The sequence below is a fragment of the Schistosoma haematobium genome, chromosome 3 (genome assembly GCF_000699445.3).
Source record: "Schistosoma haematobium chromosome 3, whole genome shotgun sequence".
In the NCBI taxonomy this organism is placed as follows: Eukaryota; Metazoa; Platyhelminthes; class Trematoda; order Strigeidida; family Schistosomatidae; genus Schistosoma; species Schistosoma haematobium.
The window spans coordinates 18017577-18089665 of NC_067198.1; the positions used below are offsets into that span (position 1 = coordinate 18017577).

The window sequence follows — 72089 nt, forward strand, 5'->3', positions numbered from 1 at the left end:
GAAAAATGGGGAGTATTTTTATGAACATTTCACCCGAGATTTTATTATTTCCCAAAGAGAAATACTTAAATTTTCAGTAAAATATGTGACCATTCGTAACAAGAACCAAACTGTTTATTTAGAGTATCTGACATAAGGTTTCTATTTCAATCTTTATACTTTAACTAATTTTAGTTAAGTACATGTACACACCTATTGTTAGTAACATTTACACTTGAGAAAGTATTATCACCGTTTATCTGCTATTTGTCTATTTTTTTTATTAAACTGCTAGTATGTCTATCATGGAGGTACATTACTTTTTGTCTCTATTTATTTAGTAAATACATATTATGTACAGATATAAATATTAAATAGTAGACTTTGTCCATTTAAAGTTATTTGTAATACAGGGCATTGTTGTTTATTTTAATCCAATAACTGAATAGTGCTGATTAGGATTTTACTAAAATAGATTGTATTTTGTTAATATTTCGCACGTAAGGAATCACTTGCTGGGAAAGTTTAGTTAAAAATGTTGATGAATTCTGACACTTAAACAAAAGGTGAATATCTATTTAAATTTTAAATGATAAAATCATAATAAACAAAGAATCCGTATAGTTAAACAGTAAATTTATTTGTCAATATCTTTAGAAGCATTCTGATATTTCATAAATTTCAACAGAATCTTACCGAATCATTTTGTGAAGCAATTTACATAGTTTCTTATATTCTCTTATATTATTCAGTGAATTTATTTAATAAAAATATTATTTTTAATAGTTGAAATCATTAGTCAATAAAAGCTAGACCACCATGGAAAACCTTGAAGCACTGGACAGCCGTTTCGTCCTACTGTGTCACTGTTAAGCAGTGCGCATCCACGATCGTGAATAACCACGAAACCCCTTCTGATATCAATCAACATATGCTCACCAGTGACGGTCTCCAAGAGGTATTGTCTAGAGTTCTAATGAGAAAAAATGACCAGTGGAACTCAACCGGGTCTGTTGTGAGATAGTAACTCAATGAAGGCAATGGTGGATGTGTCACTCAATTTCGTGGATTATTTGAGGTTAGATATAAACAGTGTCGGGTGCCAATTTAGTGTTTTAATGGTTAAGCGCTCGCGCGCAAGACTGATATGTCCTGAGTTCGAATCTCGCGAGGCGGGACCGTGGATGCGCACTGCTGAAGAGTCTAAAACTAGTACAAAACGGCCATCCGGTGTTTCTAAATTCTCTATGGTGATCTAGCCTCAATTGACTCATGATTTCAACTATTAAATTACTATAATATTTACAAAACCCCATCTAATAAAAATATTATTGATGTTAAGAAAAAATTCTGACGATTAGATTCATGATTGTTAACTGGTATTGACTAACAAATAAGCCTTATGTTATGTATCACATGAATTTCAGCGTTAAGATGGATTGTATGATTATGAGAACAAAAATTAATCAAATAAACATCTATAAATAAATCTACAGTACTCATGTAAAAAAAGATGAATAATTACAGTATGTATGGATTAAATTATCTTTGAAATACACAAGACTGAAATTGGACGTAGATGCATGGCTAGATTTCTTTGATAAAAGATAGATAGTTGTGATTAATTAATTTATTTTACAATATATGAATGAAATATTTAATTTATTTAAGTTATAAACCATCCATTAATTAAAGGAACACCCACCTACTTAATCACATAGGGAGTAGTTTCATCCATTATAAGATATTTGTAAATATTTAGTTAAGTCGTTAGTTTTTTCTTTCAAAAAACAACACAAACTATTTACTTAATTAAACTTATTTAGTTATTTTCTTTTTTTTAATTAAAATTTTAACTAAAGAATTAACTAAATACATTTAGTTCTTTACTTATTTACAATAATAATTAATGAGATTAAATGACCAGTACAATAAATAATGAAGAAATATAACAAGCAATGAAACATTATCACCGTCTTATCAGTTTAGTACTGAAATTAAAAAGAAAAACAAAAAAAGGCAAACACTGTATATACGTTCTTTGTGGAAATGTTCAGTTATTGATTAAATTCATAAAATAACGTTAAATGTATATTTTGGGACCATTTTAAGAATTGTCAAATGTAAATATGAAGGAAATATTGCCATAGAAATACTCAATATATTGTTTAGATTTTTTAATATGGTTTATTTGAAATATTTAGGAAATATTTATATATATTATAATGTGAGTAGTTGATAATAAGCGATACAAATTTCGGCGAAAATAAACACATAGTCTTAAAAGCTCGGTGGTTAAGATCATGAGTTAATTGAAGCTAGAGCACCTGGAAGCACTGGGTGGCCGTTTCGTTCTGTTGTGAGACACCTCAGTAGTGCGCCGGCTCAGTGGTATAATGGTTAAGTGCTCGCTCACGAGACATGACCGTGGATGCCCACTGCTGAGGAGTCCCACAGTAGGACAAGACGATCATTCAGTGTTTCTAGGTTTTCCATGGTGATCTAGCTCCAACTGACTCATGATCTCAATCACTGAAATTACTACAATATCCACAAAACCCCTTATGATATAATTTTGTATGATATTTTATAAAGTATAGTGTCAAATTAACAGTTAACATTAGTATTTTATATGACAGATTAAAGTGAATTTATGAATCAAATATATAATAGTAAGAAACATATGTTTATGAGTACAATTAATTTCAGGCATAAACTTATCATTTTATTATCATAAATTATGCTCTGACAAATAAACGTCTGATATGATAGTTTTATGAAATTTTTAAACTAATATCTTATTGAGAAAATTTGATTTACTTATAGTATCTAAATTATTTAAAAAAGAGAAATGCGATAGCGGTGCATACTACTTCCACTAACCATCAAATCTATATTAACAATATCCATTTAACACTAAAAATCATTTCCGACGATATCAAAAAAATAATGAATAGCTGAAGTGTTTCATATGCTAATAAATTATTGTAGGCAATATCGAGGCAGTCCTCACAGAATGTACATATACCAACAAGAGACTAATCAGTTGCAGTGCTAAGTAACAATGTGAAGATACAAGTAAAACAACACTAAGTGAATCTATGAGAAAATGTTGAGAAGCGATTTTTTGAGATAATCTTGAAAATAGAGAAACAATATGAAGCACAATTTTAAGTCTCAGATTTACATACATGAGCAGGAATTCTCTTCACGTATAATCATCTTTGTCAAAAATGACATGGCATTAGCGTAGCTAAATTTGTTTGTATGTATTAATCATTTGATCTGATTTATTCCTTTTTATATTTACACATGTGTTCAACTACGAAAAGAAAGGATGTCCAGAAAACTTTAGAAATTAATTTTCTAACCTCAGTGATATTTGATACATTTATCATCTCCATAAAAATCAACTTAATTAATTGTCAATTCAAGTTAAATCTTGTTAGGAATCTCTATAAAGTTATCACATGTAAACGTCATTCCTAATTCGTGGTCCTGCCTTTTTTCACGTATAAACGTCAAATTATAAGAAGATTTAAGAAGTTAATGAAATGATAACTGGTGTCCTAGTCTTGTGAAGTGAAGAAAATAATATAGTTTAGTAATTACATAGAAAATTATTCGTAAATTTAAATTGTGGTTAACAGTGGAATCTTAGAAGCTTATTTAATCCTATTTGAAAGATGTTAGCTAGATGTACCTTCATCTCATTGCCGATGTTTAACATAGTCTCAGACGCGTTATCCACTGAGTCTAAATGCTACAGTATTAACGTAAATCGCTAGTAAATTTGTGATTGGCGAAAATAGTGTTTTTATTTTTTGATTAGTTTATTTATCGTAACTATGTATAATAATCTGCATTTATAGTGACGTTCTTAATCCGTCTGTAATACATTGGAACAGTGGCTATTTGAATTAAATTTCACTTGAATCTTCAAAGCATAAAAAAATTGAAAAATTGAAAATATTTATTTTATTAATTTTGTATCGTTGAACCTCTCAGTTAACATCTGTATCTATGACTAACATGCTAAGTAGTTCATAAATATCTTTGCAATTTATTCACTGATCTATTATCTAACTTATTTTGCATTTGTTTACTCAAGCTTTTCATGTAATCTTCGAAAGATTTATGTGATTAATTTTGTCAAGGAAACATGATCTGATCTGAAACAAAAACTTTAATTAATTTTCGTGCATTACAAGATCCCCACAAAGTTATAACTAAAATCTCGAGATCTTTGAAAGGATAATTTTGTGCTCTAAAGTTTTGAGAATGATTTATCAATCAATATCTTTAAGAACTCGTACTCCCTCGAATTAACCAATGAAGCTGACTTCTAGTGATGGTCAAGTATTTATTTATTCTGTTTAACAACACAGTGATACTTTTAAATTATTTGATTTTAAACAAATGATAAGTGACACAGACTTCTGTGTCTTTCAGTAATAGTTTATCATAAATTTTTTTATAATACATGAATTTTGTTGGAACGTCTACTTATAACTGATGGTATCTACAAATAACTCATTTTGTGTCTCATACTTCACCGTATCAGGTCTCCCTAAGAGTTCTTGGCGATTTTAACAAACTACTCATTTGTTCAAATTGTAACAATATGTACATATTCTTTCATTGAAGGCAGCCTAATGCATAACATTGGTTAGAAAGTATCCAATGATCAAAATTAGAAACAAATTTATCCACAAGTCATACAGTATTCATTCGGATTATGATCACATCTCACTTTTATTTCATTTGTAATGAAAATTTTACTGTTGATAACGAATTTTTGAGCTAACAATATTTCTATATTCATAAACACATTTGACGATAAGTAAAATAACGTAAACCTATGACAATTGACACAATATTGTATTAAGTTTTAAAACCTTTTTTAGTTAATTGTCCTGGCTAGTTCATTCTTAATGGTCATCTAAATGATTAACCTTTCTATTTGGGATTGATTTCAATTTACAATCAGTAACCTTATCATTCGATGACATTTAGCATATTTGAAAGAAGATATATGAACGAATTTTCTTATGACGTCCTATTATGGATCTGGGAATTATTGAAAGGAGAAACAGATTTGAATGTATTTCGATTGTTGTCACCAGAACTTTTTAGTTGAATAGCAAATTAATTAAAATATATTTACGAGAAATTTCACTGAATTACTATTTTATTCATTATCATTGTTTTTAGGAATTTCTTATTTCTTATCAATTTTGTCCACCGAGCAGTGTCTAAGTGATTTTGTTTACGAAACATGACAACTATTATAGACATATAAACACATTATATATATATATATATATATATATATATATATATATATACCCTACGACAGATACTACACAAGCATATATATATGCGTAAACATACACGCAAACTTAGCATAAAGAATATTGAATGTCTATTTAATCCCTATTGGTTATCATTTATTTACATGACTTTTTAATATGACCAATATGAGGATATCTAAGCTAATAAACATGATAAATGTGTAGCTATCATCGAAAAAGAGTTACAATTAATTAATCTCAAATAAAATGAAGATATTAAACTTGGATAAGCTTCCTAACTGAACACACAGTTGTTAATAAGACATACATATAAAGTATTTTAATGCTAAATTCTTATTTGAAGCATTATATAATCCTAATAAATTATAATTATAACTGCGTATCAACTGTTAAAATATGTTACCGAAATACCTTTTTGAAGTACACATATAGAAAATACATATGGAATTAAATTGTATGTAGCAATCGTTACTTGTATACCGATTAATATCTGTTTTTTAATAATGTAAGTTTACAATATTAAGTTTTTTTATTGTGTGTGATTACGACATTAAATATAAATTTATTTGTGTTATATTGGTTTAGTCAATTGAAGCTAGACATTAATTTTAACATTAATGCCGTTAGATGCGAGCTCACTGGTCTAGTAGTTAAGCACTCGGGCGCGAGACCGATAGGTCATGGGTTCGAATCTCGTGAGGCGAGATCGTGGATACGCACCTCTGAGGAGGCCCACAATAGGACGATACGACCGTCCAGTGCTTCCAGGTTTTCAATGGTGGTCTAACGTCAATCAGTTCATGATCTTAACTATCAAAATTTCTATAATATCCACAAAAACCCTTCTCCGATTATATATTTGTTTGACAAATTGAAAAAAGAATATTGTTCGAATATTGTTGTCAGTTTATAAAATGAAATATCAATATCAATCAATGAATATGAAGTAATAGGTATTATGTAATACGTTCAGAGCTGTAATACAACTGAATACTTCAAATATTAGTCACTTAAGAAATTTTGTGTAACCAGAATATAGTTGATTGAATAATAAAAGTTATTCATTCCGAGTCGTAATCAATAAAATAACAAAAACTGACGACAAAGTTACTTTTTTCTAGTTTCATAAGTTCTGATAGCTCTTCTCTTACTATTTGGTTCATCAATTTTAATCTATAATGAATCTATCACTGTTTAAAATTTAAAGTAAATTTAATAGTTGAGCCAGGCAGTGACTTCATCGGCTGATGTCAAATTTTGATTTGACATCTAGATTTCTTCCAACTTACTTTAACACCAGCCATTTTTACGTGTCAAGGTATTCGATGTTCTACCACACCTGAAACATCTTCTGATCGTATCAACCGATAATGACTCACTACCTCATCAGTCAGTATGTTATCTCAAGCTACGAATTCGCGCATAAGCTCGACAGTGTTCACTTGATGGTTCTAACGTACAAATAATGCTTCGAAGTTATCTATGATCAAATACTAGTAACCTACAGAATATATCTTTGACTGCAAGCATTTATTCAACCAAACCTTTGGTCTATAGGTTTGAATGCCGACGGTGGACTTGATAGTTTTAAACAAATTAAGCATTGCGTAAATGCGTTTATTATTAATTCTTTGGTCTATTTGATAAGATTTTACTGATATTATTAGAAAAAAGTGAATTAGACATGATATTTCTATATATCAAACTATTCTTGTAAGCCATTCTCACGATCAGTAATTATTAACCTGTATTGACTAAACAATTGATAGTAATGTTAAGCACTAGTGCTCAAATTAGTAAATGTACTGTAAATTAAGCATTCGTAGAACAGTAGAAAGAATGAATGTATGATTTCTAAATAAATTCGACTGATATGACTCAAGTAAGAACAAAGTGAATGGATAGAAATAATACATTGAAAGCTTTGAAAGGGTGTTGGGAAATACATACACTTCATTGTGATTAGTTTTGTGCATTATAATTTTATTAGAAAGCATAATATAAAACAACGGTACTTTAATTTTATTTTAAACCCTGAAATGAATCCATTTATTATATGTATTTAGTCAAAAAAGTATTGATTACGTGTTACCTTACGTCATAAATGTTTTTTAAGTCATGGGATAACTAAGAATAATTATCCATTATTGCAAGATTATTGTTCTATAAAACGAAGTATGACTTTCTTTGTAGCTGTGATACATTTATTTGAAAGCCAGATATACTTCATAAATGACTGATATTATAAGCATATATCATGTATTGTATTTTACAAATAAATATCAGATGACTTTGTGTCAACCAATGCTATATGGTTCTGTTTTTGAAAGCGACCATATTCTGTTAATAAAGTCAAAACTTGGCAACAAGCCTAATTAATTTGGCTTCGAATTGTAATTGATTCGGTATTAACTAAGTGAAGGTAATCAGAAAAAAAACCATCGAATATAAGGGTTTGCTTAACGACAAACATCAGCTATTATGAAGTCACTAATTTTTCTCATGTAATTACAACACATTAAACTCACCATTAATGTTAGATAATTTAAAATTATATTAGACGAGCTATGACTGATTTCTTCTAGAGCTAATTATCTAGTCGTGGCTAGTATCATATTGTCTAACAACTTTTCACTACTGACAGAATTCTAATTAATAATAAATTTTAATTAGATCAACGCCTAAACACTAGAGATTAATGAAATGATAATTTTTTTAATTTAAATAGTTGAGATCATGAGTCAATTAAAGCTAGACCATCATGGTTTTCCATTTCAACTATTGAAATTACTACAATCACCAAAAACGCCTTCTGATACTAAAAAAAGTTTGAAGCAATTCTCTATATCCATTTATTTTTCATTTTAAAGGTTTTAGATTCTACTTATTTGTTTACATAAAATTACTTTAGTTTGTGATGGAGTTTCGTTCTCTGAGATGGATGTTTTGGTCGTGGAGCTTTCATCGTCCTTCTGAACGATATCATCAACACAAACTTCATATAGAAGTGAAGCGTTCGAATTTCTCTTTATGTGATTCACAGCTTATCCTGTACACCTCGATGTTGACTGGTTCTTGTTGACCTGTCATTGTTCAGAAGAACGATGAAAGCTCCACGACTAAACCATCCAGCTCAGATAACAAAACTCTCGCAAAATCATCCACCTGAGCTAGAAATCTCTACTTTTGTTTGTTTACTGAACGAAAATTAGAACTGTTTTACAGTACATTATATATTACTTGAATAATTTCTATCTTTGACAGTTTAACGAGATTAGATATTTTAGTCAAAAGAAATAAACTTATGTCTTTTACCATTAGATAAAATTATTATAAATTAAAAATACTGAAGCCTTGACCAGATCATCACTTTTTCTTTCATTTAATGTCCTATCTTAATTGTGTAATTATGATACTTTGATGACTAATCCATACACTGACATATTCTGTATATAACATACATTTACAAATGTCATATAATTAAGTAACCATTCATACAATAAAAACAACAAACTTACTTTTTCGTTTTATTATTGACCTAAATGAAAAACAAAATACAAATATACATGTAGACCTTGACATAAAATAATGAAACCCTATAAAATATAGATAATATTCAATACTATGATAGTAGACTGAACCTAAATTATAGAAAAAAAATCAGTAGTCAACATAAGTAAATAAGTTGTCCGAAAAATGGACATTCTATTATTGTTTAATGGAATCGAATCATTTTAGACTACTTATGTGCTAAAAAACTACAGTTATAACAGCTGACTTATTTATGTCAGTTACATTTAAAATTTTGTTTTTTTCTCCTTTTCATCCTGGTTGTTTATTTCTGTTGTTTCTAGTAGATCTTTTGTTTTATATTTCATTAGTCTTTTTGAAACGTATGTAATAAAATTGAAAAGCAGGATAGGTATTAAGTAGTTTGTATAATTGTTGGACTACCTTAATTAAGAAATAGTTAAATCTCTGCTTCTAATGATAAGTGATTATCATCAGTATTACCTTTTTGAAGGCAGAAGACAAAAAATGTAGTGCAGGTATTTGTTGCATTGAGCTGTCTCTCGATATCCGATACTGATATACATATTTTCTATGTTTGAGCCTAACCTGCTATTTGAGTGAGAAGATAAGAAGTGAATTGAATTCTGACGGATAGTGTTCATCCGTCGACATCTATCACTCAAAGTTTTACCGTTATCTTGTATTTGAGCTTTGGTGTGTGGTGTTTATTCACCCGGCCTATAAATACATTTTGTCTCAATTACACAAGTTTTTAAAATACTTTTTATTATATTTGTAAATCAATAATTGGAAGGTCGGTACACATGAAGGTGGAACAGCATTTTTTTCGCTACATAACCAAAACAATTCTAGGTCATTAAGCATAAACTTTGAAAACATCAAGAAATATGAAATTATAATAAACGGCCTATATCTTTGAAAATTTTTTGATTAACCGAACATAGCCAAAATGAATTATGTAATTCAAAGAACATTGGAGTTCCGCTAACGTCAACCTATTTAAGAGGAAAAATTACGTAAATCTATTAAAGCCTTCTTTAACGTTTATTCAATAAAATTTATTAGAATTCACTTACATATGATATAGAGTTAATTTTCAAAATGACATTGGAATGTTTTTCTTAACTCTCAGGTGAAATAAAAATACCATTCATTTAGCCCACCGTAACCACTTTGAATAAACCAATTATAACAGAAGTTACAAGACGAGATTTTAATACATACTGTTTCACATAGATTTCATGCTACTAATGAGAATTAAAAAAATTCACTACAGAAAAATTTAATCATAAAAACAGAGTTGGAGAAGAACGGTACCAGATAAGTAATAAATAATTAGATCGGTGAAGAAGTTATTGAGTACTGTATGAAAATTTGCCAAATCAAGAAAATGTGAGTTAGATTAACGACCTAGCTAAAATAATGATAAGAGAAGCTAAAGGTCATTGGCATGTGTGAATCAAGGAAACTTGTCAATATTTTGCTTATTAGTGTACAGTTTTTATCGACACACTCGGAAACATCTGAGTACGTGAAGTTTTCTCTGGTTACGAGGTTACATGTTTTTTTGTAGTTAGAAAGCTTTGTCACCCCCGTGAATTCACTTATATGCATGAAAGCGAAACTGTGCCAGTTATGTGAAATATCAAGAGTCAAAACCTGGTTAAATTTCAAGCATGTGACTGAGTACTGAAAAACGTTCGTAAAATATAAGGTAATTCAAAAGGTCTCTATTAGTAATCATTAGCAGTAGCTTCGGTTTTGAAATGCTTGAGGAGATTGTGAAAAAGTTTTAAACAGTGTCCTTGTCAAGTATTATTCTCCAATATCCGATTGGATCACTTGACGAAGTATTTTTAAAAATTACAAACGGTTCCTAAATCCTCTTTACTTCAGAATTTTACTCAATTCTCTCCTCATAACAGAAAATTCAAATTTTACACAGTATACTATGATATTGCCTTGAGAAAATAAAATAAAATTTTGATTGAGACCATGAACTGATTGAAGCCAGACCTCCTTGGAAAACCTGGAAGCAATGGATGGCCATTTCGTCCTATTGTGTGACATCTCAACAGTCCACATACACAAGAGTTTACGTTTTGTTTTTCGATAGTATTTTGGTGACTAATATTGTTTTGCATATTGTCTTACACTGAGACAATGACAACCTATTGAACTTATGTTTTAATTATTACGTTTTATGATTCGGTCACAAAATGTTTCCTTGACTACTGTCATAGCAACAACCAAAAGTATGAAACTGAAAAATAACAATAACGCTTTGTACTAAAATGTAAAGTGAATTTTATTAGCATTTTGATTAATTCAGTCACTGAAAACTTGATAAAGGTTTTGTAACCTAGATATTATCAGCAATTGTTTTAAATGTTGAAAAAAAGAAAGAATATGTTAACAAAATTTTATGATTCTTCAATTAAAACAAAATATAACGAACTACTGGAGACAGGAAAATAATCCAAAGATGTTTTATAAATCATTCTTTTTTACATAATTTTATTTCTTGGTTCATAAAATAAATTTGATTATGACTTCAAACATTCTTTGATAATGAAGAAATAGTTCAGAAAATGTATCAACTATGTTGGTTGAAATTTATCGATCAAATAAATTATAAATGAAATGGTCTCTTAGAAAAAAAAGAATGAATGGACTGACTGAAGTTAAACTTTAATACCATTGAATGTAGACTCAGTGGTCTAGGAGTTAGACGTTTGTATGTGAAAATGAAGGTAGTTTGTGCAAGTCTTACTTGCGAGATCATAGGTGTGCATTGCTGAGGAGTCACATGCTAAGACGAAATGGCTATCCAATGCTTCCAGATTTTCAATAGTGTTCTAGATTAGATTGACCCGTGATTTCAACTGTGAGGAAGAAATGTATAACTTTGGTAGTTTATTTACATAAAAGCCTCTTACTAACTATAAATTATATTTTTTTATTGTTGAGTTTTCTGAACTAAATAATTTAACTGTGAATCACTTCTTGTTGTTCTGGAATATATATCCACAGCGTCAAAACCATCCACCTTGTAAGTAAGGATAGCCACTAGCTTGTGAAACGAGGTGTATTTTTAATTCATTTTGTATTGTTTGTTTAAATCTTCCCATTGATGTTTAGGACAGTAATTGATCGGTCTCTTATTGGCATATGTGCATTTTGCGCGGATTGCCAAGATACTGCCTTAAGTTACAAACATTATAAACAAAGATGGATGGTGGCCATCTTATTTACACATGAGGCTTATTTCATTATCTGGTATGGTGAACAATGTCAAATATTTTATCGTATATTAGGTTACCTATGTAATGACAGTCATTTCATATCAGTTTCGCTTTAAATATCTTGAATTAGTTTCTAACAAGTGGTGAAAATGAAAATGTTTTCCAAATGTTCAGAAATCGCTTAGTAGGCTGAATTTTTATCATCTAACGCAGTATACGATTGACAAAAATTTAGAAGCTTTATTTTCTAGGTTGTAAGTATTCACTACGAAAGCGTAACATAATCTAAGGAGAGTGACTTTTTCATAATACATAATAAAACTCTAGGCAGATAAATTCATTTAAATTGAAAAGTGAACACTGTTTCAAATAAAACTTCTGGACGATCAGCGAAATCCAAAACATGTGTTTTTTCTAATTTGAAAACTTCCAGTCCAATGAATTCGGATCTCAATACCGACTTTCATCATGGTCTTGACTCTGTTGGTTATCACTAGAAATGGACACGTTATCTAGCATGATTCTGAACTCAGAAAATCACTAACATATCCAAAGTGTATAATATATTGTTAATTTTCAGAGGTTTTTACTTTCATTGCGTTCATTTACAAGTCGTTGTTAGTGCACTTGGACTGTGAGTGGATTACTCTATATTGACTGTAGTTAAAATTTGTAGTAAATCTTTAGAATACTGAAATGTGGACACATTATATTCAACTAATTATTTTCAGATAGAATGAATCATATACCCTGGTTTCTAGTCTTGGCAGAATCCAAATATTAAAAAAAGTATTCCCACATGCAGTATCAAAATATTTGGTTTCTGTGCACTATGACAACAAAGGCATAAAATATTTATCAGAATGGGGTTGTGGAGATTATTAAGTTTTTGAGATCAATAACCGATTGATGTTAGACCGGCATTGGAAACCTGGAAGCAATAGATGGCCATTTCGTCCTATTATGGGACTCCTCATCAGTCCACATTCACTATCTTGCTCACGGAATTCGAACCCAGAACCTCCAGTCTCACGCGTGAACCCTCAACCTATAGACCAATGAGCTGGCCGGCATCCAACGGTGTCAATCTCTAGCCTTAAATAATCCACAAAATTGCGCGATCATCTTCCATTATACTGAGGTAGATATCTGTCTCTACTCTACACGTGGATTAGCTCCACTTGTCACTGTTTCTCACTAGAACTGCGAGAATTCCTTCACGAAGCTAGTCACTAGTGAGTTGAATAGGATGAAACAGTTGTCCAGTGCTTCCAGGTTATCAATGGTGGTCTAACATCAACCGGTTTATGATCTTAACCAAAAGCATTAAATATTTATACTCCAATATTACAGATACAAATACGTAATTTCTTCTAAACTCTGAAGTACACTCTATACTAAACTATAGATTTGTAAAGTATCAATCACCTTCTTAGTGAAATTTTAGAAAAAATCTAAAGAATAAACAAATAAAATGGTCATATTGCTTAGTTTTTAACAAATTTCACTTAACAAAACCATAGAACACGTGTTCAAATTTATTAATTTGGTTAAACGTTTTCATTTTATTATTGGATTACTGACTAAAGACAATATTTAATCTTTTATATTCACTATGGAATTAAATATGAAATGAATTCCATTTTATAATATCAATCAGTTAATATATTTTCATAGTTGCTAACAAATTTTACACTTATAAACAATTTCTGCCCATGGGGGAATCAACTAAAGTATGAAATAATGTATGAACTGCTTATGAAATCATTATAAAAAGCATAACATTACTGAGTACTATTAAAAACTTCATTTATTAAATGATATTATCGAAAAGAGTGTTGAAAGAAATAAGTCAGCTTTAAACTGTTGCTATCAGTTGAAGACGGGAATAGGTTTAAAAGTTTACAAAATGTTTATCAAAACTACTTAAATATATACTACTTTCATGTATATATAAATGTTTATATATATCATGTTCGTAAACAAGTTGACTGACTAAATTGATATTATTTATTGATAAAGATCTTTCCATATTCTAAGTTACTATAATATCATTCCGAAGAATTCTAATAATCAATTGTTTCTAAAATCTAGACAAGAATGAGAGACCTATCATGATGTGATTTTATAATCGTCATACGAATGAATGTTTCCATTTTATATACTGTTAAAAAACAAAAGATCACAAGTATTTCTTTATTCACGGGAAATACTGTCTTTTAATCTAAGTAAATTGACTTAAATAATGAGTGGTAATTTAATTTATTTGTCTTCATTCACAGAAGTAGATTCTATAAAAGTACACTACCTTCAAATCAACTTGATTTAATTCAGACATAAGTCCAGACTCCTAGAGTTCGATTCGTCAATCAATCATAATTCATAGTTCGAAACCCTAGATTACATAGTTCAGAACTGTTTGATTCTTGTTTCATATCACTAGATTTAAAAACTATATACCTTTAGAATACGCTTACAAAAAAGTTTGGAAGCATTTCGTGAAATAATTTAGTACGTAATTGTTTTTTTCTTATATATAAGGTGGTAGTATTTTTTATTAGTATTCATAAGGCATAAGTAGTTTTGATGGTTGTATTCAAATGAATTCTCATTTTCATATCAGATGACCGTTTAAATGTTTGCTTAACAAAACAATTATCATCACGTGTTATCACTAAGCAAAAAGTAAATAGGTTCTCATAATTTAAATTTTGTAAATCTTCGCTTTTGTTTGGTGTCACCGTCCAAGATTTAAAAAATACTCGACGTGTTTTAGCTTGATCAAAACAATATTGAATAAATTGTAAACGAATACTACAATACAACTACTTACTGCTTTAAAGAGGAAAGAAAAGTATGCTATTTACGGTGATTAAAATTTATTCAAAAAATCGTTAGTACGCTATTCAGTAAAATATCACACAGCCAAAATCATACGTCGATAATCATTGTATATCTTTGTCATTCCAGTTATTTACATTTATTTATGTCAATTGTTTGACACTATTTCTTATCTCAATGTAAACTTCTATTACATATTTGGTTGTAAGCAGCTGACGAAAAACCTCGAACTATTATGAATTCATATTATTGTGTATCAATATTTGTTCTTGCTTTATTTAAATAACATTAAAGGGAACTAATTGCATGAAACTAATATTTGTTTATTTCAATTAATTTACAGGAAACAAATTAAAAAAAAGAAAAATATTATTTTAAATCTATAAAATGTGGATAAAACAGAAACTCCATAGATACAATTTACAAATATTGATTTTTTTATTATATTTTATTCATTCATGTTATAATAAATCTATATATAATGAATTAATGAATATGAATGAAATTAATAATAGACAAACAAATTTAACACAACCATATCAAATTTTATTAACCATGAAAGAATCATCAATAATTAATACAGATTTAATTAATACAAGTAATATAATGCAAAATTATAATATACAATTAAAAACATCAATGAATGAATTCAATAAACATACTACTTCAAAAATTATGAATTTTGAAATATTAGATATAAGTAGTAATTTATTAACAGCATATCAACAAAGAAATCAAAATAATTTATTAAATATTATTGATTTAAATTCAATTAATGGTATTATTAAATTTAATGTACCATTAGATCGTGAACGTATATGTAATGATTTACAATATACAAATAAACAATGTACCATAACATTATTAATAGCTGCATATAAAATGAATAATCATGATATAAATCATCATGATCAAGATGAAGAAGAACTAATGAATAATGAAGAATATAATAAATATAACAATGAATTAATATGTATTGAATTAATTATAACCTTATTAGATATCAATGATAATTCACCATATTTTCCACAAATATCTGATAAAGATAATCATCCTAGAATAATAACAATTGAAGAAGAATGTCCTATTGGTACAATGATTCCATTACCAATAGCTAATGATATAGATTCTATTGAAAATGGTATTATTAAATATGAATTGTATCCAATTACTAAACAAATGGAAATAATACAATTATTTGAAATTGTACAATTTAGAGGATCAAGAATTCAATGTGAAGATATGAGTAATAAAGGAATACATGATATTAATTATACATATAATTTAAATCAAGAAATAAATCAAGATTTATTACCTATAATACCATGTTTAAAAATTATTGGTAGATTAGATCGTGAACAAGTATCACGTTATGCAGTACGTCTTGTTGCAATAGATACTGGTGGAAGAAAAGGTGAAATAATTTTACGTATAATAATACGTGATATTAATGATCACGCACCATTATGGGCTGATAAACTAGAAACAGAATTATCAACTGGTAGTTTATTGTTTATGGGATCAGAAAGAATTACATTTCAATCAAATGAAATAATAGAAAATAATGAACATGGTAGAACAATTGTAAAATATACATTTCAAATTCCTGAATGTACTAATCAAAGACAATTATTACGTTTAAATGCAAATGATATGGATGAAGCAGAAAGTGATTATGGTCGGATAAAATATCATTTAAATGATCAAACACAAGATTTTGAACAATTAAGGCAAAGAATTTTTATTTCTGGAGATTATATTTACTTAACTGATCTTGGTTTGAAAGATTTAAATCAAGCTAATTTAACTATAATTGTAACAGCAACTGATGGTGCTGGTAAAAGTAGCGATGCATGGATACATCTTTTAGTGCAAGATTGTAATGATCATAAACCAATGATTTTAGTAAGTTACAAGTGATAATGAACTTCACTTGATTACATATTTATTAAAAAATAATTACAGGTTTCAGGTTTAGATTAGATTGATTTGATTAAGATCATAAGAAGAATCTTCAAAAAAAGAACATTAATCTACTCTTCAAATCATGTGATTTTAATTTCATAGTTATTGTAATATATTAGACCCCATAATAAATCAACTGAAGAGTGATAATTAAATTCGTTGTCGTTAGAAATTAAATATAGTAGATTTTACATCAATTACTACTTATATACTTGCGTAACTTCTCAATGAAGGAGCATATAGTTGGGGGTAAGAAAACAATGAAGGTAAGAAGTACCTTATCATTGGCATTTTAAGTAATGCTGAATCTACTTAAAAATATCAAGTCAAATCATGATGATGATATTTACAGATTCAGTAAGTCTTTGAGTTAAAATCAGTAAACTGAACAAAAGATACATTTTGTACGTAAAGGTTTATAATAGATCGCTGGTGTTACCAATTTAATTAGGATAGAAAAAACACTGTTCAAAAAAAGAATAATGAATAAAATTTATTTATAATCATCTAGGAAAACAATTAAGATTTACAACAAAAGGTGTACACGATTAAAAAAAATTCCATCGGGTCATTTATAGAGAAATGAGTAGAGACATGGAAATACTTTGTTTTTTAGTTTCACACCGTGGTTCTACAATAATGTGTGTCCGCTCAATAAAAAATAATTAAATCATTACTATTCAAGTAATAGTATTGTTTACTCGTATTCAAAGGTATTTGGGAAACATATGAGTGCTAAGACAATAGTGAAAATGTAGAGGTGAATATGATAATCATATTGTTTAATATTATTTAATAAATAGACTGAAAACCATGGTGATGAGAAAACTCGGCTCACAAAAGCCCTGGTACGTCTGAGGGTGCTAAAAGTTAGTTTTCACTCTCGAAACGCTCTCACATGAACACGCATATACAGCCACTACTGATCTCTTGCGGCGTAGGGTGATTTTACGAAATCGAGAGGGCGAAAAGCGAATTTCTGGCGCTTTAACGGCGTTGGTAGATTTGCAAAATATTGATTCTAAACCCATTGTGCACATGAGCTTCAGGATTATGAAGGACAAATAGCGTTTGAACCTATTGTTGGTCACCGGCCACCATAAAACTGGGTCTTCTAAAGTTAGACCTCTAGTCCGAAGGCTCGGAGCATAGTCCTTTAACAAAACCACTTGCTTCGGTTTGAGGGCAGTACTCCAGCCCTCATACAAACCAAATAAAATATGGCCCATATTTTGCTGGTACCTTCTTACACGATTTTTCATGTGTTTCAACAAATAAATACATAAATGGTGATAATCCTTACAGTGAAAGTTTTTGAAATATAGATTGTCAATAAAAGTTATTCATTAAAATGAATAATGCTAACGGTTACAGAATAACAATAAAATGATAAAAATTACAGTTTAGGAAGTAAGTTAAAAAATGGAGCATATTAAGTTGGTTGTAAATAATAGGTTGTTGTGACGATCAGGGTAGTGAGAGTTGTATGAATTTTAGTTAAATATAGCAGTTCGCTTTCCTTAATACAAAAAATTGAATATTTTATTTACTGAACAATGTAGGCATTTCAATAATAGTTTACTATGACAACAATCAAATGATGCCAAAGCAATAACTTCATTCAGATACATATGCATAAAGACAAGACAAAAGACATGATTGTAACGCTATAAATAAAAATAAAACGTCCGTCAAATAAGCTTAACTTTACTGCTTTCATAAAGGAAAGAAGAGTTAGTATTTATAAAGGGGGCTGTACAAAATATAAACTTATTATAATTAGCTATAACTGAACACCGCAAATCATCATCTAGTATAGTCAACCATGAACATGGAGAAGAAAACAATTTATTCAAAATTTAGTTTTAATTTCGTAAATAATCAACTAATTATTTGAAGGACTGCCTCAAAAAGCCTCAAAAAGAACTTCAACTTCAAAGACTAAGTGTAACGTTTTCTTTTACGGAAAATGTAAACCAAATTTTGAATACCTAATCTTAGATATTTCTTTATGGCAAAACTGGTTATAAGTAGACAATAGACTTATCCTATTGCTAAAGCTATAGATACGTCTATCAAGTTGCAGACGTTTGGGTCAGTTTTATGTAGATTTTAACCTTTTACTGACGTTTGTTAGAGAATCATTTAAAATTAGGAAGAACTGTTAGAATTAACGCTGATAGATAATGTTCATATATTTGGTTGATGTTAGATATATGAACTAAAAGCTCAAAGAAATCATATTCAATGTTTGCCTCATGGTAGAGGTAAAATGAAACAAAATGAATATTTAAGGTTTCTTAATTTTCATGCTTCTCTACTTGACGTCAATCAGATTGATTTAAATTTCAATCAATCCTTAACTTCGTACCATCTTTAACATCATCAAGAAGTTGCATTACTAAAACTATCAATAGGTTGATTAGTAATTCACCTATGTTTATTATTCAACTACTGTTTTCTCTATTTACAATTAAATGATTGAACTAGAAAAATCTTTGTATCATACCTGGGACAAGATCCATAAAACTATCAAAATAGTCTAATCATAACTTCTTCATCAAAGTCTCACTCTAGTATCTATAACTTGACACCTAGTTTCTTCATTCCCACTATTCTTACTGTTTGTTTGTAATTGGTAAAACAATATTTTAGTCCAGTCTCTGATGAAGGAACTTCTTGAGACAATCAAATATGCTGTCAATTCTAAGAAACAAATATACTTTGTCAATTTACCCGATGGTTATTTCTTCATGAAAATCTGCTTACATATTTATGATCAGTTTATTCACTGTATCAAGTAAATGGTAACAAAATAAAACAGAATTGTTAGCGAACCAGATTTTATTATCTGCAATGAAATACTACTTATACATATATTAGTAAAATTAAACGTGAAAATTACAACTATGAAAATTGTACTAATAATATTCAATTAATATGTGGCTAGGTTATTGAGTATTTTTAAAAAGAGGTAAATCGCTGGAAAACTACGTAAGATATATATAAATTGATTATTGAGCTCTTAAGCAACGAGTAAACGTATCAACGTATACAAAGACACTGCAAAGACAGAAAACAGTTCAGTAATATGCTGTTAGTCATTGTATTTCGGCAGTGAATTTTAATGTAATCATATATTGTGCATATTAGTTATAAACCTTTTTAGTAGTGTAACAAAGAAATATATGAATGTCCATCTTCAAATGATTCTATTTTTCTTTTCCTAGATGAGAAATACTGAGTTTTCACTAGTAGAAAATACTATAGGTAAACAGCAATTAATAAGTTTAATAACAGTACGTGATTTGGATTTGACTACATCGCCAAATTCGGACGTTTATTGCAGTTTAAATGATACAACATATCTGACACTATACGAAGTCATGTCTGGACCAAAATTAAGTGATCAACGCTATCAAGAAAGTAATCTGAACACTAATAATAAACATGACGGATTCTTATCTCACAGACATGATAATGACGACGAAAAGAATACTGGTTCCTTTCGTCAAGGAAGATGGGTTGTTTATCGACTAGAATCTAAAAATTCAACATCGTTTGATCGTGAAGCAACACCATACTACAATGTACTGTTACAATGTTCTGATAAAGGTTCACCAATGCTTACATCAAATCGATTGATAGCAGTCAACATCCTTGATGTGAATGACAATGCGCCCATGTTTATTTTGCCTAATCAACCACAATCTGCTCATTTATTTCCAGTTAATTCAGAGAGTCATAGAAAAGTATTTTATCAATCAATTTCATCATCATCTAATTCTGTTCGCCAAAAAACGGATCAGTCATTCATTTATCATTTCAATCTACCAGAAAATTCTTTACGTGGTACAATAGTTGGCAGTGTTCATGTTATTGATCTAGATGCTGGTGATAATGGTCGAGTAACTTTTCAATTAAAAAGTCAAATTCCATTTTATTCAAATAAACCAATTTCATTAAATACAAAAAATCATAATACAACAGTTGCAACTAATCATATTAATAATGATAAACAAAATGATAGTAGAAATGAAAAAGAATCAATTTATATGGATCATGTATTTAATTTAGCACCAAATGGTGATATTCAATTAATTAATGAATTAGATAGAGAAATAATAGATTGTTATGAATTACATATTATTGTAAGTGATAATGCAAAAATCAATCGATTATCATCAACAGCTACAGTTATAATTAAAATAGATGATGTAAATGATTGTAGACCGGAATTCTTTGGGGATTACATATTTGAAGTAAGTTAAAATATAGTATTAAAAATGGTATTGTTTGTATTAATCATCATCATTATCATAGAATAAAACTTATCTGTTGTCAAATTTATAAGGATATATTATCAAAAGTTACTGATGTGTATATTAGAATATTTAACTGAAACTATTATGTGTCATATCCCAGTGAGTAGACAAATTGTATTTCTGAAGTTTCATGGGGTTAGACTTATTATGATTTCGATTGTACTAAGAGTATTTTTCACTATTTCCTTTGTATCATTTAAACTTATGTTAATTTAATTTCGATTATTTCTTTACTCGGATGAAGTACCATACATTAAGTCACGAAACATTAGAAATACAATTTGACTACTCATTGGGATATAATAAGAAAGGGTTTTGTAGGGATTTTAGTAATCCTATAGCTGAATTCGTGAGTCATCTGGAGCTAGAACACCATAGAAGACCTGAAAGCACTAGATAGCCATTTCATCCTAGACCGGGACTCCTCAGTAGTGCGAATCCACAATCCCGCTTCGCAAGATTCGAACGCAGGACCTATCAGTCTCGCGTGAATGTTTGACCTGTACACCACTGAGACGACATCCAACGGTTTCAATGTCTAACTTCAACCAATCCACAATTGTGGGATCGTGGATGCGAATTGCTGAGAAGTCCCATACTAGGACGAAACGACCAACCAGTACTTCCATGTTTTCCATGGTGGTCTAGTTTCAACTGACTCATGAATTCAATCATTGGGATATAATTAACAATAGATTTATTAATAACTCTACCCAATACTCAATCTATTTGAAACTATCAAGTCCAACCTTGGCATTGATACTTGTATTTTATGTAGAATTCTGACGATTTCTGTTCCAAGTCCGTACAAATCAAACATTTAAGTACACAACTTCAAGTTATTAATTGGGAACACTTTGAAGTTTATATCTTCAGTAGAATTACAAATGAAAAAGTAGAGTATTAAGCTTGTGATCTTAGACTAAACTGTTGTTCAAAATAAATGATCTAAGCTTTAAGCAATTTATAATGTAAACTATTCTCTTTTTAATTAAGCCCTTATGAACCATACTAAGTAATTACTTACTTACTTACGCCTGTTACTCCTAATGGAGCATAGGCAGCCGAACAGCATTCTCCAACCCACTCTGATACTAAGTGATTACTAACGCCAAAATCATTGGTAAATACGATAATAGGAAAGCGAAATTTAAGAACATATAAGACCTTATAAACCTATGCATTCATTCAATATTATTATATTTTAGTCTTTGTTTAATATTTTTTTAAAACATACGATTATTCAGTGTTTAATGTAATACATACATTCAAATGCTGTTAGCGTGAGATGTCATGCTTTTGATAAGAATAGCTAGACAGTTTTACTGTGAGAACGCCATTAAAACGCCGATGGAAATAGAATATCAATCATTTGGTTTACTTTTATTGATAGAGATCTATAATAACTAAATTTATTATATATTTATTTACGGTTGATAAGGCCTAAAAACAATTGATTATTGACTCAGAAATTTTTTTAAAAATTGACCTTTATATAAATTAGTTTAAGAATAGGGAACTAGACAGAAAGATATTTCTATTGTTGTGTCGCTGTCATGACTTCCGTAAATGATGTTGTTTAGTGAAAAATAATGAATTCCAATTTCATGCTTTAAAAAACAATACCTTTAAGATTAATGTATCAGATAAAGCTGTAATTTCATGCATAAAATGTCTAATTTCCTCTACTTATGAAGACAAGTAAACAAAACTCATTCAATTTATTATCTTACTTTATTGGAAAATATTTAACCATTAAGTGATCTGTAAGACGCGAAATGTATTATCATGATAAAGCTAACTTTCCAAAGTCAGCTAATCTAATGTAGATATCAACACAACCTAATCAACACTACACACTGATTAAACAACATGACGTTGGTTATTATTTAATAAACAACTAATGTAAATATCGCAGCATTACAGAAGATCAAAAATACTCCTAATATTTCAGTGTTAACAATTGTAATCATGACAAAAGGCGGGATATGCTCGAATCTAACGATGAAGATAAGTTTCCTCAGTATTAAAGATACTCCTTGTGGATGAATGCTAAATAACATCAGATTTTGGTGCACGGAATTTTGTCCATTATGTACAACTTCTAAATATAAAAAAATCTTACATAAATCAGTTGAAGAAAATCACCTTTAACTACTGATATTGTTCTAAACACAGGTGGTCCTACGTTCGGTATTCAAGTTCTAATGTTTTCTTTACAAGTCGTCATTATTAATCATCGGTTGCACGTAAATTAGCAGAATGAGTGAGTTCAACTGAAACTTAATCAGCTATATTACCTGTCTAATCAGTGACTAAATTTATTTGAAGATAAAAAAATCTTGTCAATTACCTGGTAGACGAAATAATTTAATCAAACTATTTTGTCTTCAAAAAGCTAAGTGATAAACAGTTGTAAATGACTATATGACTGATCAGACATGATTCATGCACTTTATTCTATTTAACGGTTCAATGCTATGCTCATTCAATAAAGGAGACTGTTGCTAACTGAGTACTAAACAAAGTTAAATATAGTTGCTATGAGAAATGATGGTGTAATGACATACCCTAGTTTTAATTCAACTCGTAAACAAAACTATCACTATGTTACTTAAAATATCATGAAAGAAAACCTCGAAACTATATAGTCTGAATTTAAAAAAAAACATTCAGTGAAATGAAAGTATGACAGCTAATATGGATAACTACACATTGTAAAATAGTCGGTATTTAATAAAAATACGCTGATAGAATGTTTAATTAATTAGATTGAGTTCCATCATGAATGTGTACATTGTGTAGTCTTAACAATCAGTCTGTTTATAATAAAAATAAGAACAATGAAAATTAATTATCTATAGAATAAAACAAATTTTTCTTTGTTTTAAAAAAATCATACTCTTAATGCAAGTTCATTCATGTTTAGCTAGTGTTAATACATGTTCTAAAGTTTAAATGTTCAGTACGAATTGAAGACGCAATGAAAATATACCCTTGTTAATAGAATTCATTTATTTATCTGATATGATGAAACTTACCGACTAGCTAAACTGAATATGACAGACTATAGTTTAAACCTTTAAATTGATGACTAACATTTAAATGTTTTACCTACAGAATATAAACTTATTTACTTACTTAAGCCTGTTACTCTTCATAGAGGATCATCGGCCGCCCACCAGCACTCTCCATCCAACGCTAACCAGAGTATAAACTAGTAACCTGTTAAGCTGACTTTCGCTAATAATTTTTATGAAAAGAAGAATAATATTGTCGTACATCTTATGACTGTTTATTAAAAAAACTAACAAATTTCGTGAATGATTGGAAAAAAAATCAATACAGAACATGAATAACTACAGTAGTTTCATAATGAGCAGAACATTATGAGATGATTTGACATGCAATGAAATTCAGGAGAAAGATTTCTAAGCTCATTAGAAAACCATTCAATAAGTTACGGAGTAAACAATGTCTGATTTAGGAACAGAGTAATAGGTAAGAATGAGAAATCGACCGATGGGATGGTAAATCATTGTCAACTTAGGTGATTGAGACGTGTTACATATCTCCAACCACCGCTTACCTTGACAGGTTCTGTTTTGTATAGGTGCAGACTACAAAAGCACTAGGAGAGCCAGACCTAAACGTAGAATCAGTCCTTGAAGTCATCAAAAATTGAACTAAGCCATGTCAACAGGTATATACTACCTGGTTGGTTAAAGACTTTAAATGACTCGGCTCAAAATTATTTACAATGATGCGGGTGTATCCATTCTTTTTCTTCTCCCAGATTTTGAGCTACAAAAATCCCCATAATTTTTTTCATTAATTTATATTTTCTTGAATTATATCTTCGATGTCTCATCTTTTCTGTTATCACTTACACTGTTACTACCCCTAGTACTCTGGGAATTTATCTCACTGTGCTAATTGGGTATGGCAACTTGAACTGATGTACATATGTACCATGTTCTACATATCGATTGAGTGACAGGTATAAGACCAATTATACCAAAAAACTTTTGATCACTCATTGATTTGATTTGAACAAAAATGTAGATATACTATAATACAATAATTCAATTAATCATTTATAAAATGTTGATTTAAACAGTATTAATCAAATAAATCATGAATTATATACGGCCTTTTTGAACACACTAAGAGTTTGGAAAGTCACAGTGTTTAATACCACATTTAGTACAACCATCATTAGTATGAAATAATAATATATGTATATACTATAGTGTGTATAGATGTGTGTATCAAGGAAGATTAATAAAAGTAGTATTAACAATTAACATCTAAAATACGTTGTAAGGTTAACAACTTATCCCTTATTTTTTAATTAGTGTAATAGCTTCTTCTTGGATCATGAAAAAAAAGTACAAGTATCATAACTGTATACAAGATCAATAAATTATGAAATCCATTATTGTGTCCATTTTACCCCTCAAATATATGATACAGAAATATGTGAGCGGTTGATGTACATAAGTATTATGGGTTATAAAGGGAATAAAAACAAAATGAATATATCGTAAACAATTATAATATGTTAATTTTATATTGCTATAATGAACTTCATCAATTTTACTGGGTAACATAAAGTCCTAATATTAGTGAATAAATGTTTGATTTCTTCAGACGATATTGTTGAAACATATCTAATATTCATTGAATACTGTGATGCTTAACTCCATTTTAAAATTGAGTCCTCATTGAATTTGAATATAAATTTGCTTAGTAGTTGTAACTGCTTTAAGCTACTATCTCAAAATGATATTTCTATTGAAATTAAAGTGTAAAGCTCACAAGCTGATGGTAAGCGTTTATTGATACCAAAGTTTTATTCAACAGGACTAGGTCCAGTTCTGAAACTGCATATATTGGTTCATCTACTGTTATTGGGATTAAGTTAGATATGTTAATAAATTAAAAGAGATCTATGAATTGTTTAAATAAAATTCATAATCACAGCGTATATAGTTAAAATTGCTCAATACAATCATTACAACGCTTTTTATTTAATTTGTATTCTTTCTTATCGTTTGAATTAGATTGTTGAAAGTTACGGTTCATCAACTATTCACCAAATCCTTGGGTCTATAGTAGCTACAGATATGGATTTGGGGCGTAATGGATCAATAACATATCAGCTTGGTGCTCAACAAGACAGTCGGAATGATAATATAAATAACAATAATCATAATTTGATAATCAATAAATCACCCAGTTCAACAAACACATTTGGTTCACGCCTAATACAGGTATTTTTAAGGATGAGATAGATCAGATGTCTTCATAAGATTTTACGTATATGAAGTGCATGCGATCATTCTAACTAGCTTGAAATTTTCATCTAATTTCTTCATTAGTCCACATAATTATTGTAACACCTAATCTGATAGAAGGATTGTGAAACTGAACATTTTTCGTTTATTACCATGCACTTTATTCCCGTGTTTTACTAGTTTTTTTTTACTGATATTCAATATCGTCTTGATAAATTCAAATTCAATTGGTTTGTTAAATATTATAGCACAATTCTTTTATGTGTAATGAACAACTGAACCAAAGTAAAATGCTTAGCAATTAGTCAATAAGTAATGTAAACTAAAATTACCGAAATTCAGAATCCCTGTAAGTGTTATGTGAAAATATCTAAAAACAAAATCATGAGATAAATGCTCCACTAGATCGATGGAGGTATATGCTTCAAGAGTGAGTTCACAGATATCTATATTTTACATAATTTCTAACACATTTCCCGACTTTCTCCTACTATTTAATTAAAGTGTTCTCAGAGATGACTAATAAAATGTTCTCATTAGTTATACATGTTGGTTCAATTTGAAACACTTTGATTTGGGAGGTAGCAAAAATGTTAATGAATCTATTTCCAAGTAACTTATTTGTAAGCAGTGGAATACTACCCAGTTTTGTGTTTTCAAATAATCAGTATGTCAACATTGATCGCATTTAAAATTAACATATGCCGTTCCTGAAATATCATAAGTAATGCTGAAAAACCTCCGGTAATGAGAGCAGTGATATTACTCATTTAGCTGATGTACTATGGTACTACGTATGGCTCACCTTGATATTTATTTGTATGATCACGAATAGAATGTATAGATGGCAGGAGCAATAATAAACTGTCCGTTTGAATTCATACCTGTCAGTCTTTTCATTACATGGGTAGATCGAATTCCAACGATAGACAGATGTGTAAATTTCTTCACATGATAAAAATATCTAGCAAAATTGTTAAGCGAGAAACTTCAAAGTGGAATTTTACAGAAATCAACAATGTGAACAGGAATGAATAGAGAAAACAAGTTTGTTCAGGTAAACGAAAATCAATATTGAAAACGCTCTTACTCTTCACGATAAAGCACACTTTCACGAAATAATTTAAATATAAGTCATTCCAAAGCGTAAACAAAGAACTGATTAATCTATCAAGGTCTTGAATAGAGAATGGATAGGATCAGATGCTAATGATGGAGTGGTCGAAGGCGCAAAGGATAAAATTATTTGACTGTTTGAAAGATACAACAAACTCATGACACTTACAAACTGGTTTCGTGAATTCATAGTAGTGTATTTTCCGGTCACACTGGTGTAGGTTTCATAAAATCCTTAAATTACGTATAAAGCGATTCAAATGCTTGTATTAAATAATTTACATTACATTACACTTACAAAAGGGTTTTGTAATAATGAAAACAAATCAATTATTGTTAGCATAGGTAGGGTTAATGATCATTTAGTGCATTTAGTAGATACAAGTCATTTTAAAAATATCAAATCAGACCTGTAGTTCATGTTTACATCTCAGCTCAAGTTATCTGAAACGTTTTCTATTTTCACTAGGTGTCTTTTACCCTGTTGTTCATAGTCCATTTTTCCGTTCACTGAATGAGCGCTGCATCTTATCAGGCAGTTTACATCAATAATTTCATTTCAAGCCTGTGAAGTAATCCTAAACCGTCTGTTATGTTCATGTTAAATGTAGCTCATTTCAGTATACTGAATGAACAACATATGCAGCAAAAGATTAATTTTGAATTGAACTCTTTGATGACGAGAAAAGTGATGGAAAGTGCGAAATTCGACATAGTGAACATAAAGAACTTTACAGATAGCCTCAAACTTTTAGTCAATTTCATTCAAAATCAAGAAGCAGTGAATAACAATTTTCTAAATAATTTCGTGTGAATACTGTACGCCTTTTGTTGTATCCTGATTTAGTGGGAATCTGACAAAAGTTATTGATATGATTCTTTATTTTAGATCAGTCACGATGGTAAACTAACTGTCTATGGGGTGATCGATCGAGAAAAGACTCCTATAATTGTACTGACAGTAATTGCAGAGGACAATGGAATTCCTGTTAAATTATCTAATTCTGTAACTGTTACAATTCATGTATTAGATTTGAATGATAATAAACCACGTTTCATTGAATCATCATCACGTTCACAGTCAGTAAACAAGGATGAAACATTAAAGGGAAATCTTGATAATACAGGAATGAGTATTGTTTCACCGGCATTGGGTTTTAAGCTAAATCTAAGCTTGGATACAAATGTTGGTACACTTTTGACTGTGGTAAGTTTTTTGAAAACACTATCATAATAATTTTATACTTTAACTGACTAAAATGTGCGTTTAAAGTATATCTAATGTTTTGTCAAGCACAATCAAGAATTATTTTTAACTTATCATAAAATAAACAGATATATTGAGAAATTAGAAAAGCACATATTTCAAACGGTAACATATAGTCAAATAGAACTAAACACAACAATTATAGTTAAGTCAAGTATTATGAAATCATATGTGGTTAACTATCCTTTTATCAGTATTCAATAAGACTATGATATCTAGCATTTTAGAACACGTTTCCCTTCATTTAGTGTCAGTATTCCATATAAAATAGTAATTATCACTAGAACCTTCACTTAAATAATCTAAAGATTTTTTTGTATATTTCTTTAGTGAATACGTTACTGTAGAATATCCTTACTTGTTAGATGAAAGAAAACAACACAAACGAAATGAAAGTTAGAGTTCAAAATGAAATTTTCAGTCTTAACACACTAAAAGGGCGAGAAAATGCCTAAAAATATTTAATAAGGAACAATGAAAACACAAATGTGCTTTAAATTCATGGACAGGTATATTATCTTATGAACTATCCTAATTTATAATTGATATTAATCTAAACATCTGATTGTTATAATCAGTAGTTGGACAATCTAGACCTAATCAAAATTTCAAAGCCAGTCATTTATAAGAAGTAAAATAAAAAGGTTTAATTAGTGGATATTCTGATAATTATAGAATAGTAAGTATTAAGATAAAAAAAGTTTCTAATTATTTAGTTGATATTATGATCAAAGTGGGGTTTTGTGGATATTATGGTAATTTAATAGTTGAATTTATTAGTCAATTGAAGCCAGACCACCATGGTAGAAGTGGACGGCCGTGTCGTCATACATCGGGACTTCTCACCAGTACGCATCTACGATCCCGCCTCGCGAGATTCGAACACAGGACTAGTGGAGTTCAACCGGTTCTGTTGTGAGGTAGTAGCTCACTGAAAACGATGGCGCAATTTCGTGGATTGGTTGAAGTTAGACATTAATACCATTGTGTGCTGGCTCGGCGGTCAAGAGTTTAATCGTTCGTGCATAGGACAGATTGGACCTGGGTTCGAGTCCTGTGGGTGGGAGTCCCGATCTAGGACGAAACGACCTTCCAGTGATTCCAGGTTTTTCATGGTGATCTGGCTACAATTAACCCATGAATTCAATTATCAAATTTAATTGATAATAGTTAAAAAATTTCTATTAATTTGCTAATGACTATGTATATTTCTGAAAAGAAAACACTGAACTAATTATGTTTGATATTCTTCATTAAATTATCTTATAAGCAAATCAAAAAATATATCAATGATTGATAGTTTTGAATGTTGTGATTTTTTACAGTTTATACAATTGGAAATATACTTATTTGCGTGACAATAATTCTTAATTTTAAAAGTGTCTCGTTACTACTTATAAAAATCTATGGATATGCATCAGATAATAAATTTATAAATATATTCTTTTTTAGGCAATATATTTATTCACTTCATACTATTTACTTAAATGTTCTCATTGATGTTTAGGACTTCAATTGATCAGTTTCTTATTGGCATATGTGCATACTATGAGTATTGCTTCGATATTGTCTATCTGAACTCAGTAGCTAAATAGATAACGAGATGGTATTCAAAGAGAAAGGTACTGGGTTTGAGTGTCAGAGTGAACACCAACTCTGAGATATAGGCACATCCAGATAACGAGCCCCAAGTAGGACTAAACACACGTCCTGGATTCCATTGCTTATAACTTATTAATTGCTTAAAATAAATTTAAACAGATGTAACAAAATGTCGAGTTTTGGTAGGTAAATAAGGTAGTTACTACTCTAGAAAAAGTATATATAAGCCATAAAGAGTAGAGGACACTCGTAGAAATTGCTCTTATCTCCTAGTACTGAGGTTAAACGCGGAGTATTAGGGAGTGATGGTAAACCAGTTGAAGTTGTAAATTGTCATCGGCGGACATGGTTTGGCTATGTATTATGCATGCTAAACCACTGGCTGCTGCGGCGCGCAATGCTATTTAGTGTTGGAGATGGTTGGAAAAAAAGTCGGGGGCACTCAAATCAAAACGTGGCCTCAGTCACTGAAGTCACTAACGTCTAGTCTGAGCCATTTTGGTAGATACAGACTACTTGGTTGGGGTCCTCGTGACTATCGTGACCAATGGTTGGAGACTCTGGAAGACATGGCTCAGAATCTATCACAATTGTGTAGGTGCATACACTCTTTGTCCTCTCTTAAACCGTGAGATCAAAGTTCCATAATACCTTTCTTTCTATCAACTAATTCTTTCTCCCTGCATCATATCCTCATATAAAAACTTTTTTTCTACCATTGAAGTAACTACTTCCATGAATTTGATGTTCATCTTGTTGTGCTAATGAGACATGGCAAGTTGAACAGATGCACATATGTACCTGGTCCTACTTCATAGATGGTTGACTGACTGACTCATTGAAAAGCAGACAACCTAACACAAATCAGGGAAAATAACCCGTCTACTCAATGTATTGTTTCAATAGTTTTATACATATATCTACAAATATAGTTAAGGAGTTCAATGAATAAATGAATTCCGTAAAATCTAATGTTATTACTATTTTCTCTCAAACAAAAGCTTCTTGTATAACTATTTCATTTTGAATATTTTTATCAGTAACCGAGTAATTTTTTTAAAGTGAATAAATATTTCAATGCATTAAATTACTAAGAAATATTGTTTTCATACGAAGAGAAGAAAATATGGTGAGACTATGATTTACGGACTATCTTTCAGCGACACTAAAGTGACCTTGAGACTGTCCACCTAATAGCTAGGACCAAATGAGGTTTATAAACCAGTGTGAAGAATTAGAATTATGACTCACAGTTGATGGTTAGGTTTGGGAATTAGATTTAAAGTTTTCATCACGAAGTAACATCAGCTATAATGCCAAAACTCTATTTCCAGCCAAAATCCGAGACCTGTTATCTTAAATCTGATTGGTTTGTCCATAAATTATAGTCTCCCTCAAAATATTATCTAAAACAATATCAAACTTCTAATGGTATTACATATTTCCATTAATCACAAAGAAGTTACTGTATTATCACTAGTACCGTAGTGAACAATAACATGAGTGCGGACAATCAAATGTATTCGACATGAAATTACAAAGCATCTCAATAAAATCTGAGAACCATATAGCAAATAGTTAATTTGAAAAATATCAATCCATTGTATCAAACTTGACTATTCCTGTTGCAAACATCAATCCATTGTCTCAGATTCTATTGTTCATACATTTTCATACCAATTGCGTTCCGTTCCCATTCTTTCCTTATCGATCATCTACTGAAATACATTTCATGCCTGACCACCGTTATATACTACTTGTGTAGATATAAGTAACTCACACCACAATACTTTCTATCGAAATTATGACTACAACTAATGACATTTAATTATATGAAATTGTAAAAAAAATAATAATAATCCATAGGGGAAAACAAAACTGAATTAATTTTTTTTGTTAAGAGTATCTAATTCACTGTAAATTGACCATAAGTATAAAAGTTCTCCTACTAAAGAAATGTAATACAAACTTCAGTTCACTGAAATATGTCACTATAATATTCATTAATATCTATATCATTGAAAACTATAGAATATTATAGGTAAATTAGAATATTTAAGGGATGATTAGGATGCTACATTGACCATATGAAAGAAAAAAAATATGAATTATTTATTTTCTAAGAATAAATTCAAAAATTAATGAATTTTTATCTACAGAAATTATTTTAAAAATGAGTATTTAAGTAAATAAATAACACCAATTCTTATGAGAAGGGTTTTTTTTAGATATTTTGGTAACTTAGTAGTTGATTTCATGAGTTAATTGAAGTTAGATCACCATGGAACACCTGGAAGTATTGGATGGTTCGAATTGCGTGAGGCGAGATCGTGGATGAGCATTGTTGAGGAGTCATACAGTAGAAAAAACGACAATCTAGTGTTTCTAGGTTTGTCATGGTGGTCTAGTTTTAATTGACTCATGAACTCAACTATTAGTTTATCATAATATATTCATTATAATTTATGTTATTTAATATTAATTTGTCATTTTACATGAAATCTCATCCTTAAAATCTCATCAAAATTCAATATCCTTTGAATGTTCATTCAGTGTTCAACAGTATATATTCTTTTTGCTTTAATATGTAAATTTACTGCAAAATATTTACCGTTAGATTCCGTCTGTCATTATTTGATTTCTGGTCATTCAATATGTATTATGATATCTAGGATAATTAATAAGCATTATAGAAAATTTGATAATATAAATACATTCATTGTTGGATTTATAAAACTATTAGTTAAAACATATAATGAATCCCACATATAGACTGTTAATGTTATATAAGAAACCAGTAGATACTCATTTGTAAATACATTACTAATTGACTGTTTAAATATTAATTGTTTAGATACCCTTGGTTCCCTTTACGAATTTGAGTAAACTATGGTGGCTTTGTTTCGTTAATCTATCACCCTTGTAACCAATAGTACATAAATTCCAACTGTGTTTGAAATCAGAAGGCAATGAGAAGCGGTAATTACAGTATATTAGCGGATAGCTCAGGTCATAAAGTTATAAACACATCAAGCAAATTTGAAGCGGAGAGGCGAAAGAGTATATGTGAACAATTACATAGGCAAATTTATAGTCAAATTGCATAAGGGCACAACAAGGCAAAGCAAAAGCTAATAATAGGATTTGAGTACATATTTACATGGGAAGGAGAATGAAGCATTGAGTGATTTTTAAGCGATTAACATTTTAGCTAGAGTCTATCATGTGATTTAGTGATCATAACAGTACAAATAAATATACGAATTGTTAGTGTTCTAATAACATTGTCTGTTAAGTTAATAAAAGGACTTAACCAAAGTTAACCATAATCGAAATTTGTTGTAGAATAGTTGCTATAATACCTAAAACAACAATTATAGTAGAATAGCATCAATTAGTTTTATCGCATGGTTTCTTACCAGTTGCATATAACCGTATTCATATCAAAGTGTAACATTGAGATATGATATAACATGGAATGTAAAGATTTAGAATGAAAATGATTATTAGTAATAATTATAAAGATATATGTAAATGTGAAGAAACAAACAAATGTAAAGTCATTTGAAGACGAAACTCAAAAACATCTCGAAGCATTAATGATATAGTGTCCAGAAACTAAAAAATAGATTACATAATAGTTGCACAAAATTTGAAAAGTCTACTTGAGTTTTAGATCACTTGAAAATACGTATAAAAGATATAAAACTAGGAGGTGATAATTATCTGAAATTCAAAATTAGTAAGATGGGTTATATACTAAGATATAGATCTGAAAAAAGAACTGTGTGAGTGAAAAACGGATGTAAGAAAGATGGTTTTAGCGTACACGAAATAACAATTAGTTTAGTGAAGATGGCATGAAAAAACAAACACAAGAATAAAACGATATCAATAATAATAGTTATGATAATATTTACAGATGGTTGTGACCAAAATTTTGAATTTACCGATGATAAGTTAACTATTGTCTTTTTTCCGAACATATTTAACTAATTCGAGATCTTAATCGCTACTACTTCGGAAAATCGAAGAGACACTGCTTTATTCCATCTGCTGATAATTTTAAAGGATTAGAAAGTATCAGTGACATGACCAGATAAATTAAATGCCAAGCTAATCCACGTTTTAGAGTTGATGTAATTCTTTGTCTGAAATTCTTTGGGGCGTGCTGTGAAATCTAAATATGCACTGTTCTTTCTATTCTTCCAGTGTATGTGCTTCGGCACGTATATGTAATTTGGTAGGTTCAACTGGAAGTGCAGAGGGAAGAGGACCTGTTGATTTTTGCATGTTTAAAAGAGCCCTTTGTCCCACCAAAGGTAGTCGACCTTGCTGCTAGTTAAACAACCTTCATTGGTGTAATTATTCTGTACTTATTCCGATAATTTCATCTGCTTTGAAGGGAAGATGTAGGAAGGGATTCTTCTTTCTGTTTGCATCTTACTGCATACCTTTGTAATTGTTAATATACTTCTTGATTAAGCTAGGTAGATATGCATGTTCACGAATTTATTTGTCATGTGTTTTAAGTAATTAGAAAGTTCTACTGAACGCATTATCTGTACGGGGGCTTTTCCATATCGCTTAAAACTTATCATGATGATAGATACATAGGAACTGTACAAACACAGGAGTGGTTGTTATACATTTTTTCTTGTTTATTCTGTGGCCTTTAAAAAACTTATTATGTCAAAATTTAAACATTTGAAATCCGGTCTAATACCTTATTAAAGATGTTTACTATTCTGTAGAAGAAAACTTAAAGCTAGGATATAAAAGATTGATCCATCTTTTGATCATCGTAAAACCTTTAAATGCTTAAACTTATAATAAACATGTAATCAGTATAGAAATTTATTTCAGTATTTTATATTTTGAACTAAGAATTACTTATTGTGGTCAAGTACATGGCATTGAATTAAATGGTATTATTACCTATCTGATGACTAATTTATAAACATACAGCAATGAATACAATTTTGGTAAAAAGTTACACCGCAAAAGTCTTAGTAAAATATCTGTTATCGGTTAGTTTTCTTTTTCATGGATTAGGTAAATAATTTTCATCAAAAGTCAATGCCGTTTAAATGATTAGCATATTTTAGATGGCGGTTTACTTTAAAGACATAGAAGTATTCATATCAAGATAAAAATAGAAATAGAAAATGTCATGATGGCTTATATAATTAAAAATTTAGTACAGTTTCATTATTCATTATGTTTAGTATTTAATTGTCTTTAAAAAGCCTTTTAAAAATTAAACTGATATTTGGTTGTATAAATCATGAGTATTTACATGGATGGACGTAATTTGCTTTATTTCTGCAGTACTTCAATGATAAGCTAGTGGAATTAGTCACTCATGTAAACTAGTTATTTACATTAGGAAACTACAAAGGGAATTTGTAATTAAATTTCATGTTGTTGCAAAATACCAATTAATAATTGAGAATGATGGAACTATACAAAAAGTAAATAAGAACTTTCGTCTAAATTTGAACGAATAGTTTCACAATATTTGGGCGCCGATTTAATGTGAAACATTAAAGACGAGGAATGTATTTGTAAAACAGTGTTCACGTTGATTGGATGACTTATTCAGTAAACAGTAAACCAGAGAACTATGTACTTTTTTATACTCGATAATTTTGTTGTTTGATTATATTTTCCTTGAAAAAGCATGGACTAGATTGCCAGGCGAAACTTTGGACTTACTTCAAATTCTTTCGCTGAGATTTTACAAATATATTCTTCCTCTTTAATATATTAAAAGTAATTAATCATGGATAAAAGATTTATTGATGCACTTTTCTTACATTCAAATGAAACCAATAGACAGTTTAAATTACTAAAAAAATGATTTTGTTTGTCACATGGATTTTTATGTAAACTCTTGATCGATCTGCGTCTGATGCTATCATTTTAACTGTTTTTATAGTTTGAAGCTTATGACCCAGACAACGGTCCCAATGGAACTGTAGTTTTCAATATGGCTTACTCAGGAGCACTTGGCATATCACATGATGTTAAAAAATTAAAGAGTGGAAAAACTGATGAAGATATTTCTGATATACCAACATTTACTTTGCAGCCAGATGGTCGGCTTCTCTTGTCTAAGAGATTAGCGTATTCCGATATGATATCTCCTACACCCAACAGTTTTCCAAAAAGATATCGTAGACCGGATAGATTGTTAATACGTGTTTCAGATAAAGGACCAACTCCAGAACAATCGGTTACAAGTTTACAAATATTCTACTACGATCCTATTGATACAATACATAGCACATATTCTGAGGATTATTTTCACATGGTAAATGCAAAAAGCGATGCCAACAGGAATAGTGAATATGCTTCAGTGCATCAAAATAAAGAAACCAGTAAAAGTAAGCATTACGCGTACAAAACGAATCGCCAAGCATTACTTGGTTCAAGTGGCGGAGGTAAACTTTCATCACAATCATACACAAGATCGGAACTAAATAACTCCAAACCATTTACATTACCTGCTATGTATTTGTTGGCTTTAGCAGTTTGTTTGGCTTTAATACTTGTGATAATTAGTTTCGGATGCTTTTATGTGAAACTAAGAAGAACAAGTTTGACAAATAAAGGTGAAGAGAAATATGGTAAGCCTATTATTGGGTTATTTAAAATATTTTCACTATACTAATTCATGAAGTAAAATGTTCAAATGCATTAATTATAAGGTAAGTTATTTCGATATAAAGAAAAATGTGACCTAGATCCGTAGCCGATTATATAACCAGTCAAATCATCACTAGAATAACGGAGATTATTCGTCTACCTTAGCATCGATTAGGACTCAATAACTGAATTAAATGCCTTTATTCAACTAATTTACATTAGAACTGATAAAATTCGTATATGAGGTCGTCAATTGCTTCACGTACTTCGAAGCAACTTCTTTAATGAGTATGCTAAATACTTTGATAAATTTAAGTAGATTATTCTGGTTCTTGTCGTTTGGAAAAGATATATGAAAATGTGATTACCTAATAAACGTACAATTTGAAATACTATATAAAAGCAGTTATAGACAGATACTAAACTTCTAAAGAAAAACAACTATAACAGGATGAAAGCTCAAGTTTTTACTACTCGAAATCAATTCATGTTAGGCTTTTATAACAGCACTTAATAATCCATGTATACTTTCCTTTCTCATTTTATAAAACCGGCAATTATTTATCGTATAATATCGTTCATGGGGTCTGTGAAATAAATGATTTAATATGATAAATAAGTGGTTCAATATTTGATACATTTGACCAGAATTATAGTTTCAATCACCTTGCTTAGCAAAATATGTACTAAAAAACATCAGTGGTATTCAGTACAGTGAACTGCCTTACTCCTTGTGATCTGATGCTGTTACCAGAAACCACAACATAACCACTGTAGTATGCTGTTACCAATCCTTTTTTAATCCTGAATGCTTATATTTGGATTGTGAGAGTTTTTCTACCTGAGGCTTCCTTCAAGTAACAAATCCACTTTTACACAACTTTAACTCGAACAAACACTTTTTGAATTTAGATGACCATCTACCTAGTCTAACACAATAACAATCACAAATCATCATTGACCCAGCTATTATAAAAGATTCTACGTTATCAAAGCACTAACCTAGTCAAAAAACAAGGTTTCTGTGAGTACACTAGTGAATTTTCGGATTTCCAAGCTTAAAATTATTTCGGACTTCAAGTATGGATGAATTCGATAGATATTCAGGAATAGCGTATAGTGACATTCCAATCTTTATCGTCATAGTGATAGGAAAAGCAACTAACTTATAAATAAATAAGTAAACTTTTCATGTGCTCGATCAAAGAGTTCATGGAGTTATTAACCGCTGATCTTATTTGCATAAACTGAAAATGTTCTGGTTTGAGCACATGAAATAATCTTCGAACTTCATTCCAGGAGTTTAGTAAAGATAAGTACATTGTTAATTATGGAAAGGGAATATGAGATATCATTGTTAAATAATTACTTGTTGTAATGACTACTTAAAATAAGTGCAGATTATCTAGTTATTGAAAATAGTTTATATCTATAGTTGTCAAAATGTTGTTATAATTAACTACTATAAAGCTAATCTCCTTGGGTTTGCGATATTCAACCAATTGTTCGACAAATCAGGAATGATGAAGTGGTATTAAAGTGATTTGTTCAGTAAGCAAAATAAGGCAAAAATTTAGAAAGAATTAAGGTCAGTGGTAATAAATAAAATGAGTGGAGCAAATAAACCATTCAAGTGTTTAGAGTTTCTTCGCTTTTCTGCTTATTAATTTTGCTTTTACTTTTCATCTTGATTTTTAGATAGTATAGGTAAGAGCGAGATTCATACTGATAGCTTAATCAGCTGTAAAAAAGTAAGTCAATTCACTCACTATAAATATTGGTGTAAGTATATCCACACATTATTATAGCCTAAACATTACTTAAATAAATAAAGAAAATGTAATATCTGTAAATATTAATTCTAATTGTATGTTTTGTAAAGCATTGGATCAACTGTAAAGTAGTTTTTGTTACTATTTGAAAGCTGAGAAACAAATTAAAACTGAAGATCACTAAAACACCTCAACAAATACATCATAAAGAATGAAGAGTAGATGTTGCAGTTCTTACAACTAGCACAACACATTTATATTAAAGATTTATGACCCAGTAGCATAAAGACTGATCTAATCTTCATAAGCAATACGATTAAACAATAGTTCTATAGTCTTGTATCGTTTACTTGATGAGTTACTCGAAAATGTTTATTTCGCATTCTTAACTGATCGAACGAAATAGATATTCCGACGAAATTGCAGTGGTCATCCTGAAATATCAAGAATTCTTTGTAATTGGTAATGTAGGCTGATGAGATCTGACTAATTAATCGATGAATAACGTGTTTATAGCGAGACCTGCTTTTGTGGGTTTATTCACTGGTAAGGTTGTTGATTCAAATTTTATAATAAATTCCAGTATATTGGCATTTGATTTTAATTATAATACGAAATAATGTTCCAGTAACTCAGTCTGTAAAATTATTTAAACTTCCCAAATATAGATAAGACTGTCATTATGTAATTCTTGTATGTTTTAATAATCTATAAATAGTATCATTTAGATCTATGATTTATTTCAGAATAACAATGGTGACATACGTTTAGACAGTACATTATCAAGTCGTTCAAAAAATGATGAGTCACAAATCATTACTGGTTCTCAAAATAAAATATTTTCTGATTTTGGAATTAATACAATTAACTGTAGAAGTTTATCACCAACATACATTGTACGAGCTTATGATCACATCAATGTTGTACCTTCTAATGATCCTCATACAAATACAATCATGTCTAGTAAGTTCGATCGAACTGATTCTAATGCGTGATGGTGTTCATAATTTCAACTTTATAAAACTTGCAAAATGAATAGATGAAGACATTTTAATTGATTAGTGTAAATCAGCTTGATGGTTAGAAATGCAATATCTTGACTGGTTTTCATAGTTGCTAGCAACATTTAGTCGATGTTCATTTTAGTTAAAGACTACTTATAACTATTACATAGAAAAAGAACTATAGAAAAGTGTTAAGAGGAAGGGGAAATATGTAAATCTTAATGAAAAAGTGAACGTGATAATATAATACATTTGAAACTACTTGATTTTTCATTCTTTGTTTACACAATTAAGAAACACATATACAGTGTTGATTTCTTTAAACTAACGTTCATATCAGATCATGATACCATTAAGAGCGAAGGAGATATTACAGCAGTGACTACTAGTCTGTGACTGATCATTTAAAATATCTCCTTCCAACAACAGGCCAATTAAGCCCTTAATCGCTTAGAGATAACTTTTCAAACTATGTTATTATTATGTCCAAACGACGAAAAAATCAATGGTAACTGCTAGGAATCATTTATGGACTATTATTACATATATTCTCTTTGGATAATTATTCAGTAACTAGTTTATATATATATATATATATATATATATATATATATAAGTGAAAGAATGGACCAGATCACCAGACAAAACGTTGAATTTACTTCAAATTCATTCGCTGAGATTTTACAAATGTTCCACATCAGCTCGGTGCCCAAATACTGCGAAGCTATTCAATCAGTATTAGGCGAAAGTTCTTATAGATTATATATGTATCCTATAACATGAGCTGTCATTTGACCTATTGACCTATTGGTATACGATTTACAATTCTTAATTTATTTCTAATCATTTACTTAATCCTCTATACTCACAGCCACTTTCGGATTGATCTTGTACAATTAATATTTTTCATTTTATAATGAGATGCGTTCCGTTCTGCTTGTTTATAAACCATGCGTCCGAAATATACGATTTATATAGCGTAAGCTGTTATTTGTGTTGTGGACTGAATGTGCTGGACTACGTGTGAACTTATTATATAGGGGATCAATAGAGACTCAGAGTTAGCTGAAGTCTACTAGAGCTATTTGACACATCACTAATTTAGCACAAGAAGATGTTATAGTTAGTGAGTTTGTCATATGATACCAACGGACCATATGATAGATATGGTTTCAGTTTCAAAGTCTAAGCTAACTGTTTACGTGATAATCAATTGATTTGATTGCTGAAGGAACGGATGTAAAAATAGGCTTATTGACTGAATTTACTTTATTAAAAGTCATTAGAACTTTTAGTTTGAACTTCACAGAAACCTTGTACTTTTAAAGCAGATTTGTTTAAATACGCAAAAACTGGACGTTTTAGATAAGAAACAATCCCGTGAATGAAATGTTTGCACAAAGCTCACAAATAATATTTTTTCTAGGGTTATTTTGTTTATTTTATGCGTCATAATAACACTAATCTGTTTGTTTTTTTGAAATATATAATAAAACGAATTAATTTGTTCAAAAATGTAGATCATTTAGACTACATTACTAGTCCTAAGTCCTACTACACAAGTTAATCAGTAATTCATATATCTCCTCAGCACAGTGTTTAAATGAGTGACTAATCATGCTTTTATTTCTTTCTAGTTCCTCATTCCACAATGGATTGTTCCGACTACACTCCATTGTCAATCAATCAAATACATTCTCTACAAAACTCTTGTTTATCGCCATCAGTTTTACAGAGTGATTTAAACAAGCAAGTGATTAATAATAATCAAAGGCTGTTCAAAAATGCGTATTTACTTAAACCATGTGATTCATTATATGAAGATCAAGCATCACCGATGTTATTCAACCAATTGGAGTTATGTAAAACATTGAATCGACAAAAGCAGTATAGTATTCTGTCAAGTCATCCAGTTGAAGTAATAAATAAAAATACATTCAATGAAGATGATGATATTAGAAATATTGGTAAAATATTTCAAGCAAATATTTCAGATTCCGTTTCAACGTTTATCGATTCTAAATGTCAGAATAACAAACCAACATTAATTAGCTTTGAGGGTAAATTAACTGATATATCTACCGATAACAAACATGGCTTTAAACAAAATCAATTACTTCCAGTCAGTGAAACATCAGTATTGTCATCTTCAACGACTACAAACACGAACACCACCACCACCAACAACAACAATAACAACAGCAATGATTGTCACAGTAACAAAGATAATTTTTCCACAATTCATAAACCTAAATTTAAATTATTTTCCACGAAAAAATATGAATCACATAAAAATAATATCAATAGTGATCATTATAATCAACTAAAAGGTGATGATTCTCAACTAATTATTGATCCTAATCAAATGACTAGTAATAATAATGGAAACTCAAATAATTTACCTCAAATAAAATCGTCATTTGTTTAATTTTAATATTGTCTGATATGATAAGTTTTGTGTTTAAGTGACTCAATGAACTGTATTGTTTCTGGCTCAATTCAATTATACATATAGGATCAAATTATGTGATAATATATTTAAAAATTCTTATCCTGAAGTGAATATTTCTTTGATTAACATGATATTTCTGTGAATTGTTTATTTATTCTATGAAATTACGATTTTGTACATATAGAATTTTGTATATATATATGTATATCTGTTATACGAAAGCATTTTGTTGGATGAATACAAACTACATTGTTTTGTAACTACATTATTATAAATGGGATCCGTATTTTACATAATTGATAGTGTTCAGCTTAAATTATCGAAAGATCTATTTCTTCTTTACAGGTATTAGTTTAACTGAAATTGATAAAAAAAATAAATCAATCTACTAAACATTTTCAAGATATTGTGCTCAATTGTCAGTTTATTTGATAGTTTGTTAAGAAATTTAGTGAAAATTGATATCAGAAGTGAGGTCTTGTGGATACTAAAGTAATATAATAGTTGTGATTATGATTCAATTGAAGCTAAACCACCATGGAAAACCTGGAAGCACTGGACGGCCGTTTCGTGAGAGGCCGATAGGTCCTGAGTTTGAATCACGCTGGGCGGGATCATGGATGCATACTGCTGAGGAGTCCCTCTATGGACGAAACGGCCGTTCAGTGCTTCCACATTTTTCCTGGTGGTTTAGCTTCAATTGACTCATGGAATATTGAAAACTTCACCACGTAAATTGCATCTGAAACTTAAATATCCTATCTGTAAAAATCTAACACACGAATCAATGATCTATTTTATTTAGTAGAAAATTGAAATTTCCACAGTGAAATTAGTTTAGGTATTCAAAATAAAATATCGCCTATCTATCATTCATTCATACAATCACTAAAGTTTTATAGAAATTTATTTAAACGTAACTCGAACAAAACAACAAAAATAATATGTGTTATCAAAACAATACTTTTCAAAGTTTAATGAAATCGCGATGTCTGGCATTTCCAAACACTCTTCTAATCTAATAGTTGAATTCATGAGCCATTTGGAGCTAGAACACCATGGAAGAGTTGGAAGCACTTGACGACCGTTTCTTCTAAGTATGAGACTCTTCAGAAGTGTGAATCCACGATCCCGTTCCGCAGAATTCGAACCAAAGACTTACAGGTCTTGGGCTCGAACGCTTAACCTAACGATTTGGTGTGTCCACGTTACATACTGCAGTAAAATCTTCCATGGGGACTTTATTCCAATAATCTTAAACAATTTACACGTCTTTAGTGAATACGCTATTGTAGAGCATCATAACTTGTCAGATGAAAACACACAAATAAAGTGAAGATTAATGTCTGAAATGTGATTCTCAGTGAAAACTATCCTCCTTAATTCAGGATTCTACCATTAAATGAACTGAAAAATATTAGATGATTCATATATACTGAATAATGAGTGGCAGATATATTACAAGTTTATGGACATATCCTTTTTCAGTAATATTTGCATGATGAGATAAATTAACTGTACTATTGTTTCATTGTTTTCAATTATTTGAAATTATCGAGATCATTTCCAATGAAAGAATGAACAATTTATCAAAGAACAGAAATTGTTTGAAAAACAAAACTATTATGAGAATGAAATTAAGATTTTTAACAAAAGATTACGTAATATGGCTAGGATTTATTAGGGATATATAGAGATAAGCGATAAATAAATAAAATTGTACTCCCTGAACTGTAATCGCAATTAATTTGAAAATAACAAAACTGCAAATAAATCATGCTTCATTCCTGTTACCGAAGTAGTCAAAAGATTAGCACGGACTGATCTTGGATACCAAAGTCAAATTTTAGCTATATAATTGTAATAACTTTAACGAGCCTATTATTTAAAAACTATTTAGAATGTGCTTATTTTATTTAGTTTGTTTCTCGTGTTCAATAGACGGTGCACAATCGAAATATGGAAATTCTTTAGTTCTTTAAGACATATCCTAAAAAAAATCTCAATCATAACTAAAAGTAAGACATAAATAACTGAGTTCAAAGCCTATTTCTGTAATAACCTTTTAAATCTAATATTTAATTTGACCTTTCATTGCTAATCTATATCTTGTTTAACATTTTTCAGTTCTAAAATAATGTTCAGACTGTTTGTCTATAAAAACGATTAAACTACTATTAAAAAACAACAAGTTGTGATATTAAAAATTTTATAAATATATATTTATAGGTTCATTAATGAATGAATCTTGATTTGTTATTGTATAAACACATAATTAATGTATACTATAATCCTAATTGAATATTTTTTCTCTAGTTAGCGTTTTTTAGCGGGTTAGTTTTCTACGGTCGCTAACCCCATGCCCAACCCTCCTTCCTTATCCGGGCTTGGGACCGGCAGTAGCCCCTGGAGGGACTCCAGGCAGAGTTCTGATGCGGATGTGAAGGCATGGATCGGAAAAGCAAGAACAGCATATTTACAACTGAGGAACATCTGGAACTCAAAGCAACTGTCAACCAACACAAAGGTCAGGATTTTCAATACAAATGTCACGACAGTTCTACTGTATGGGGTGAAAACCTGGAGAACTACGAAAGCCATCATCCAGAAAATACAGGTGTTTATTAACAATTGTCTACGCAAAATACTTCAGATCCATTAGCCGGACACTATTAGCAACAACCTACTGTGGGAGAGAACATACTAGATCTCAGCGGATGAAGAAATCAGGAAGAATCGCTGGAAGTGGATAGGACACACATTGAGGAAAGCACCGAACTGCATCACAAGACAATCCCTCACATGGAATCCTCAAGGCCAAAGGAGGAGAGGAAGACCAAAGGACACATTATGCCGTGAAATGGAGATAGACATGAGAAAATTGAACAAGAATTGGATGGAACTAGAAAAGAAGGCCCAGGACAGAGTGGGTGGGTTGGAGAATGCTGGTCGATGCCCTATGCCCCATTGGGAGTAACAGGCATAAGTAAGTCAGTATAATCTTAATCCATATTAAATTCATTATATCTATTTTATAATAAACATTCAATCCAAATTTATCATACCTTCCAAATATCAATTTTCGCATAAATCTTTTACGGAATAGATACAATATATATATGTAATATATTTCACATTATTCCATTTGTTATTATCTAAGTAATAATAAAAAAACTTTCCTTGTCTTTTAATGAAAACAATTAGAGATTAATAATTTGGACTCAATAATCATAATCATTGATTTATTTTCTTATAAACTAAATATATACACGGTAATATAATTAATTAAATCATTTTTGTTCTATATCTTGTCAAAGAATTATTATTATTATTACTTTATTGTTTTCAATATTGTTTATCCTATTCTTCTTATCAGAGTTTTGTTTATTTATTTATTTTTTTCTCTCTCCCGTTATGTAATCCCCTTGGATACTTTTCTTACTGTATGTTTGTTTTTATTATTATCTTTATGATTGTGATGTATCGTTTAAAAGACAAAAAGAAAAGAAGTTTCATTTCTCTTTACAAGTGAATTGTTGTATTACTCTAAACAATCATCTATACAAAGAAATCACGCATGGATAAGTATAGATGATTTATGTTAAACATAGCTGAAATAAATTTATTGAAGCATTTTTTTAATGCTATACAAACAAATAAAGGCTTACTGACTCGTAATTTACGGTTTATTTTTAGGAATTAATTAAAAAAGAAACTGAGTGAGATGGATATATATATATATATATAGCGTCTTCTGTTGTGCTATAATGATCCTAAAAGGCTTTTATTTCTAAAATTGGTTAGATGTATTGAGGAAGACATCGTAATTAGTTCGTTTATGAACTGTATGGATCATATCAACTTATTATGAAGATGAAATACAAAAATCTGATATTCTAAGTTAACTAACATGAATTGGTTAGTAAAAAGTAAAAGAAATTGTAAATTATTAAGTATTCAATTGCTATCAGTTTTGATCAGAAGCAATTAATAACAAGAAATCATCTACAGCAACAATCGGTAGCTAAGACAGATGTGATTAGGTAAACCTCTTCTACATTTGAAAATATCAAACCAAACAATACGATAGATTAAGGCAGAGAAATGCATTTTGCAAATTTTAATCGATAGTACTAAATCTTAAGCGAATCTTAGGCAACAATTTTATTTCAAACCTCATATTCATTCAGGAAAACGTTTTGCGACAGACATGAAGAAAATATCTATTATCATTTATCACTGTACTTACCGCTTGACTCCAAGGCGATATTGGATTGGATCTATCTATGATAATGATCAGAATGTGTAAATTCACAAAACACCATCATTTTGGTGTATTCCCTTAGCTTCGAATATTGCTCGTAAAAGATTATCAAGTTTCAAAGAATTACCAAAAGTTACGTATCATTTTAAGGGTGAATATATCTCTACTTAATATTGAATTGTCTAGTTAGAAGTAAAACAACTTATTCTTGATCAGATTAACAGAACCGAACTCTATTCCTGATTACATAGCCTCTTCTAAACGCAGATGTATGCGTTTAAATTAGAGAGACCTGTCGGACTCAATCTCATCAGTACTTAATGATAATCCTGATTAATTCACAAAGACCAGAACTGCCCTACGACTAGATCCAGACAGTTTTTCGGTTATTTTTTATTCTAACCACTTAGAACTACTAGTCTCAATTCATGTAGCTGATTAACAGTAAAAAAACCTAGATTAAATCTGAGCTATCTCACTTGTCATACTCTTGTTGGTCAACCCCAGTTGTAAGAGTTAAAAATAGTATGATATAATTTATACACGTAAAATGTTATCATCCATTTTTCACCGCTGACTATAAATGTGTCTCACTTTTATGTCAGGAGACTGATAGGTCCTGGACTCGAATCCCACGAGGCGGGGTCATGGACGCCCACTGCTGAGGAATTTCATATAAAGACAAAACGGCTTTCCTGTGCTTCCACGTTTTCCATGGTGGTCTAGGTTCAATTGACTGATGAATTCAACTATTAAATTACTATAATATCCACAAAACCTCTCTCTGATTAAAAAGCATTATTTAACGAGTTTTACGTGTCTATTTATTCAGTGCTTTTGTAAATTTTTGTTATGTTTGGTCATTGTGAATATCAAAATGAAGTGTTGATAGTTTCAATAAATAACATTATTATACACTGTATCACTTTTTGATAGAATTTGAGATGTTGATGTTATGAGTAGATCAATTCATATGATCAACAGAAATAAACTTTGTTTCAAAAGAGAAACTTGACCAAATTATTTGTATATCAGTGAACGAAAAAAATTACAGTCCTGCTTTAACTTGGTTTACTTGAGTCAAGTATGGGCAGCTTTAATTAATTAATAATAAGATTTTGATAGACATAAAAATATACAGACAAACACAAAGTTAAAGAAGTTTTGTAGTTATGATGAAACATACTGTTGCTATTATTCTTGTAGTGGTTGGTACTATCTTAAGCTCACATAGGTTATTCTACTTTCTGGAGAGACCAATTAACTCTTTCTTTTTCAGTCACAGTTTGACCTCATCATTTATTCGCTTATTAACCCTGAATGTTTTTATGTGATTGTATGTGCGTTAATTACTTACCCTATTCATTGCTTCTGTAATCTATTTTTGTCTGAATTGGCTCTCACGTCTTCTCTACTGCGCGTCATCTCGCTTCACTCGCTCCTCCTTTATTTCCCTGTTCATTTGTATGGATCAACGATTGTATGAAATATACGTATTCGGAATCCGTTCTTTTATTTGACTTATTTAATTCCATTATCCAATAACGCGAGTTAAGTAAATGAATATATACGAGGGCATCTGGGATGCATATTTTGATGACATTTATTCATACGATACAATTGGAGTCAGAATAGTGACCAAAAAAATACCCTAGAAACAAAACCTTCCTAGCATTTTTTTTTGTAAATCACTTAAGTTCACCAATAGACTATCTATTTTTACTTGGCAAACTAATATCTTCATACTATGAACAAAGTTTTCTTTTTAAAAAAAACATAACTTGATTCAATTTTACGACATAAAAAAATATACTTCCCTAACATGGTCATATAAATAAATCAAATTTAAACGATCTTTCTCCATATATATATGTATGTTGTGTATGTACCCAATCAAATGTAATGTGAGTATTTTAACGATTTAAATGAAATCTTTGTAATATAATATAAGCAGAAAGTCATGGAAATAAAGTTTAAGAGTTAAATTGTTACATAATCACAGATAAATTCATTAGAAAAATATGAATATTTCTCTTAGTATTTCTTGGAGTTTAAATAATAAATGGTATAATTTCATTTCAATGTTAGTGTAACATTCTCACTAATTTCATTTATAAATTTAAAAAAATAATAATTTTAATAGTTGAGATTATGAGTCAATGGAAACTAGACCACCATGTAAAACCTGAAAGCACTGGATAGCCGTATCACCCTATTATGGGACTCCTCAGTAGTGCGCACCCACGATCCCGCCTTGCGTGATTCGAACCCAGGACCAATCAGTAATGCGCACGGATGCTTAACAACTAGACCACTGAGCCGGCAACAATCGTTGTTATTGTCTACCTTCAACTAATCCACGATATTGAGTGACACATCCACCATTGTCATCAGTGAGTTACTATCTCACAACTGACCCGATTGAACTCCACTGGTCACTGCCTTTCACTAGAACTCCAGGAAAAACCTCTTGTAAACAGTCACTAGTGAGCATATGTTGATTAGTATCAGAAGAGGTTTTGTGGATATTATAATAATTTTAATAGTTGAGATAATGGGTCGTGGATGCGCACTGCTGAGGAGTCTCAAACTAGGATGAAACGGCCGTCCGCTGTTTCTATATTCTCCATGGTGATCTAGCTTTATTTGACTCGTGATCTCAACTATTAAAATTATTATAATATCCACCAAACCCCTTATGATAAGAACATAGATTAAAATTATTTATTACATCCTAATAATTTTCTTTGAATGATAAATCAATTCTTGTATCTATTTAATTTTGTAATTTCGTTCCTGGAAATCTTCATTGTAATTGCGTTATTCTAATTGTATTTTACTATTGATTAACCTGTATGTTGGATTATGAGTGTTATTGTTTTTTTTTAAATTAGGAAATTCTAATTCTTATTTCAAATAATACGTACAAAATAAGAATTTGTGGACTACACTAATTAAAACTTTTACTTCAGTAATGTATAAGGTAAGATGTTATGGAATTGTCAATGATACACCGACAACACTACAGTTTTTTTAATGAGATTATGAACCACCAATCATTGTTAGATCACTACCGAAAGAAAACAGGAAGCACTTATCGGGCGTTTCTTCCTAGTGTGGGACTTCCCAGCATTGACCTAACATTAATCGGTTCATGATCTCAATAATACAATCAAAAAGCTTCACAACCCTATACTGATAGATTTTTTGCTCTTATGATTAAATATAAAACGTACCAGCAATTGGAATGGTAGCGTATGTACCGTAATTGATTCAGCGAAGTGTGATATAGGTTGTTTAGCTTACTGGTGTTCACTAATCAATTCACTAATTGGAAACAGATGAATATTGTCTTGATACTTAATTTTCCCAGGTTACTATGTTATTTATCAATATCAGGTTGAATTTCCCATAAAACTTAGACTTCAGAAACGACCTAGATTTTTTCCGCATCTTACAAATAGTTATGCAATAACTTTAATATAAAAGCCCGAAATCTAGTTACAAAACGTTGTGGTCCTGCTGTTTGAATTTTTTCAAATATAAGATTTACATTTGTATTTGAACTGAAACGTTAACAATTGTTTTCTCATAACAATTTAATACCATCATTTCATAATAGTTGGCAGTATTGTGATGATATCGTTTTGATCAATGTGCTATCTTCGAAAAAAATAGTGCCAGCAACAACACCACAAATGTTCAACAAAGTATCTAAATGATTTCACACCCTCATTTTTTAACTGTGGTAACAATCATTGTCACCTACTTTTGTATGACCAGTATGATAGTAGATATTAAAACTATAACTGTCATTTATCTTAAACAATTCGTTTTTTCATATAAGAAAACGTGGTAAAAACAATATATTTATTCTCAATTATGAATTTGAAATGATGAACAATTAAACATAGCTCACCTTGTCTCAAATATTGTAAACGTCAGATATTAAACCACAAGTAAATGAAGACCTACGTTATGGTATAAGTTCAAACAGTAGACTGTTGTCCTACTGTTTAAATTACAAAGATTAACTTTATCCAATTTTCAGTACTGCTAAGATAATTTCATATGATTTTCTTGTGATATGAGCCTTGATGTTAATCAATTGTGAATTATATTGCATTGTGCAACAATATACTTCATTTTAAAAACAGAATATCCTCTTGTTTGATCTAATAACATATTTCAATCTTGCATTTCATTTCCTTGTATCTTTTTTTTATAACAAATTGATTAACAAGTAAAAATGTCCACTGATTGGATCGGTAACTTTGGATCGTCACATTTTTTACTGAAAAAAGACCGTTTTTTAAAATGTGAATTTTGTATGGTCGAAGTTAGATTGAAACCGAAATTTAGGATTAACGATATCCCATCATTTTTAGAATTTATCTTGAGCACTTAGTTACATTATGGTTATTCACTTTTGCACCTATAATCTATTTTTAGCAAATTACTTTATATCTGCTACACTAATTGTTGAACATCTCAATTGCAGTGAATCTCAATATATGGTACAAATTTTGCATCTTCCTTAAATTCTAATATCAGACGATCTTGACCAAAAATTGTTATGTACTTCGTTATAACTGTACCATCGATATTGTTAGGTTTCTACTCGTAAATAACGTGAAACCGACTTAGGATTGTATGCTGATGAGGATAATATTGATCTGCTTCAACAGAAAAAAATATCTGATACGTTATCGATTAAACAAGTCTCCTAAGTTAATCATCTATTTTATCTCATCATACCATTTCTGAAAGTGCTAAGGAAAGATGATAATATTTAAGGCTTCCATAAATATGATAATTCCTTTCAGTTACTTTTTAATAAACAATTGTATACTTCAACAAACTATACTGATTGATCCATAAGTTATATCAAATCATTTAAACAGCGAATATGTTTTATAAATTACAATAATGTAGGTGTATTGACTCATGATTTTAGATATAAGTATCGTGAATAGTTACTCGATGTATCAGTCAAATTCAAATTATTAAATTACAAAATTGAAAATTTTCCGTCAATATTAAAAACAGGAAAGTTGTACTACATCCAACATTAATTCGTTATTACAATAATAAGTAATATATATTTGACACAGTTAAAGATAAGGGGAAATAACCTAGATTATTTTTTGCTCTGAGACTTTTGATAATTCACTTTGACTTACTAATATGATGTACTTCATTTCTCAAAATATCAAGCTTAGTTAATTTCGAAGTATTTTTATCAAAGCTAAAGTTATGATACTCAGTTATGATCATGAATGCTGAGTCATGTAAACTATACAAACTAAACAAACGCATTATAATGTCATGAAGTATAAAACCATGTTTAAAACCTTCATCTAAGTACTCAAGGTATTACAATAAATGTACAGCATAAAATGCAATTTGTTAATTAATTATTCAGCAATACATTTAATTCACAAATAAAAAAAGAAAATATGTTTTGACGAAGAGAAGGGTAAAATTCAGATTAATGATTCATTTCCACTCATTATCTACTTCAATACTAAACTTTGTTATGGGCAAGTGAAAATAACGTTCTCTAGTAAACGTCAACGAAAGCTACAAAACTTTAGCCAAATTGTAACTCTTTCCATAACCGTCCGTCAGTTTGATCTACTTAAGCATCGTCACGTTTACCACAACTGATAGATTTTTCCTAGTTATATATCTAAATCGTCTTAGATTAAAATAATATTTAATACATATTCACTGTCTACCAAAATATATTTTGTACGTAACATCATGGCAGATGATCTTCCTGATTGTAGGCTTTATGCTTATCAAGACGCTGAAATACAAGAAATCATTGTAATTTTTTCATATCTACGTATTAATATCAAAGAAACTTGTCATGGATATCACATCACATTTATGATTATTAAGAATTGTAACATAATATGTTTAAACGGCAGACACCTTATTTTTAAAGTCCATCAATAAATATTAGTAAAGTATGTCTACTCCAAGTGTCAAATCTGTATCTTGACCAAACTGAAACTGCATATCACCATAATTTTGACAAAATTCGGCAATGACTGGGTAGCTAATATACTTCACAAATCACGTATTTAGTGTTATACATTGATTGACTGTTCATTATATCTATTATATCAGCTTCCAGCTGATGAAAAAATCAGGATAGGAAATACATTACAAAAATCATCAAACTGCATCACGAGGCAAGCACTAGCTTGGAATCTTGAAGGGAAACGGAAAAGAGGAAGACTAAAGAAGCAGACATGAAAAGGATGAATATTAACTGGAAAGGACTGGAAGTGATTGCCCAGGACAGTTTTGGATGGAAAGTGCTAGTGAGCTGCCTACGCTCTTCGACGAGAGTTACCAAGAGTAAGTAAGCAATTCATGTCTATCATATGTAAATATATGATAAAATTTACTTTTCATTTAAATAGACAATGCTGTTTCACAATTTAATTTGCTTCAGAGTAAAACTAATTTATGGCATATAAGGCATCAAAATAACTGGGTCATATGTCTATATTTATTATAATAACACGATAAAATGATCACAAACAAAAAATTAGATTGGAACAAGTTAAGAAATGAATAGAGTAAATACTTCTATCTAAGAATGGTCACACAAATTGGACATTAAACTCCTTATGAAATATTAACGATTATTTTCATTCCCATTTCTATCTTTATTTCTTTGCTTTACTCATCAATAATTTATGATTTTTTTCCTCAAAATTGTAATAATAAATTAATTGAATTATTCTTAGAAATGACGCCTAAACAAATTAGTTTCTTAATATAACATTTTGTCTTATTAACTGAAGACTTTAATTCATATATTTATATACTATTTACATTCAATTTTATTTGTTGTTAACTTGTATCCTCCTATCTTTATTTGGGACTGCAAATGATCAGTCACTTATTGGCATATAAGCATTTTGTGAGGATTGCTTTGATGTAGCCTTAAGTCACGAGCATTTTAAGCAAAGATAGATGGTGACTAGCAACAACTCTGAGGTGCAGGTACATCCAGTTGACGAGGCCTAATTAGGACGAGACACACGTGTTGGATTCAAATGGTAGTCACTATCCATCTTTGATTATTTATATTAAAGAGTTTATATATGTAATTTTATAAAATGTATCAGTCACTAGAAACAATTCTGCTCTAGGAAATTCTATTTAAATACTAACCTCATTTTATGATATATCATGTTATAATATAAATAAATAATAATTTCCAGAAATTTATTTGCTTATTTAAAGATGAACCTTCATAAGACTGGAAAGTTTATAATTATCATATATTAACAAGCACTTTTCTTTGATTTGTATTCCTAACTGGTGACGATTTTTCAAATGGAGCAAACATGAGGGATCGGCAAATCGAATCAAAACAATCCTTCACATTTATGGCATTTTTTAGAGACAAGTGTAACTTAATTAATTTATATTCACTACTTGTATGGTATATTATACCCATATTGTAGGTAGATAATTTCTTAAATATAATAACCAATGTATTATCAATGAAGATGGATAGTGGCTAGCAACGGAATCCAAGACACGCGTTTCATCCTGTTTGGGACTGGTCAGCTGGATGTACTTGCATCTCAGAGTTGATTTTCACTCTGGATAACGCAATAAGGTTCCAAGTGAACTGTACTGGGTTCCAGTCCCAGAGTGGACATCAACTCTGAGATGCAGGTACATCCAGGTGACGGGCTCCAAACAAAATGAAACGAGTGTCCTGAATTCCAATGCTATCCACCATTCATCTTTGCTCATAGTGCTTTTGAATTAAGGCAATATCGAGGCAATGCACACAGTATGTAAACTGTTAATTGTAAATAATAAACTTCACATTCTTAAACTGATTTAGGTATTTCGGTTTTTGACTATTGTGAAGAAATATATTCCATAATAAAGATCTTATAATCTTCAGTATTGAAATAAATTCATTCCAAATATCACTGGAAAATTCCCATCATATTAAAACACATTTGTATGAACAAAGAATATTCTTTTCAATGAATTTCTCATCAGGTTCTACAATTATAAATCCAAATTATTAATCCATAACATTGATCAGATTTAAGGCAGAGTACATCATTTGGAAGTTGTAGTATGTGAATTGAGAATTGTTGTTTGTTATATAAAATCAATTCAGATCGTTAATGTTGGGGCTGTTTAATATAAAGTGTTAACTTGAATCAGTTTATAAGCGAAATGAAATTTTGCGATAAATAATCTGAATAAATATGGTCCAAATATACTGAATTTAGTGGGAAAATAATTTTCTTATCTCAATTCAGATGGATAAATTCTCCGTCAAACATCTTTACATTATTTCTTTAAAATGTTCCAACTATCAATATTAACCTCACAACACATTTAATACACAATTTTACAACGTATATATTCATATATATGTATAAATAAATAAATAAATATATATATATATATATATATATATATATATATATATATATATATATATATATAAACATATGAAGGCTTAACGAAGATCTAAGAGGAAACAATATGATTCAGTTAAATGTCTTATTCTGAATAAATAATGTAGTTACTTATTAGATGATCAGTTCTTTATTTATTTCAAGTACATTTGAAGTATTTTGAACATATTACAAAATTACTTCAAGACTATCTTTGTTGTAAATACTTGAAAAGTTCAATATACCTTAAAGTACTATTACTTAACTGTATCTATGTATATTTTGAGTCGTTTTTATAAATTTATGTTTATTTAATAATTGAGAATGTTGACAGGAACAAACGTTGATAATCAAAACCTTTCATCATATAATAACTTATAATTAATTGAAACATGATGTATTATATTTATTCCCAGAAATAATGCTTAAACAGTCATTTCAATTGTTTAAAAGCATAGATTACATTACACATATTTATCCTTATTTGTAAGTTAATATAATTACTATGGTAAACAGACCTAGTTTAAATCCTTAGTTTTTTTGTTTAGGAAAAACACAACAATTAAAAAAGGTGACCATATATTTTTGGTACTATGAATTTCATTTATTGAAATTAACTTGTGTTTATAAAATCCATTTATTAAAACAAAAATTTATTTATCTGGATGAACAAATCTGTATTGAATAAATTTTTAGAAAAAAACAAACAAAACAAAATCACTATTACGGCTCACCGGATAGAAACAATCATATCAATAACGAATAGAATAAATTCTATCACTTTATTTCTATATTATTCATCAGATTGTTTATTTATTCTATTAGGCGTCTCTAAAGTGACAACAAGTAAATGAAAACAATGAAAAAAGTTGTATTCTGAAATCAAATCACTGCTGACAAACAAAATAAATACGTCAATATGATATGGATATTCGTCTTGTACACTGAAATAAAGTCAAATTATTTCGATAATTTCAATGGTCAAGATCATGAGTCACTTGAAGCTAGTGGTCTAGCGTTTAAGTGCTCGCGCGCAAAACCAGTAGGTCCTGGATTCGAAACTCGCGGGGGGCGAGGTCGTGGATGCGGACTGCTGAGGAGTCCCACAATAGGACGAAACGGCCGTCCAGTGCTTCCAGATTTTCCATGATGGTCTAGCTTCAACTGACTCATGATCTTAACCATTGAAATTACTATAATATCCACGAAACTCACCTGATATTTCAATAATTCACTTACAATTCGTTTGTATTTATTTAATCAGTAATAATACTTATACTGTAATTTCTTTATGCGAATTTTCTAGGAACTTAACTATTACATTGATTCAATATAACCAACCCTTTTAAATAAATACTAACAAATGTGGTAAAACTGTTCTACCTTAATAGTAAATACAAAGAGATAAATCAGTTAACGGAAAATTTGCTCACAGGCCAAAAAGCATGTTTATGATATGAAAGAATCAAAACAGAGTAAAAAAAAGCATATGATAACACATTTAATAGTAATACCTTATTCTTCAATCTGAAGAGTTACCTATATTGTGTTTAATATCCAATAGGATATAGATTGAAAAAGATGCTTTTGTAAGGAACATGAGATTTTCAAATATTTTATTCTACTTATTAGTATGTCTAGTAAAAAATGATGATTGTTCTTCTACTGTTCACATGAAAAACTGACGTGGTTTTGAAGAGTATTAGGTTTACTCAGAATGTTTTGCATTTTGTTTTCTCTACAAACGTTGTTTGCATTTGTCTGGTTAACTTTATTATATATATATTCTTAGGAAGTATAAGTAATCAGATTATTAAAAATGTTTCGCGCTTATACATCACACAGTTCTGATAATCTTCATCTTCTTATTACACTATCCAAAATCATTTTATTGCTAGATAATGCAAAAAGGCAAATAAGTAGGCAGAATAAATCTTCAGCAAGATCAACTTATTATGGATTATTTCCCTAAATTAACATGATTCTCCAATGTATCAATTTTTTTTGAATAAAAAAGAAACAAAAGATTGTAGCAGTTTGTCCTCTAGGTGTATCATCTTTCATACCAGATCACGTTTTTTCTATCATTTTGTTTTTATTCTTCTTTCAATCTATTTAACAATTACTAGTTATTCACAAATAAATTAATTTAGATCATTTGTATTCTCTAATTTTTACTTGTTATATTTCAATAGCGAAAGGAGTAATGCAAAGAAAATGCAACTACATAGAAGTATTTGTAAAATTAAGTTGATTAATTTTTCTTTTTAGGAACAAAAGTACTCAATAAACTGTTAATCAACAAAATTCATTTTGATTATGATAGATTTTGTCTAGCTTAGTAAAGTATTAAGTGAAATTAGAATAGAAAAGTTGGCAAAACAAACGGTAAATATACAATCAGTGTGAATGTTTGTTTAGATAATTGAATATCTTTCAAAAAATTGCACTTCAATCCTAAACAATATTATGTAATTGATTAAGGAATCTTTGAGGATTCCTAATTCAAGTCAACAAAGCTTCTTCTTGATATTTGTCCTGTTTGCAAATCGCCTGTTGCGATAAGTTGGTGGTTGAATGTAGTCAACAGGAAACTTTGAACCTAGGTTTCGTGCTACTTGTTACTCATCAGGAAGATGGGAGCTGATGCTACCTGACGTATTCGATCCCTTGTCGTCCAACTTTACAGTCAGAGACGTTACCACTGAGTTATTTGGGCCGCGACTGACCTCCTGTAGGACTGAGAAGTATTTACAACTGATTGATCATTGGGTGGCGATCAATGTCCTTGACTGTGAAGTTGGGTGACACGGGATCGAATTCGTCATAGAGCATCAGTTCCCACAAGAGTTCAGGTACACCTTGCTCACGAGTGACAAGTGACAAGGAACCTAAGTTCAAATTTTCCTGTTGACTACATTCAACCACTATCTTATCTCAGCATAGTGCACACAATGTCGAGTCATCTAGACTGATGGCCACGTTGCAACGTGGTCGATAGGAATCAATCTGCACTAAGAAAGACCATACATGACATTGATCACCACTCAGTGATCAATCAATTGTAAATTTCCGGTTGTTAACTAACTATTCATCTAGAATTTATTATGAATTCATTCACAAGTTACAACATTATTTTATACTTCTGTCTATTTAATGCTTAAATATTTTTAAAAAGATTTATATCCAAACGAAATCAGAAGTCGTTTTAGATATATTCTGAATAATTTTAAAAGATATGCAATGTAACTAATAACCATAGTGATGTTTGTTTGAACTAATACTTTGACTGTAAATCAATAAAAATTATTACATTTCAACATTAAAATTGCGCAGTTTATTAATTGAAATTGTATTCTTGTTTAAGTTTTTCAAGATAAAAATGAGCAAAAATGGTATATTTTTGATGTTTTTCTTTATTGAAGAACTGAAAAGCTAAAAATTGAAATATATTATATCCCGGCGAGAATAATGATAAGTAACTGTTGCGATATATCTATGGACTAATATTATACGTATATTCTTTTTGTATAACTAATACCTAACCAGATTACATATAATCATATTTCTCTTAATATAAACTTGATTTTGACCTATCATATTATCATTCTTAAGTTATACTCAGTTTGTTAATTACATTCTCCTGCAATCACAACCACTTTTTGAGTTGATCTTGTACAAATGTTATTTCCTGTTTGTGGTGTGTTGTGGTCTATTTGGTTTGTATATAAGTCGAGCATGTTTGAAATATATTATTCATATTCACGAAGGCTATGATTTGCTTTCTGGACTTGAAAGGCAAGGAAAATTACTAATCAGGACTGCAGGCTGTTCGCGTAGATGTTCACGTTGATCGTATAGGTCCACTTATCTAAATTCGGCAGTCGTATTAGTGGTAATCGTATGGTTAGGGAAATAATAAAATAATTTGAAAGTTTCCATTTAATAATCAGATTTTAGTAAGTTTTGATACAGTTCCAAATTTCTGGTGGCTGTGGAGTGATTATTTGAAGTAGTAAGATACTGATGAAATTGAAATATTATTTTTAGCTGTTTTGATAAGAATGAAATCATGACCAAGTTTCAATGTTATCTTTGAAGATCCCCTTTCAAGGTCACATAGAAACGCTCAATCTGATTTGGACGATGAATTATAATTATACGATTCGTTTGTGAGTTACTAACAAGTCTATAATGGTTGAATCCATGAGTCAGTTAAAACTAAACCACCATGGCAAACCTAAAAGTACTAGACGGCCGTTTAGTCCTAGTACGAAACTCCTTACTAGTGTGCAACTACGATCCCGCCCCTCGAGATTCGAATTAAGGACTTTTCGGTCTCGCACTCGGACACCTATTCTCTGGACCTCTGAGCCGGCATCCAACGGTGTTAATGTCTAACTTCAACCAATCCATAACTGAATAAAATTCAATTTAATACGAACACAGTTTTAATTGAAAATTGATATCTGCCAGAAAATCATCGATAACTAAAAGAAATAGATACTTGTAGATTTACAGAACATTATAAACCATTAAATGACCCATGTTACCATCTAGTTACCTGATTGAGTTGAGAAAATCTGGTTGATCTGATCCCAACTTGGTAACAAGCCTCAATAATTAAACGTAATGATTTCATTCTATTATTCGTTTGTAGACACTATCCAAGAATTGTGTGGCATTGGTTCATAAGTTGATATCCATAGTAACTTAAACTATTGTCCTATAAATTGATTTCCAAAAACTTTCAAACTAAGCATCAACTGACTATTTTTAGAGAGATTCAGTGTGTCATAAACTGTGAAATTTCTGTATAGGAGGTTATTTATAGTTTGAAAAATATATAAAGCAATATCAGAATATAATAATAAATGCTTGGTTAAACCTTCACTGATTCTAAATAAAGGAAAAATCTATATATTTATCAACTTAAGACTTATTGTTCATAAAATTAAGGATAATTTCCTTTTAGCATAGTCATATTAGTTTACCGTAGAAAAGATAATTTTTAAGAATCCACTAAGATAATGAAATTTGTCTGAACTATGTGGCATACAAAAGAAATACATTTCGAAAAGTTTAACTATATATTTACTTGTCAACTCATTTACATAGGAGAAATATAGGTCAAACAAGTCAAGTTATAACATAGATAAACCAGAGATAATAAAGCAAACAGTATGAAACATACCACTATGGATGTTAAAATAGACAATGCCAGAGTAACTTAATGATAAGTATTAACTGTTTTTGAACACATAGAGGGAATTGAACTGTTGTACGAATGTAGTTAAATCAAACTTAGATATTTGTTCTTTCAAAAAACGTCTATGCAAAATCTTCATGACTAGATTGAAATCAATTGTATGACCTGATATAACTATGTTATGGTTTGACGTTTCAAATATAAATGTCTTGCCAAGTAAGTATGTAGTCAGGCTCTAATAAGTCACATTACTACATACACTTCATTAGAGTTTATCTGTTTTTCGGTCATTTAGATAAATGCTTGGCCTCCCTAACTTGAAAATTCCTATCACTACTCCTGATGCATGTCCATCCACGAAAACATGTAAATTGGTAAATGCGTAGGATATAAAGCAATGATGTATATGCTTTTTAGATTCTTCGTAAATGACAGACAGTTTAGTGTTAGTTACCTTTGGTGCATAGTATGTTTCAGTGACTAGTTTTAGCCTGCATTTTAACGGTAGGCCACCTCTTAATAATAGGGTGTAGATGATAGAACGTCTAGGTATCAGAATCATAGATGGTTTCAGTGCGCTGTTTCCTTTCCATTAGGTTACGAATTTTGATAGATATTCATTTTGTATCAGTGTTTTATTTGGAAGCTGTGCCTGGTCTTCGGTAACGTCATTCTTACATATAACACCAATCTTATTGACTAAGCACTTTATCAATTGTGGTTTGTTGAACTGGGCAATAATCAGTTAAATTATGCTTTGTTACTGATGGCCTGGTATGGACAGATCAGTTGACAGAACAATCTTTTCATTAACTTACATGTATATCCAAGATAAAATGCTGGTTGTTCAACTCAACATCACATGACAGAATAATACGATTTTGAAGAGTGTTAAGCCTAGTTAACAAACGATTCACATTTCACATAAGTTTGTTATCGTTTTAACGACTTTTTATGAAATGAACTCATAAAATCATGCTCTTTAAAACATTTTTCAGGAGAAGTTGTTTTATTTTCCGTGGTTCGATTTAAATCATTTGATTATAACTAACACATCGTAATTTCCACCTGTACACAGCATTTTATTTGCTTAATATTTACTCTGAAACAAAGGACAATTTAAAGGCAAGAAAGAATTGAAGGTTTACTTAAGGATATAAGTAGATGAACCAGTCAGTATGAAATCTAACTTACTGAAGAATATCGTCGGTTTACGTTTAACTAATTCTGTCTTCCTTGTTATTCTGTTACAGTCATTAGGTAGTAACACTTTCATATAGCTTTATTGAAGCTATAGAATACAATGTAACGTCACTGAAGAAATACATAAATACATATATAAAGAAAACGAGGACGATAGGGGTTCTTTCATATCATTATTATATGTTGAGACTATCATAAAAATGACTTTGACCGTGAAATTTTAAGGCTTAATATAATTGTGAATAAATACTGCTACTTGAATGATGAGGATTCCCGTGGATTCCTTTGTCTTGAACAATATATGAGATATAAAAGTTCTCAGAATGGGTTTTGTGGAGAGTTTTAGAAATTTCACTCTCCACAAAACCCATTCTGATAATAATCAACTGCTCAATAGTGACTGACATCAAGAAAAACTGCTGGAGTTCTAGTGAGAAGCCGTTACCAGTGGAGTCCAACCAGGTCTGTTGTGAGATAACAACTCACTGAAGACAATGGTGTACGGTGGCGCAACTTCGTGGATTGGTTGAAGTTAGACATATAAGTTTTCATTCAAAGTCACATCTCTCTTATTACTCTCGCTTCGTTGTCATCAAGACAACGTGTAGAAGTCATTTGACTTATCAGGTAATATGATCTCTTTTGATGTTTGAATTGTCGTCCATTACTTTTACTTCGAACTGCGATGTATATATATATACAACACTAGCAAATGAACACTTCAGTTCAAATATATTTTTACATCTAACTTGACAACGAAGATGAATTAAGAAAATCTCTCTGTCTTATGTACTACATTATTCACAAGATAAAATCAAGCTTCATAATTGACAACTATCTCATAAGTGAATAAATTGTTTATTCATATAAAACTAGATTTAGAAAATTTTTATGTGACAATGTTACTTACAAGTAGCTACATTATTTATCTCACATTTTTTCTAACCACTTTCGTATTCAACAAAAGAAACAAATTGTATTGTTGGCGAAAAACGAAGATAAATAAGCATACAAATTAAATCACTTTATCTCTTTCTTCTCTCCCTCGATGACACTAAATTTATTGTCAGACACTTGAAAATTGCCACGATGATACTATATTTGATATTTCGGAGAAATATATTTAAGTTTTCAAAAAGTACCATTTATAACATTAAAGGAAAAAGATTAGTTCAATGAAGATTTTTTTTCTGGGAATTTATAAATTTAAAGCAAATTACTACTCTCATTTCAATACTAATAAATATATTTTTCAGCCATAAGTCCATTGTAACGCGATAGCATACATATCGTTAGTATCCATTAGATAGGTTGGTTAGTAATAACAACCATGATAGGAAATGTATGTCAAGATACATTATTCATTGATAATGAATGCTGGCCTTTTAAAAACTTATTTTTCCTGAAAATTCATTATTATAAATGTGAATTAGCTAATTAATAAATTAATTTACCTTCGACGGTGATCAATAATCCACGATAATCAGTAAATTTCGCTTCAATAGACTCTAACTATCGAATTGGCTTATCTAATTAATATTCTAGCGCAGAGTGAACTAATGAAACTGTACTATTTATATTGACTTTTCGACCTTATGCTACTATCGTATTACTGGTTTCAAAAAATGTAGCCTTGTATTAGAAATATGTGTCATAAAATCCATTTGGCTCAGATTTTCATGTAGGCATCTAAAAAAATGGATCTTAATATATGATGGTGAACAATTTCATGGGTAACAGGTTATTTATATTTCAATCTCCTGTCATTGATTTTGACGAAATTGATAAACATAAAAAAATATATAGTTGTATTCTTAAAAGAGTCGTTAATACTAATTTATTTTTGTATTGATTGTTTAAATCTTTGCATCAATACAGGTACATTCAACCGATGCACTTCAAACAGGACGAAACTCACATCCTAGTTTTCACTGCTAACTAACATCCATCTCCGTTAATAACTCTTTAATACCGTCAAGACCGGGATAACAGTCGAGAAAAAAATTATGTTTAGTCAATTGAAAGTCATGTAATACATTGATTTGTTTCCAATATTGATACTAACATGAAAATACTATTTTAGCACAGTTCATATTTAGGACACAATATAACTTTACAAATGGATAATGTAATCAAATGTTTATTTACTTCACATTTTATATAAATTTAATTTCCCATGTGTATATCACTTTTATAAAATTTCTATTTTTATTTTAATAATGAATTACATTAGAAAAATTAATCAACTTACGAACTTTATGATTTTTATGTTACAATGTTAAAATATTACTTGTCAAAACAATCAATACATTAATTCATCTGGTGTTCTTTTACTTGTATCTTCCCATTGAGGTTTGGGACTGCAGTTGGTCAGTCTCTTATTGGCATATGTGCATACTGTGGGTATTGCCTCGAGATTGCCTTAATTCACAAACTTTTATAAGCAAAGATGGATAGTGGCTAGCAGTGGAATCCAGGACGCGCGTTTTGTCCTGATCGGGACTCGTCAGCTGAATGTACCTGCATCTCAGAGCTGATGTTCACTCTGGAACTCGAACCAAGCACCATTCGCTTCAAATGCTATGGCGTTATCCACTTGGCTACTGAACATCAACTCTGAGATGCAAGTACATCCAGCTGACTAGTCACAAATAAGGTGAAACGCGCGTCCTAGATTCCACTGCTAGCCACTATCCTACTTTGCTTAACCAATACATTAGTTTGATTAATTATGTAGTTTATGGTTAATCAAAAAGTAAATTAAAGTATAACTTTGTTAGTTTCTTTTCCAATTATGCATATTGAGTCGAAATTATTAAGAATTTAGCCAAATTCACAAAATGTTAGTTTCATTTAACCTAATTTGATACAGTTTATTTATTCTAACAAGTGGAAGAATGTCTTATCCAAATGTAGAGCTTAATGCAAAAATATTAAGAGTTGGTAATATTGATAGTAATAATAATTTTAACAAAAGACGGATGGTGGCTAGCAGTGGAATCCAGAATGCGCGTTTCCTCTTACCTGGGCCTCGTCAGCTGGATTTCACTGAACCCCAGAGTTGATACTGTAGTGAACAAGAACACCGGTGGGAACAATCGAATGTATTACAGAGCATCTCAGTAAAATCTGAGAACCATATAGTAAGTCGTTAATCTGTAAAATATCAATCCATCGTATCAAACTTGACTGTTCCTGTTGCAAACATCAATCCATTGTCTCAGATTTCATTGTTCATGCATTTTCTTACCAAATGCGTTCCGTCCCCGATCCTTCCTTCACGACCTTCTACTGAAATACATTCTATGCCTGACCACCGTTATATACTACTTATGTAGATATAAGTAACCCACACTACAATACTAGCCACCATTCATCTGTACTTATAATATTTATGACTTAAGGCAATATCGAGGCAATCCGTACAGGATGTACATATGCCAATGAGAGATTGATCAATTGCACAGCTAAACATCATTGGGAAGATTCAAATAATAAATACAAAATGAATAACAATAATTGTTGTTAATCTTTACTCAGATTACCTGTTATTTCTCATGATTATTGACTAAACAAATTTGTCAGTCTTATTAAGCTACTTCGCTGAAATCCAGTAGTTGATACCTTTTTCTATAGGTTACTAACATTATTATTATAAAGTACTTAAAACACCATGATTTCCTGTATCCTTAGATATTAATTTTACGGGTAAAATCACTTAAATAAATGTCATTATAGAAAGTTAATGACCAAATGGCGCCAATTATTAAACAAAATTGTTGTATAAATTTCATTATTATTGTTACATTATTAAAGCTTGAATAATAATGGAATTGAGCTGAAGTACTTATCTTCTTAGTGATTTGTTTTCCTAAGAAATAATGAATCATGCTTACCATTTGGATCTGTAGAATATCACCATAAAAGGAAATAAATTTATTTCCCTCAAAATAATATGTTTAGTAATTAATAAAATATGTCTGTAAACTGAAGGGCTTTTCAGCCACTAAAGTTTCCTTCAACTAGTGTTTAATGGAAATAATGATATTTAGGAAATAATTCGTAAATGCTTATTGAACTAATATATTTCAGAAACACAATTCTAACAACAATCCTTGTAAGCCAAAGATGTCTACTAATACCTCTAAGTTCCTTAACGGGTTTATAAATAGATAGTAAAAATGTTTTGTGAAGATAAAAGCCGTGACAGTTATAGTCATTTAAATTCATAGTGGAAAGGCGGTTAATACATAATATTAAATAGTAGTAATCGACAGTTTTACGTTTAATGAGTTTAAAACATATAAATCTTTGGATTTTAGAAGACCTGCTTACTTAATTACGCCTGTTACTCCTCATCGAGTAGTGTAGGTCGTTCACCAGCATTCTTCATCCAACCCTGTCTTAGGCAATCATTTCCGGCTCATTTCAGTTGTTATTCATCCTTTTCATTTGTTTCTATCTCCCGACGTAATTTGTTCTTCGGCCTTCTTCTTTTCAACTTCCCTTCAGGATTCCAAGTTAGGGCTTGCCTCGTGATGCAGTTTGGTGATTTCTGTAATGTATATCCTATCCACTTCAATTGTCTTTTCGTAATTTCCTCTTCACATCGAAGCTGGTTTGTTGTCTCTCATAGTAAACTGCCGCTGGTGGTATCAGGTCAGCGGACATTCAGTCTCTTGTGTAGGCAAAAATTCGTAAATACCTGCACGTTTATGATGATGGTTGTGGTAGTTCTCCGAGTTTCAGCTCGTCTTTACCCCCTGAATGCCTTGGTACGATCGAGGGTGGGAAGAGTCCTCTTTCTCTCGAAATGCTCTCACATGACTACGCGTATACAAGCACTACCAGGGAAGTCCTATTCACTGCCTTGTCGTGGCGGCGGTGTTGTTTACGAAGTTGAGAGGACGAAAAGCGAATGTCCGGCGTTTTAACTGGGTTGGTGGACACGGAGAGTGGAACTAGGGGATTTGGAAAACCATGATTCCAAACCAATGGTGCACATACATGACGTATGAACCTATGGTTGACCAGCGGATACCATGGGACTGTGTCTCCTTATGTTGCTTCCCTGCCTTGTGGATTGGACCTCTAAGTCAAAGGCTCGAGTTGTGGCTCCCTAAGAAACCTATCTGTTTGGGTCTTGTCACTAGGGCAATACCCTATTCCTCACACAAATCGAATGACTTACATGGCGCATATCTATTTAGTGCCTCCTTGAGACAATGTTTATGTGTTGAAATATGTAAACAAACTGTCTTGACGTTCGTATTGAACATTCCGACTCTGATGTTGGTTGACAGATGTTTTAAGTTTTATATATCTTTCAACTGTAAGAATGCGAACCGTGATTTGTTAATCCTTGCTCTTACATTTGCATATGATCCTCCTCGTTCATTGATTATGCTTCCCAGGTACGTGGACGTTTCTCTCTCTCTCTCTCAGACTTTCTACATCAAGTGTGACTGAGTTTGTGTCCTCCGTGTTGCATTTGAGGATCTTGCATTTTCCCTTGTGTATGTTGAGGTTTACTGCTGCAGAGGCTGCTGCCACACTGGTTGTCTTGATCTGCATTTGTTTGTGTGAGATAGAAGAGGTTGGTCATTTGCGAAGTCCAAGTCGTCTAGTTACATCTAAACCAACTGTTGTATTTTGTGCTTCCACTAAGATGTGGAGGTCTTTATAATCCAGTCAACCACCAGTGAAAAGAAAAAGGGAGAGAGTAGGCAGTCTTGACTGACTCCAGTTCTCACTTGGAATGCATTTATTAAGAAAGATTAGTTCAGCGAAGAGTTCTCTTTTAGACGAATTCATTTTTAAAGCTTTACAATCGCAAATATATATATATATATATACTTATTTTTACAGGATGATAATAATATTTATAACAAACTTTCGTTAGACATGTTGACAATGAGGTTAAATAAACATTGTCCGGCATTGCTGAAAAGAGGAGGAAGCGGCTCAATAAGACTCTCAGTAATCGAACACATCGTGAACACAGGTCACTCAAGCAAAACAGACTCTGCGTTCAAGGTCATCTACAAGGTAAGTAGAAGTCTTCCAAAAACAATTAGTCTGCATCTTCTTTGCATTGCCGAAGCATTAGCCATACATCCCGAAAAACCAGAATTGTGTGTGCAAAAGCAACTGGTACAACCTCTTCTTCTACCATGGTCCTGATAACTTTTTTAATTTGTTTATTTCTATTTTTTTCTCCATACTCTTCGTCCTTTACAGCCATTTGCTACACCCTCCATCTTCCTCTTAAATTTTCGACCCCCAACTGGTTCATTTTGTTTCCACGATCATCCTCATGACATTTAATCTCAATTTCAATATTTATCTTATCATGCTGAGCTATCTTTTCCCAATAATAATTGCTCTATCTATCTTTTGATGAATATTTAACCCATTATCAATCAAATGATTGTTAAACTTTCCTTGTTTTTAAAAGAATTTTTTAATAACTTTATTTATTTAACCTCACTTTCAACATGCCTAACAGAAGTTTATTATCAGTATTATTATCATCCTGTAAAAATAAGTATATATGTATACGATTGTACGGCTTTCAAAATGAATTCGCCGAAAAGAGAACTCTTCGCTGAACTAATCTTTCTTAACTGATGTCTTAATGGAATGCATTTGTCAGCTGTCCTCCATGTATGACTTTGCCTTATGAATTCCGGATGATGTTGATGATCTCAGGTACACCGCAGTGCCGAAGAAATTTCCATAAGGTTATTCTATCCACGCTGTTGAATGCTTTCTCATAATCAAAGAAGTTAATGTATATTGACGAGTTCCATCCAGTTGATTGCTCAACGACGATCCGTGCTGTCACAATTCGGTCTTTGCACGACCGATCCTTACGGAATCTGGTCTGTTGGTCTACACTCTGACGAAAACTTCTGGTGGTCCCGGTAAAAGTATGATGTCACTGCAGTTCTTACATTTGCTCAGATCTTTCTTTGGCATCTTGATCAAATGTCCTTCTTCCCAATCTGTCAGCACCTGTCCTTCCTCCCAAATATTTTGAATAGAATGTGGAGCATGTTTGCAGTTAATTCTATGTCTGAGTCCAGTGCTACAGATGGTATATTGTCAGGTCCTAATGTTACCCACACTTCACTTGTCTGATGACCATCTTTATTTCCTTCGTCGTTGGTGGAGTGACATCTATAGGAAGGTCTATGTGTGCCGCTTCGATGTCCGGTGGATTCAGTGGGGCTGATTCATTCAAACTGTTCGACATACCTGTCCTCTGACCACGTTGCAACTTGGTCGATAGGATTCTATCTGCAATAAGAAGGACCTGACATACATGACACTGATCACCATCCAGTTATCAATCAATTGTAAATACCTTTGTATTAACCACTCTCATATTTTTACATCACTCATTTTTTCATTCTTAAGTTTGGTATTTCTGATAGCTTTGACGCAAGCTTATTCTGTGAGTACTATACCTATCATGATTTACTCTTTAGGGAATTATAAACATTGTATATATTATAAAACCGATTCCTAGATAGAATACTTAAGATCATTAACGGCTACTGTAATTAATTGATATTAGTTTAATTAATCTATGCGATTTGTATGAAATATTGTTTAGTTTAATAGTTTGATAAACTGAAAACGTTGGTTGATTTGGTGTCAGTCAATATATATTTGTCGAATCAATACAGAATTTGTTTTCACTATTCATTTATTGATATTCATGTCAATGACTAAGTCAATAACTTAGAGGTGGGTAATCTAATTATTCTACTATTTAGTCAAGGAAGCTAATACTTAACGAATTATTTACCATTAGAAATATGTAGAAAAACAAATTTGATAGAACCAATTAAGTAATGTATGGTCGATTTATAGTTTAGATCTAGCTGGCATTTCTGAAGGTGAATTGTTCATTAAGTGAAATACGTTTTCGTATCTAGAATGTAAATGAAGTTAGCTTTTTGTGTACTGATCAACATTAACTGATAAACTACCAAAAATTATCTTAAATCAAAGTTGATATTCTATTGAAGAGGCAGTAAGATATTTGAATTCGTCAAGATCGATTTATTAAGATTTATATATTTAACGGTTTATATCATGAATAATCTTAGCTAGACTATCAATAAAAATTAGATGGCATTAAACAAACATTTAGTGTTTTGTAGTGCACTTCCACAAACGCACTAGAGATTGACCCATGGACCTTCGGTCTTGCATAAAAGAGAATCTATTTTTTAAGTTTTGGTTTTTATCTATTTCAAAGTGCCTTTATAACAAATAAAAATTAAATATAGCTCTAATTACAAGATATTTGAAGTTACGTACCTTAGAACATGTTCAAAGGAATACTTATTTCATCTTTATAAATATAGTCGATCAAGCATTCTAGTTTTAATATTTCACAAAATCTGTTTAACGTAACTTCTTTCTAACCAGTAAATTAATTAGTAGGTCATGAAACAAAGATTTTTTTATATGAGGGGACTAAACACGAGTTGACAGTTGTAATAAACTACTTTTATGTTACTACGTATTATTTTCTTATTACTCACCGCTTCAGTTTTCTGTTTCTCATAAATTTCAAATCCCGTAAACAACAAATACTTTCGTTGCATAAAACTTTTCCATTGGTTCATTGTCATAACTTCTATTTCTTGGATAGTGTATAACTAAATATCATTTGACAGTAAGGTAAGTTGACATCTTTTACCACTAAAGAAAACGTTGATGAATACAATTGATATTCAATAATATTGACTCTACGTAAATATCTGAGCAAGAACATAAACCGTGGGACTGATCCACTCAAATCTAAGTGTCTCAGATATATCTTGTCGATGGATGCTAATTGACATGGAACCTAGATTTCGCGATGTATATTAATAGTCACCTCATCTGTTAGATCGTAAAACTGATCGATATGATTCGGTAACACTTAGAGTGGAAAAGATGATAGTGATTAATATTTAGTAATCGATCAAAACATTGTTGAAAGATGAAAAAACAAAATTGTAAACATTACTATTTGTCGTCAAATTCTCTTTTGAATCTTTACAAAACGGTTCGTTCAATCATACAGAGTAATAAAACTTTGCAAATTTATTATTACCTATCATGTGATTTAGGAAAATCCAAATATTTTTTGTTTGATTGTTATTGGTTAAGTGAATTATTTTTATTCTAATAACAGTAAGATTGGTTTAGTAAGGACAATTTTTTTCGAAAATGCGTAATAAGGTAACTACGCATTTTCTTGTAAAGATTCTATATTTTGGTCATAAACTATATACGTAAAACTATTATGCATTTGCTGATGAGATGAATGTCAATTGTGGTTCGGTTAGTTATATTTAGTTAAACAAAAAACAACAAGGTATACCACAACCAAGTATTAAGAAAGATAAAGTTGAAAATCAAATAAATGGTAACCTCATTGAATAACCATTTAAATGACTCTATGAATGTTCAAACGACGTAAATATTTTTATCAAAAGGGTTTTTTTTGGAGATTGTAGTAACTTCAGTAGTTGAGATCATGAATGATAAATCTTGGGTTTGAATCCTGCGAGGCGTGGCTGTGGAAGCGCACTGCTGAGGAGTCGCACAATAGGACGAAACGGCCGTCTAGTGCTTCCAGGTTTCCCATGGTAGTCTTGTTTTAACTGATTCATCATCTCAACTATTAAAGTATTATTGTATCAGAAATATAATCATTTTACAGTTATAAGAGTAATATACCTTGATTGAATTGTAAAACGTATTTAGTGGTAACTAGATAATACCTGTTACACATAACATTTGAACATACGTTGTGAGATTTTATCACTAATATCGCAACAATGTTAACAATAAAACCATTTAAAGCTTATACCTTGTAAGTGAACTAAACAGTTCGGGTTTTTAATTGTAGATAAGTGAGTTACTTCTATTGTAGTGAACACAAACATAAGTGGAGAAAATATATTATATTTAAATGAAATTACATAAATTCTTAGTAAAATCTGGGAACTATATAATAAGTACTTCATTTGAAAAATGTCAATCAATTGTTTCAGACTTCATTGTTCTTTCGATATCACACCAATCATTCTTTGCTCTCGTTCTCTTTTCTTTGATCATCTCAACTTTCTGCCTCCATGCACTACAATTATGATCGATGATACACACTATATATATCTATCGAGATCAGTAGCACACACCACACTATTTATTAATATCTATCTCCTTCTATTTACACAAAAAATTCTTTTTTATCTTGATTTAATATTGACAGGTTTTAAATAAACTTTTAATCCCAAGTGTAATGTCCTACTATAATGTAATCGCCTATCATTTTTTATGTCATTGAAAATAATGAATTGAATTGATTATTTTTCAAAGGATGCTTTACTCTTCGCATTTTTGAATACATTGTCAAATTCCTGGTTTAAACAATACATAATTTACAAACTACTTGGGAACGTTTATGCATCCTATCTTTCATTCAATAGAACTCAGTATTTTTTTCTACTCAAAGCAACCATCACAGGGAAGCTGTTTGTTTAGTTACATCATTAATAAGCACCAAAAATTAAAAA

The 72089-nt window shown here is 30.4% G+C and overlaps 1 protein-coding gene across 1 annotated transcript; it reads left to right on the top strand.

Moving 5' to 3' along the window:
* The first annotated feature begins 5717 nt into the window (after positions 1–5717).
* MS3_00005150 (uncharacterized protein) lies at positions 5718–43054 on the top strand. Its single transcript, XM_012936686.3, has 9 exons — positions 5718–5799; positions 15258–16819; positions 20110–21141; positions 26271–26480; positions 28510–28827; positions 36431–37121; positions 38839–38891; positions 39659–39875; positions 41554–43054. Exons 2-9 carry the CDS (start codon positions 15302–15304, stop codon positions 42342–42344), a joined length of 4830 nt encoding a protein of 1609 aa, XP_012792140.3. The 5' UTR covers positions 5718–5799; positions 15258–15301; the 3' UTR covers positions 42345–43054.
* The last annotated feature ends 29035 nt before the right edge of the window (positions 43055–72089 follow it).

Excerpts from the sequence above, each read along its gene's own strand:
- MS3_00005150 (XM_012936686.3), top strand. The coding sequence starts at position 15,302 with ATGTGGATAAAACAGAAACTCCATAGATACAATTTACAAATATTGATT. Across the intron at positions 26,481-28,509 it reads TTGGTTCACGCCTAATACAG|ATCAGTCACGATGGTAAACT; the intron begins GTATTTTTAAGG and ends TCTTTATTTTAG. Across the intron at positions 38,892-39,658 it reads GCTTAATCAGCTGTAAAAAA|AATAACAATGGTGACATACG; the intron begins GTAAGTCAATTC and ends GATTTATTTCAG.